Genomic DNA, 72,089 nt, shown 5'->3' with positions numbered 1-72,089 from the left:
GCCAGGGACAGACTAATTTGCATATAGCCAGGTTCTGAGCTGGGATGGGGCAGTGAGATAAATAACGGTGATGGATCATGCCCTGATCTTTGGACTGGGTAAGAGTGGTCTGCTTAATTCAGACACTCTGTTCATCACCACCCCCTTTTCCGTAGCATATTTTGGAGTAGTTCTGCATATTTGAAATTTAACCATATATTAACGTTTCCAAAGCTTCCTAGGCACTTCCTGGTATCTTCATGAGTTCACCATTTTAAACACTGGTTGTCCTTTCACTGGAGTCAACTGCAGTAGATCTCCAAAAACAATAATGTGTTTCCCTCCAAATAACACATCATACTCTGTTCTAAGAATTTCTTGAATTCTCAAATGCACAAAAGCAAGCATTAGATTTGAGACCATGCTTACTTCATCAATGATAAGAAGTTTCATTTTCTTCAGGACTCTCGAAACTTCGGAACACGCATCTCCAGATAGCTTGTGGTATTGCAATTTGTTATCATGCTCCACTGGCAGCATCAGTAAACGATGTAAAGTAATCCCTTTAATATTATGTGCTGCCAGCCCAGTTGGAGCGGTAACAACACAAGATAGCGGTGATTCAGTCCTTTTCTGCAGATAAGTTGCAATTGCTTTAATCAGAAAACTTTTTCCAGTTCCCGCTTCTCCACTCACGTATAGTTGGACAGGCTTAAATGATGTACATGAGCACTCGTTTTTTCTCATGACTGAATACATGTTCAATCTGTTCTGTGACTTCGTCATATATCTGCTTCTGCTCAAGGTTTAGTTGTTTCACCAAATCTTCTAAATTAACTACAACATCTTGAGCTTGTTCCATAGCTCTTTCCACCTAATCCATGGCTGTGGCAGCTTCATTTTGGATAATTGGTCCTCCTAGTAGATCCTGACACAATGAAGTAGAACTCTGACTGGCTTGAGAACTGTCTCTAGCAATCTCTACTGCAATTGTGGCTTCTTGCTCTAACTCTTCGTTCAACATTTGCAGATAATTTGTAAAAACAGGACATTCTATGGTATCCTTGGTTGCATTAAAAGAATCTTCGTAACAGAGAAAATCTCCAAGTAGTTGCTCTTCTGTACGCAATGGCTTAAAGAGTTGCAAAAGAGCTAAATAGTAAAATTCCCTTTTCTCTGGATTTTCGCAACTCAATTTTCGATGAATAATCAAATGGCCTTTTCTCTGCTTCACTAGACATCCTTCAATCCCAATGACAGCATATATTCCATTATTGATATCTTCTCTGATGTTCCTCTTATAAATATATCTTTGCAGAACTTCACAGAGACAAGTGTTCTCAAGGTAAGGACTTCTATTTGGATAGTATGTATCCAACATGTTTGTCTTCAAAATATCTGTACTTTCTGGTTCTTTCTCCGCCAAATACTCTATTTCTTGTACAGATTTCAAAACTCGGTTTCGTGTTGCAGCAAGACCTAGACTCACCCAAATGATGGTTCTAGATTTGGCATATAGACTTGCAGATGACAATCGATCAGAACATTCATATGCTCCAATTTCTCGATGTGACAACATCTTCAGACTGTAACTGTAAAATGTCTTGCTTAGACTCTTTTCATGTGAAATGTCCTCCCACATTTCCTTCAGTTCTGTCTTTTCTTTTTTTGTGATGTAAGACGTCACATATCTAGCCACAGCAATAGATTTGTCAGCAACAAACTGAATATCCATGTTAGCATTCCACATGGACAAAATCCCTGGGTTGTAGTCGTTGATGTACTTGGACTCTTCGTTTCTTTTTAAATTGTATGTATTTTTTGGTGATTTCCTCATCACAGTATGTCGCAGAGAAGACATCAAATTATTTACTCTTCCTTTAGAAATCACTGGTCTTGGAAACACGAAATGACATTTTGTATAGAACTTGTCCTTGTTTCTGAATTTTCGACGACAGTACTTTCCACAACGATGGGATTGAAAACGTAAAACTTGTTGCCTTAAACTGTTTTCTTCGGTAGTTTTCGGAACAGCAAATGTTGAATACTCTTCAATGAAGCTCATCACTGTCTCATCCGAATCTGTTCCAAATTTGGGTGCATCTCTAATCCACAACAACATATGTATATGAGGAGCACCTCTCGCTTGATACTCCTTTCTCCAAAAGAAATCCAAAACCTCTCCAAGGGGAGGATTTTTTTTGTTGGTAATAAAAGACATCATAGCTTCAAATCTATGATTGAAATATCTGCATACATTCACTGGATCCGAAGAACACAGTTCTCCAGCAGTTTTGAATTCTATATTTTGTATATTTGCATTTGCCTGTCGTAGAAATTGAAGTAAGTCGTCCCATGCATACTCAGCACAGCTAAGAGTGAGGAACCATGTAGGAGTTCCTAAGTTTCTTAGCATACATTTCAATTCCCCATGACGACGGTACCAATACTCCTTTGTACCACGCTGACATGCCATGAGATTGATTAGATGAGATTCCAAAATATTATCTTGCATATTGACTTTCTCCATAAAGTCCCTCGCCGAAACATTTTGCAGATGTGCTCCACTTTTCAGTATATGGTTTACTGCATAAGAAAGCCCAGACAAGTCACTTTCATACAGTAGATGAAACAAATATGGTATGCATTGACGAAACCTTGGATCTTCAGCATATAATCTTAAAGTTCGATATTCAGATGCAGGAATTTGAAGTGGTCGATCGTCATATCGTCCCCCTCGACCTGTTGGAAATAAATGTGGAAAACAACGAGCTTCCAAACTTTCTTCCCATACACTAATGGGACTTCCTTTTGCTGCTTTCATTTGAAACAAGTCAATTGCATTCCCCATCACTTCTTTGGAATGCAAAGGATGAACAGTATAATGTTCATATATTTCTTCACATCTAGACACATCAACTTTTTCAATTTGGCCAGCTGAACAATCACTGTCTTCATCTGCAGCTGTTTCCTCTGCTCCAACACATACATGTTTGTAGTACTCATTGTTTTTGACCAAATACAATGTTGCCTTTTTGACTTTCCTAACATCCACTAAATCTTGCCAGATTTTCTTACTCTTTGTCGGAACCCCATTAACTAGAATAACCAGAAGTTCCTCTTCCACTTTCTCTACACCAATTGTATTAATATTTTTCTTGAAATCTAGAGGCAAATAAACAACTCTTCCCTTTAATCCTCTCTGTAAATCTGAAGGAGGCAATTTCCCTATCTTAGGCTCCATGCGAACAATTGCCTGAAAAGGATGGACACATTGAATCAAAATAGACTCATATGTATTTAAATCCATCAATTCAGGAGGAATGTCTACCAACTCCAGATTATTATGAACAGCTCTAGCAGGCATTCTGTTTTGATTTAATTTATCATAACAATATTTACAAATACGCTGATCAGAACTCAAATCAAAAGAATTCTCCACCCACAAATAAGTGACAAAATCCTTCCACTCATAATTATTTATCTTTTCACTTTTTACGTATAAATCAACTAATCTAGTTTGATGTTTATAATGAGTTCGTCGACAACACACACAAGTAAAATTCGGCCTTTCACTTGATTTCACCTTAAACCTGAAAATTTCCTGGTCAAACTTTTCTGTACTTGAAATCTGTACATTGTCTTCCACATTACCTTGAATTTCTGTGTCAATTTCTACACTGTCCTCTTTGTCACCAAAATAACAAATCTCAATTTCTTCACAAATCTTCTTCACATCTAATTCAGTTCCATGCAAAAGAGCACTGGTTAATTGTTTAAGTTTAAGTGCTGGACTTTTTGCATAATACAACCTTCTCACTAATTTCCTCATTTTGTTATGATGCACTGCTAACATCCTAAAATGATGAAAAACACTCTGACAGACTTTTCTAGAAAGACAAGCCAGTGAATGCCCTTGCAAACCTGTGTTTTCTCTCACTCTACAAGGATCTAAGTCTTGCAACATCTTCATTTTCTGTTTTAGACTTTTCTTACTATATGTACGTAAGAAATTACAAAACAAATCGATTTCCTGTCGCACACTACAAATACTGCTACACTTCCAAGTGTACACTGGACCCTTAGTACGTCTCCCTAAAACTTCATCAGTTAACACCTCTTCTGGTTCTCTAGACACAAGTTTCTCTTTTTCAATCGGACAACCGTCTTTCACCTCATATGCTCGACCACTGGTGTCAACTGCATGCACTAAATCATTCTCCTCATTGAAAAATGGCTCACAACTTGAACTGTGCATCCATTCTCCAGAAAAAACTTTACAAAAATTAGTCCGATTAATTACACTTTTCCATCTACTGTTTGATTTGAAAACATCAATTGTCTTGTTAAGTGTCCTAATTCTATTGATTATTCAAATAAATACATTTTTCTTAACTTCAAAAGCCTGATCAACAATCTTCTCTACACTTTTCTTTTTCTTATAAAAAGCAAATCTCTGTTTACCTTTTTTAATATTTTTTAACAAATTTAAAACCAACCTATTGCGAAACATTCGTTTACGAATGTCCCTAAATTGGTTTTGCCTTCTATTCCTATACATATTATTCTCTCCTGCTCCAGTACTAACATTTTTGGGGGGCCTCTCCTTCCTTTTCAAATTTGCTCTCTCCTTCTCTTTTTCTACATTCTGTCCAACATTTTTTTTTGATCTACATATGTTCCGTAAGAAAGACTTAGTTGTCTTACCAGGAGCTTTTTTCCTGTTTTTTGAAGTATTTGTTGTAGAGGAGTACTGTAATTCCGTTGCTGTTTTTGATTTTTTCCGCTTCGCATCTTTTCTTCTCCTCTGCCTTGAGGGCATATTTCCTTACTATTGAAATCTTGATTTCAATCTGTGGTAAAGAAAAAAATAACACATTATAGACCACTATTACCAAACAACAAAGCAATGACAATAAGCAAACGGTCTATTCAGGGTTACACATGAGGTGAGGATTGTCCAGGGGTGCAGAGGAGGTGAGGTCTGTATTGAAAAGTGTAGTGGAAGAGAGATCTGTCTAGGGGTACAAAGGAGGTGAGGCCTGTGTCTAAGAGTGCAGTGGGGGATAGGCTTCATGAAGTCTAGTCCACTGCACTCTTAGACACAGGCCTCACCACCTATGCTCCCCAGGAAAGGCCTCTCTCCCACTACAGTCTTGAACACAGGCCTCACCTCCTCTGTACCTCTGGACATGCCTCACCTCATCTGCACAATCTACTTCCTAATCTGACATAACACAGGTGACATCATTGTGAAAGGTTGAAATACATTTATTTAATCACGCAGACACTATTTATTCCTTCTCAAAAATCTAAAAGCCATTGATTTGCCCCAAAATCGTTTTTTAAATAACATTTTAGACACACAGTGCAGGTCCTATGTACAAGCATTCAGTGCCCATGAGTACAGTGGAGAGGACTGACCGCCTCTGACCATTGGACAAGCCTTACCTCATCTGTGTCCTCTGGACAGGCCTCAATGTATTGAGTATAATTCATGGTAACTGGGTGCAGATGAGGTGACGCATGTCCAAGGATGTAAATAAGCTGAGGCCTGTCTAAGGATGCAGATCAGTTGAGGTCTATTCAGGGTTGCAGATGAGGTGACAATTGTCCAGGGGTGCAGAGGAGGTGAGGCCTGTATTGAAGAGTGTAGTGGAAGAGAAGTCTGTCCAGAGGTACAAAGAAGGTGAGGCCTGTGTCTAAGAGTGCAGTGGGGGATAGGCTTCATGAAGTCTAGTCCACTGCACTCTTAGACACAGGCCTCACCACCTATGCTCCCCAGGAAAGGCCTCTCTCCCACTACAGTCTTGAACACAGGCCTCACCTCCTCTGTACCTCTGGACATGCCTCACCTCATCTGCACAATCTACTTCCTAATCTGAGGTAACACAGGTGATATCATTGTGAAAGGTTGAAATATATTTATTTAATCATGCAGACACTATTTATTCCTTCTCACAAATCTAAAAGCCATTGATTTTCCTCAAAATCGTTTTTTAAATAACATTTTAGACACAGAGCGCAGGTCCTATGTACAAGCATTCAGTATCCATGAGTGCAGTGGAGAGGACTGACCTCCTCTGACCCTTGAACAAGCCTTACCTGATCTGTGTCCTCTGCACAGGACTCAATGTATTGGGTATAATTGATGGTAACTGAGTGCAGATGAGGTGACGCGTGTCCAGGGGTGTAAATAAGCTGAGGCCTGTCTAAGGATGCAGATGAGTTGAGGTCTATTCAGGGTTGCAGATGATGTGAGGATTGTCCAGGGGTGCAAAGGAGGTGAGGCCTGTATAGAAGAGTGTAGTGGAAGAGTTGTTTGTCCAGGGGTACAAAGGAGGTGAGGCCTGTGTCTACGACTACAGTGGGGGATAGGCTTCATGAAGTCTAGCCCACTACACTCTTAGACACAGTCCTCACCACCTATGCTCCCCAGGAAAGGCCTCTCTCCCACTACAGTCTTGAACACAGGCCTCACCTCCTCTGTACCTCTGGACATGCCTCGCCTCATCTGCACAATCTAATTCCTAATCTGACATAACACAGGTGACATAATTGGGAAAGGTTCAAATATATTTATTTAATCATGCAGACACTATTTATTCCTTCTCAAAAATCTAAAAGCCATTGATTTTCCTCAAAATCGTTTTTCAAATCAAATTTAAGAAACACAGCACAGGTCCTATGTACAAGCATTCAATTTCACTACTGAAACCTCACTATTTCACAAAATACAAATCCTCTATCTTGCAAATGTTGATACCAGGCATTATCTAAAAAATTGACACAAACCAACAGCAAAGATGCTCAATGTGCTTCCTAGTATGAGGTAACACAGGTGACATCATTGTAAAAGATTCAAATGTATTGCTTTAATCATGCAAACACTATGTATTCCTTCTCAAAAATGTAAAAGCCATTGATTTGCCCCAAAATCGTTTTTTCAATAACATTTTAGAAACAGAGCGCAGGTCCTATGTACAAGCATTCCATTTCACTACTGAAAACTCACTATTTTACTAAATAAATTTCCTCTCTCTTGCAAACATTCCTACCAAGCTTTACCCAAAAAATGACACAAACCAACAGCAAAGAAGCTCAGTTTGCTTCCTAATCTGAGGTAACACAGGTGACATGATTGTGAAAGGTTCAAATATTTTTATGTAATCATGCACACACTATTTATTCCTTCTCAAAAATGTAAAAGCCATTGATTTGCCCCAAAATCGTTTTCTTAATAACATTTTAGAAACAGAACGCAGGTCCTATATTCAAGCATTCCATTTCAGTACTGAAAACTCACTATTTTACAAAATACATTTCCTCTCTCTTGCAAACATTCCTACCAAGCATTACCAAAAAAATGACACAAACCAACAGCAAAGAAGCTCAGTCTGCTTCCTAATCTGAGGTAACACAGGTGACATGATTGTGAAAGGTTCAAATATTTTTATGTAATCATGCACACACTATTTATTCCTTCTCAAAAATGTAAAAGCCATTGATTTGCCCCAAAATCGTTTTTTCAATAACATTTTAGAAACAGAACGCAGGTCCTATATACAAGCATTCCATTTCAGTACTAAAATCTCACTATTTTACAAAATACATTTCCTCTCTCTTGCAAACATTCCTACCAAGCATTACCAAAAAAATAACACAAACCAACAGCAAAGAAGCTCATTCTGCTTCCTAATCTGAGGTAAAACAGGTGACATGATTGTGAAAGGTTCAAATATTGCATTTTCAAAAAGCATCACACAAACCAACAGCAAAGAAGCTCAATGTGCTTCCTAATCTAAACTCTCTATCTATATTGAATTAATCATAACTCACCTTTACAAATGCTTTGGGAGATTGAGAACAGTGTCAGATACACACACCAATATTTCTTTAGCAGAGCAAAAGGTATGTACTGCAGGCACTGCAACCATGAATGGCACAGAAAACCTCTAATTCTACACACATATTCCTCATGGTAACCAATCAAAACTCTTCCCTCTCTATTTTCAAACCAACACCCTTCCCCCCCTCAGCCCTTTCTACCTGTTACCATAGCAACTCCCTCCTCACTGAGCTCTCAAGGTTAAAAGTTTATTCTACAATGTTGCAAATGAACTCAGCAAGGATGTTTGACCTCTCAATACACCAGCGTATCAGGTGCAATCTTTCTTTTAATGACTTTTTCTTAACCATTCAAATTACTTATTTTACAGAACAGAAACATGCACCCTAACTTTCAGTTTTCAACTATCTGAATCCACCAAACAGCACTGAAACTCCACAGTTTTTTTTGTTGCAAACTCCTACTGTTCCAACTGCCATTTTATTCCTACACTTCATCTGACTGCACCAGAACCTCCTCTCACCATGTATTCTGTCTTGATTATTGGACATAGCTACATCCACTGGGCTCAAAGGTATGCAGCTCTCAGAAATTTTCACAACCTTGATTTACCAAATGTGCACATCAAATGGATTGGCCAAAGAGGATTGAGATGTCATCAATTGATACCATTGGTGAAAACCTTTTACCATCTGCCACACCCTGACCTTATAATGTTGCACTGTGGTGGAAATGACCTAGGCACTTTGACTGGGGTAGGTCTGGAGATGGTTTTAAAGGACACCTTTGGGCAATTGATGACACTTTTTCTACAAACTGCCTTGGTATATTCCAATGTATGCCAAAGACAGAAATGGAAGTGGTCCAACCAATTTTGTCCACAATTTGAGAAAGCACGGAAACATGTGAATAAATCTGTTTCTGCTTACATGAGAGACTATGGAATGGGTTCAATATACAACAATAACTTGCGTTACAACATGCAAGATATCTACAGAGGAGATGGTGTGCACTTCTCAGATGAGGGGAATAGAATATTCCTTCTGAATTTAAGACTGTGCATTGGAGCCTACTTGTAGGTACCTAAATCATCCACAGAACCCAAAAGCTTTTTTCAGGGCTACCCTACCTCTGATCACTCAAAATGATTACTTTTCTCTAACTTTTTTCACTGTTTTTCACCAAAGTACGCTCCTTGGTACGCTCCCCGCGAAATTTTTTTTAAAAATTGTTTTTTTGGGCCTATATGAGCCTCCTAAGCCCCCCTCAGAAAACCTAGGGAGTCAGGGGGTGTCTACCGTGCCCCCTTTTACCCATTCCCAACATTGTTTGTCCTCCATCTTGTGTCTCAAATCTACCGAAACACAAGATGGAGGACTCCCGGGGCGCTGCCGGTACGCGTACCGGAGCGCGCACCGGTAAGCGCCCCACAAAAAATTTGGAAGGTAATTTAATTAAAAACCACTGGAGAGACTTTCACCAAATATAGAATAGGCCCTACTACATACCAGTCCCTAACATTTTCCCAAATTTGGTGGAATTCCATTGAGCCATTTGGGCTGTAGCCCTGTCTAAATATCCTGAGGTAAATGACATGACAAAAACACATATGAAAGTGTTAGAATTTACAACCAATTAAAATGTTACTTTCATTTTCTACTTTTATTTCCTGACATTTGATTGGTTATGTACATGAATATAAATGAAAAATGAGAGGGAAACACGGCCATTTTGACTACACCTACCTGAGGTACATCTTGAAAAAAATTTCTCCATTTATCTTCATCACCTTTTAATAAGGTAAGTTGTTAATTTGTAAGGGGCACTTTAAGTTAATTTGTAAAAATGTTTTCTGATAGTTATTTACTGTCCCTCTGTTATAGTTATAGATTGAGATAGGCTTCTCTGTTATAGTTATGGATTGAGTTAGGCTTCTCTGGTATAATTATGAAATTACTTAGGCTTCTTCACATACACTTTTTTGATATTTCTACTTCCTGCCTGATACCATACACTGCCCAAAGATAACTTCACTGTTAAAAACTCAGAAGTACCTGTCTAAACTTAAACCCAACACTGCCCTAACTCTACTGATATATTTATTTTTAATGCAATTTACAGCAAGAAAATGGAAGGAGAAGCAATTATTTCTTTCGAAATACTTCTTCAAAACAATCTTGAGGAAGACTTTGACTTTATGGATCAGTCTCTAGACGAAGAGTTAGTTAATTGTGTGGAAGAAATGGAATCATGGACTGAAAATGAGGACATTCCTGACGATATAATGTTGGAAGTGTTATTAAATTTTGAAAAATCAGAGCAATACATTTTTATTTAATAATTAAAAATTGTTCGCGACATTATTCATTTTTATATGTAATTCATGAAATAGTACCAAAATGAATATAATATAAAGTGAGACTTACAGTATACTGTCCAACTTTTTTGTGTTACATAGTAATTTTGCCCATAGTTACTTCCTTTCTCCCACTATATTATCTCCAATGTGTATTTGACATCTCTTTTTCATCTCCTGCCTCCATGTTGTTTCTACTTTCCTGACAGACTATGCTATGGATTCCATATACCACAATAACTTCTGTAACAACATGCAAGATATCTACAGAGGAGACGGTGTATATTGAATTTAAGACTCTGTATTGGTACCTACATGCTGGTACTTAAATCACCCACACAACACAACAACTCTATGCAAAGCTACCCTACCTCTAAGCACTTTAAATTATTATTTTACTGTTTCACTGGGTTTTCCCTGTGGTACGCTCCCCGGTATGCTCCCCGGTGCGCGTACCGGGCGCTCCCCCCGCGAAAATCGGAATTATTTTTTTTTTGCCCCACGGGGCCCTTTTATGGCCCCCACATCAAACCTAGGGGGCCAGGGGGGCTCTACCCTGCCCCCTTTTGGTCATTTCCCCCTTTGTTTTTGCCACCTCTTGTGTCTCGATCCTACCGAGACACAAGATGGCGGCCGCTGTTTGGAATGTTGACAGACACCCGAAAGCCAATCAGCTTTCCGCGCGCGAACTCGCGCTGCGCGCCCGTGCGCTCCCCGGTGCGCGTACCAGGGCGCGCTTATAGATATATATATTTTTTTTAACCTAAATTACTCAAAATCCACTGGAGCACATATCTTGAGACATAGCAAAGGCACATCGGGCTACCAGTCCCTACAATTTTGCTAAGTTTGGTGGAAATCCATTCAGCCGTTCGGGCTAAAAGTGAGTCCAACCGCCCTATGGAAATTAACATGGGGAAAACACGTTTTGGGACCCCCCTTTTATCTCGGCCCCCGCTTGACGAATCTCCCCCAAACTTTCAGGAAAGGAGCGGAGCGCAGCGAGGCAAATTTGAGAAAAATTACAGGCAGATCCCTCAATCTGCGCCAAAGGTATTCCCAATAGAATGTTGCGGATTTCCTATGGAAAACAATCCTAACTATAACTACCTACTGGCGACCGCCAGTAGGTAACATATATATATATATATATATTACCTACTGGCGGTCGCCAGTAGGTAGTTATAGTTAGGACCTACTTCCCAAAGGAAATCCACAACATTCTATTTGGAATAACTTTGGCGTCGGTGAATGAATCTTCGTGAATTCATCCAAGAAAATGGCCTGCTTGGTTCCGCTCCTTCCCTTAAAGTTTGGGGTTGATTCGTCAAGTGGGGGCCGAGAAAAAAGGGGGGTCCAAAAACGTGTTTTCCCCATGCAATTTTCCATAGGGACCTTTAGCCAGGGCTACAGCCCGAACGGCTGAACGGAATTACACCAAATTTGGCAGAGAGGTAGAGTTCGGTTCGCAGATTGTGCTTTTTGTTAAATGGTATAAAACCGTTCAGTAGTTTGAGAAATTTACAAGTAAAATCATAGCGATATCTAGAGACATAGTTCTACACGCGGACGGAGATCCGTTCAATTACGAGCGTGAGCTGCATGCAGATTGGCTGTGAACTGTCTGTCAACACTCGAAACCAGGAAGTGTTGGCGGCCATGTTGTGCCTCGGTAGATCCGAGACACAAGAAACCAGTAAAACAAAGTTGAGAAATGAGGGAAGGGGGCAGGCTAGAAACATTCTGACCCTTTACGCTTGCTCAGGGGGTCGTACATGGATGTTTAGGCTCTTTTAAAAAAAAAAAAAAAAATTTAATCTCGGCATAAGCGTACAGAAATACATACAATTACGAGCAGGAGCTGCATGCTGATTGATTGTCAATACTCCAAAACAGGAAATGTTGGCAGCCATCTTGTTTGTCGCGAGAGCCGAGTCACAAGAAAACAGTAAAACAAAGTTGAGAAATAAGGAAAGGGGGCAGGGTAGAAACATTCTGACCCTATGGTCTTGGTCAGGGGGGTGGTACATGGATCTTTAGGCTCAATTTTTATTTTTTTTAAATAAAAAATGGCAGGGTATTTGTGCAGTACTTGTACGCGGTGGAAAAGGTGAAAAAAACTAGAAGTCCATTTGTTCATTAGGTCCCAGGAGGCAAATTACAGGGGCACTTTTTAGAGCTATATTTCTATGACAGTATGTAAAACTTTTCGGGGTTTTTTCCTGCATCAGTTGTACTCTCTACGCATGCGCAGCCTTGTTTGCAAGTGTACTTTTTTTTCTTTTTCTTCAAGTTTGCCAAGCAAACCTCTCCTGATTTAAGATATTAAATTTGCCGCTTTTTTTTCCCGGGTGGTGTGTGTCATCTGGTGCTATACTTTTGTAATATATTAATAAACATATTGTATATTACGAGCACGTGCTGCATGCTGATTGGATGTCAACTGTCTGTGAACACTGCAAACCAGGAAGTGTTGGCAGCCATTTTGTTCGTCGCTAGAAGCAAGTCACAAGAAAAGTGTAAAATAAAATTGAGAAATAAGGATAGGGGGCAGGGTAGAAATATCCTGACTCTCTAGGCTTGCTCAGGGGGTTGTACATGGATTTTTAGGGTCAATTTTTTATTTTTTTTAAATAAAAAATGACGGCGTACTCGTATTGTACTCGTACGCGGTGGAAAAGGGAAAAGAAACTAGAAGTCCGTTTTATTCATTAGGTCTCGGGGGGCAAATTCCAGGGGCAATTTTTAGAGCTATGTTTCCATGACAGTATGTAAAACTTTCCGTTTTTTTTCCTGCATCAGTTGTACTCTCTACGCATGCGCAGCCTTGTTTGAAGTGCACTTTTTTTCTTTTTCTCCTGATTTTAGGTATTAAATTTGCCGCTTTCTTTTCCCGGGTCATGTGTGTCATCCAGTGGTATACTTTTGTAATATATTAATAAACAAATTGTATGTATATTTATTCGAAACGTAGCGTTGAGGCGCCAAACGTTGATTACATACTCTGTCCAACCGCCATTTTAGTAGTTTTCCTCCGTTATTTTTATTATACCTGTTACTTTCATTTTGCCCTGCACATATTTTCTCTGTAATCAAAGAGATTTCGTGCCACAGATACCACGGTGTTTGTCCTTGGCCTCCGATCTTATCAGACTTGGTCACACGTATACCTAGAAACTAATTTGAAGGACATAAGGCACAGGCATTACAACACGTGTTGGTCAACAAAAAAACATTATTAAGATTATGCGTTTATCATGTGTGGTAAATGAATACTAGTTGTAAAAGCATGGGTGGAAAATCGATATGGGTGCTAATGGTTTTGTGGTGACGATCACGCGTGCTTATGAACCGGGTCTGGGCGTGGTGGAGTCTAGGGTACCAGGCGGAGGGGCACGCAGCTGCACTCATACAATATAGAAGTAATATAGGATTTTTAAAACTTAAAAAAAATATTCCATAATTATCCTAGATTAAGTCTTCTGTTAGTATGTTCATTAAATACATGAATATATGTTTTTAAACAATTAAAAACATTTGCGTCTTTTTAGTACGGAGCACCGTACATGACGTCAAACGGAAGCTTTGATGCGACGCGTAACGTCAAAGGGTATTCGTAGCGTATGCTGAGAATGTTTAGCAGTACAAACTATGGTGCAATCACTCTCTCACTGTCAAATCAGAGCACAGGGTGCGCTATGAGAATGGTTAGAAGTGGTCACTCATTGGAGATCCAATTTAGGTGTGTGGCTTATCCACAGTATCATAACGTTATTTTTTAACTTGGTTAAGTTTGAGATTTGCATGAAATACTATGCTATAGGCAGATATGGATGTTTAGGGAGCGCTTATCTGCATAAAGCTTGGTTATTACCATTTACATATAGGTGTCTGAGGGAGGGAAAAGAAGTCTCTGTCAATGGCGAGGATTGCACAATAGTACCTGATCACTCCTTAATTTGTAGACACATACAATTGCATGGCTCTTGTATACAAGATGTGCCTAATTTGGACTGAGTTTTGGAAGGTAGTCCGACACCTGCTATCATAACAATGTTCAGTTTACTGGAAAAGGGAGTTATTTACTTTGAAATAATGGAGATTGTTGTGCAATGTTAGCAGGCATCGCTTACATGATTACGGTAACTGAGCGTGTGGTTTGAATAAAAAAAAGTTGTGTTTACTCCTCTGCATGGGAAACTGGATGTTTCCATCTGGCTGTCGATTTCGACCTTGAAAGCAGAGTTAACCAAATGAGTCGTATAAGAGCGCTATTGTCTCAAAAAGAGGTCACACTTATATCTGGTACAGAAACATTTGTCCTTCATGTAGCAAACACCCGCACAGAAGTGCATGATTTATTAAATACAGACGTGCTCTTGAATTTTAGAGAGTTAATTTAGAGTATCTTTAATGTGTCCTTGACTACGGGGTTACCTTACTTTTTTAAAGTTAGAAGCAGTGGCCTTGTGACTTCTGTAGAAAGTATATTTGGTGTCTTTTTGGGATTTTTTCATTCGATTTTTTCCAGCATCTTTGGTGGATTGCGCTTAATACTCGCATTAGTTGCCGGTGTGCTTTTATTAATTTGTTTACATAAATATGGATGCACATCCTGCAGCAGACGATAATATGTCCCGGCTGTTGCTGCTTCGCAATCGAATGATTAGTTATTACGGAGCACTGCCTTTGGCTACATTGAGTGCAGCTTATGGATTATCATTTCGATTTTCCTTTTTCACATGCGTTCAACCTGTGTTCCATTGCCTGAGCTGTGATTTCGACTGTGCCCTGGATTTGTGTCTCTGCAGTACGGTGTCTCCCAATGCGGATTATGACCAGCTGATGAGCCCCTTAGTGGTTCATGACGTGCTCTGTTCTGGCAGCGGGATTATGGCCTTAGTAGCGACACATGGAATATTTTTTAATAATTTTAATAATTCACTGAGGTCCTAAGTCTTTATGCACAGTTCTGTGTAATGGCAGCATTCCTGGAACAGTAGTTACAACAAAAAGGCTCGATAAAGGGCTTGCACTTTGAATATGAATATAAAATAGAAGAATAGTTGATAAACACAGCTAAGGAATGCAGCAATTAGATGTGTGTATGTGTGGATGATGTGTAGATTGAGTGGAAGATGAAAAACGTGAAACATAATAAAGGTTGGAGAGACGCAAACTACCCACTGCATTGTCAGTGAAGTGGATCTTTGGATTTCCAGGTCATTACTTAGATAGGGTGTTGGATTCCGCAGTGGGAGCAAGAGAAAATAGTACCACATCTAAGGAAAAAAAGCTAGTGCATAAAGTACACACAGTTGGGCAGATTTACAAGGTCGTGGGAAAAATGATGCAAAAGTGGTGCAAGGGGCTTGTAAACCTGCCGCAGTGTGTGGTAGAAAAGAAAGGATGGAAGTGTGCAAAGTACCCACTGCTATTCAAGGGTAGTAGTTACCAGAAAGGCCGAATAAAGGGCCTGCACTTTGAATTTGAATTAAAGAAGAATAATTGATAAGCTCAGGCAAGAATGGTAGCAAGTAGGTGTGTGTATTTGTGGTTGTTGTGTTGATTGAGTGGAAGATGACTTAGGTGAAAAATTAGAGAGGTTGCAGAGATGCAAACTTTCCATTTCTTTGTAAAGGAAGTGGGTGTTTAGTTTTCCAGTGCATATATATATTCACTGAAAAAACCATAGGTTTCAGGCACGTTATAGTTAGGAATTAGCATTTAAACCTTAGAAATTCACTGAAAAAAACATAGGTTTCACCCATGTTATAGTTAGCTGGACATTTCTCTCATACAAAACCATTGAAATTCCCCCGTTGTAGCTAGTTCAGCTAACTATAACTCGCGCGCCCGCAATGCACTGCTGATGACGTCACATATTACATCACTCATCACATGGTCAGTGACATCACTGATGACATCACTGATGACATCATCCACTTAATGTGTGTCTTTCTGAAAAAAATAATATTTTTATATATGTATCCAAAGGTCGATGGAAGAATAAATGGGTAAATAAGTGTCTAAATGGATATTTTTTTTGTAAATTTCATTGTATAACTGACTTATTAAGTATATCTTAGTGAATACATGTATTTGCGAGTAATGTACCGGGGGCTGCATTGCAGAGAGGTGTAAAAAGACCACGCCCCTTTTTACACCTCTCTGCAAGGCAGCCCCCTGGCGCATACTGGAGGTTCCTGGTGGGCTACTTGGCCCTCAGGGACCCCCAGTATTCAAGGGGAATTATTTCACCCTCTGCAAACGCGCCGGGGGGGGCGCGTTAGCAGAGTGGTGCCTTAATGTGTTTTTTTTTGGATCGGCAGGGTACACATACCCTACGCGTATCCTAGAATTTTTCTTTAAAAAAAAGAAAAATTGGGGGGGTGCCTTGGGGGTCCTTGTGGGACCCCCTGAGCAGGCCTAGCTAGGGGATCAGTAACCTCCAGTATGCGCCAGGGGGCTGCCTTGAAGAGAAGTGTAAAGAGGCCACGCCCCTTTTTACACCTCTCTGCAACGCAGCCCCCTGGAGCATACTGGAGGTTCCTGGTGGGCTAGTTGGCCCCCGGGGGCCCCCAGTATTCAAGGAGAATTAGTTCCCCATGTGCAAACGCGCCAGGGGGCGCGTTTGCAGAGTGGTGCAATCCTCATCTCAAGCCCCGCCCCCTCCCTGCACCACTCTGCAAGCGCACCCCCTGGCGCGTTTGCAGAGGGGGAAGTAATTCCCTTTGAATACTGGGGGTCCCTGGGGGCCCAAGTAGCACACCAGGTACCTCCAGTAAGCGCCACGGAGCTGTGTTGCAGAGTGTTGTGAAAAGAGGCATGGCCTCTTTACACGTCTCTGCAAGGCAGCCCCCTGGTGCATACTGGAGGTAACTGACCCCCTAGGCCTGCTCAGGGGGTCCCACAAGGACGCCCAAGGCCCAACATTTTTTTATTTATTTTTAAAAAATTCCAGGATACGCGTCGGGTAAGCGTACCCTGCCGATCCCCCCCAAAAAAACATTAAGGCACCACTCTGCAAACGCGCCCTCCATATTTGTGGAGGGGGGCTGCATAGCCCCCTCCTGTGCCCTCCTTAAGGCCCCCTGGGACCCCATCCCCCGAGGCTGGCCTTTTTTTTTATTATTATTTTTTATTTTGGGAGGGGGGGCGCGAGGCCCCCCTCCCGGGCCACTTCTGGCCCCGGGGGACCCCATCCCCCGGGGCCTGGCCCTACTCGTTGGGGGCTGTGGGGGGGGTCCCAAGCTCCCCACGGTCCCTGCCTTAGGAGCCAGCATTGCTTTTCTGTATGGGGAGCAGCTCACATGCTGCTCCCCGTACAGAAAAGCAATCGGCTTTGATTTTTGAAAGCGAGAGCAGCTTTCCTCCTTTCTCTTTTAAAAATCAAAGCAGTTTGCTGTGGTAGAGTGGGAGCCGCGAAGCTCCCGCCCTACTATAGCAAACAGCAGTGTCCCGGGGGTGGGCACCCCGGGACACAGCAGGAGCCGGCGCTGGGGGGTGGCGGTCCCCAGGGCCATCAAGGGCTCCAGGAGGGCCGCCCTCCCAACATGTACGAAGCACCGGGGGATGGTGGTCCCCCCCTATTTGAATATAAGTGCCCCAGGGAGGTGGCGGTCCCTGGTGCGTGTGGGGGGCTTGAGCCCCCCCACCAGACAGTTTTTTTTATTTAAAACGAAGCCCCGGGGGGTGGCGGTCCCCGGGGCTCGGAGGCCTTAGAGGCCCCCATCATTAATGTATTTGCCCTGGGGATGGCGGTCCCCGGGTCAGTGTGGGGGGGATTGGGCCTCCCCCACACTTTTTATAAAATATGCCCCGGGGATTTGGTCCCCCGAGGGCTAATTTAAAAAAAATCACACAGTTTTGGTGTAATTCCGTTCAGCCGTTCGGGCTGTAGCCCTGGCTAAAGGTCCTATGGAAAATTGCATGGGCAAAACACATTTTGGGACCCCCCTTTTTTTTCTCGGCCCCCGCTTCATGAATCACCCCCAAACTTTCAGGGAAGGAGCGGAGCAGGCCATTTTCTTGGAGAAATTGGCGAAGACTCGTTCACCGGCGCCAAAGTTATTCCAAATAGAATGTTGCGGATTTCCTATGGAAACTAGGTTTTAACTATAACTACCTACTGGCGACTGCCAGTAGGATATATATATATATATATATATATTCACTGAAAAAACCATAGGTTTCACACCAGTTATAGTTAGCTGGAAATTTTACTCGCATAAAACCATTGAAATTCCCACGTTATAGTTAGTTGGACTCACTATAACTTGCGCGTGCAATGCACTGCTGATGACGTCACATATTACATCACTCATGACATGGTCAGTGACATCACTCAGTAAAAGCTGGTAAAATTTCCAGCTAACTATAACTGGTGTGAAACCTATGTTTTTTTCAGTGAATTTCATAGGTTTTTTAAATGCTAATTCCTAACTATAACTGGTGTGAAACCTATGGTTTTTTCAGTGAATTTCATAGGTTTTGTAAATGCTAATTCCTAACTATATATAGGGCCTCAAACCTATGTTTTTTTCAGTGAATTTCATAGGTTTTTTAATAGCTAATTTCTATAGCTATGAAATATAATATTTTTTATAATAAATCCTATATTGTATATTTATATCATACTATTTTTTGTTATGTATATTTTTCCCTTTTTTTTTTTTTTGTCTTGGTGCGCTCCCGGTGCGTGTACCGGTGAACGCACCGGTAAGCGCAGTGTTATGGCGCGCCCCGTGCGCGTACCGGTGAGCGTCCCGTTAGCGCCATTGCCGCGAACGAAAACATCATCGTGACGTATCGCGTAGTCGCGTGATGCGTCTTATGACGCATGGCGTAAGCGCACCCGGAAGCGCCCGAGCGCATACGATCGCGCAACGTAAGCGCCGCCGAGCGGGATTTCTGGATGAAGAGGTTCCTCAGCCGAAAATAAAAAAACACTTCATATGGAAGTTTTTTTCCATTCCACCTGATCAGAAAAAAGTAAATGCTCCAAAGGTGGAGTGCAGGATTTGTAAAACTGTCCTGTCACGGGGTGACCCCAGAAAGAAGTATTCATTTGGAAACTCGACGATGATTCGACATGTCAAGAGGAGGCACCCCCAGAACTTTGCCCGGGAGAGTGTCAGGGCTCTGGCACGAGAGGCTCCCAGTGATGGGGTCTCTACTTCAACCGGAGGACAAACTGCATCAGGGAGGGAGCAATCACAAGAACAGATTCCCAACATCCAGCCTGAAAAAGAGTAAGTGAAGTGGAGTGCATTGATAAACGAGAAGAAAATGAGTGAGAAAGCACAGAAAGGGATGAGAGGAGAAGGGAAGTGAACTAGGGGGACTGAAAGAAGGTGAGTGTGGGGAAGGAGAGTGAGGAGAAGGAGAGTGAACATGGGGAATGTGGATATGCGAAGAAAATGTAGTAAAGGAACGGGGGTGTGGAAGGGTAAGAAAAGAGCAGTGGCTTAAATTATTATTTTACTGTTTCACTGGGTTTTCCCCATGGTACGCTCCCCGGTACGCTCTCCGGTGCACGTACCGGGCGCTCCCCCCGCGAAAATCTAATTTTTTTTTTTTGCCCCGCGGGGCCCTTTTATGGCCCCCACATCAAACCTAGGGGGTCAGGGGGGGTCTACCCTACCCCCTTTTAGTCATTTCCCCCTTTGTTTTTGCCACCTCTTGTGTCTCGATCCTACCGAGACACAAGATGACGGCCGCTCCGGACTGTTTGGAATGTTGACAGACACCCGAGAGCCAATCAGCTTTCCGCTCGCGAACTCGCGTTACGCGCCGGGTGCGTTCCCCGGTGCGCGTACCGGGGCGCGCTTATAGATACATATATATATATATATATATATATATATATATATATATATATATGTATATTTCCCTATGTGATGGCAGTGTTCATCTTATATTTTGCATTCTTTGCCTCTTCTGATTTCTTAGGGAGTATTTTGCAATACCAGTGTTTGGCATGTGTGGTGTCTGTAACACTGCAAGGCTTAGCTGAAGTTGATCTGAGCCTGTTTTTTCGCTAGTGCTACAGTAGTAGATATATAACTTTTGCAAATTGCACTTGTCTTCATTCATTTGTGGGTGTGTTTTACTTCTAGGATGTCCCTTTCTAACCCTCTCCTTAATTTCCATAAATCTCAGAAAATAGTCCCCATTTTCCAAACATTTACGCTTGTCCCATCAACATTTACTATATAAATGGAGCCTGCAGAGTGCAGAGATATTCACACTCATTGTAGAGATCTCTACACAGAAGAAATAATTGAGGTAGAGATTTTTAAATATCATTTGTGAGTATGGCAAGTAGTACCACTGGAGATCTACTACTTGTACTCAAAAACGCTTTTGTGACTAGGCCCTTAGCAGTTCATGCCATGGAAGACTTCATTAATACGTTGAGACGCGTAAGAGTGCGGAGAATAGTTGCATTTTGATTGTTGCAAAGACCCCTTGTAGAGGGAGAAAGTTTACCCACCCTCATTGTTCTATTCCTTGGGCACTAGGGGCCCTTGGTGCAACCATTGCTACCCTAAGAACAAAAAGTAATTTCTGCCACTCGCTAGTTGGCCTCAAGAAACTGTGAGGGAGAATTGGGCCACCTCAAAGGCTCCAGTTACCATGCATTCAATCTCTCGCCACAGGAAGTTTGGGAATCACTGGATATATTACGCTAGGTTACTCCTCTGTGATGTCCCTGACCTGAGACTGTATGGGCCTGCTCTATCTCAAAGCATGGCAACTGCAAAACTCAGATACTTAAACTTGAATATTGCAGACAAGTCAATTGGCCTATTTTCCTAATGAACTTTAACATCATTGAGCAAGTAAGATGTTTTTAGAGCAGAGCATTGATTTACAAACACTTTGGGAGTGATTAGGATAGCAGGCGGACTTTAGTCCACCCGCCATCCCCACGGTGTTGAGAACAGCTGCCAGACATGCGGCGGTCTCACCTCGCGAAGTAGGATGTGACCGCTACCCTGGCGGTCGCATTCTGCAGTTTAACATTGTGGCTCCGCTGCAATGCCAAATTGCCATGTTGTGCATTTCCATGCACAACGTGGCAGGCACCGCACAGTGCCTGCCACCTTGTGCATGAAAATGAAGGGGGGTACCCAAGTGCAAACCCCACCCCTCACCCCCCTGGGGGCCCGCAACGGGCCCCTATAGCAAATCCCTGCCAGCCTTTCCAAGGCAGAAATGCCGCCATGGAAAGGCCTTTACATCCCAGCATCCTAATATGGATGGCGGTGCCTGCAAGGCACCGCCACCATGTTGTGGCCCAAGTCCATCTGGCCGGAAATTGGAACGATTGCGGACGGGGGGGAAAGCGGTAAACGCACTTTGCGTCCGCTGCGATACACCCGCCATTATAATATGGCTGGGGTAAATGAGGTTACGATGGCTGGCAATCCGCCCGCCATCATAATTAGCCCCTTTGTGTCTGGTTTGTATTACTTTTTTAATGCACACCCAATGCAAAGTGCTGTTATGGGATATACAATCCTACGTACATCATGAATTGTGTTGGGTTGTAACACAAAAATGCACAATGCACTGCTTTAAGTTACTTTGCTTCTACGGGAAGTTCCATAGGCGGTGCAGGGGCACTCCCATGCAGCCAACCATGGGTTTTGATGCAACACTGTATCTACAAAGAATTGTGGACAGTGATTTGTGACAAAAGCCTGCACCTCTTCGAGGCAGGCATAATGAGGAGAAATGTTTTCATTTCTCCTGATTTTTTCCCACTTTGCATGTATCTTGCATACATCACATATTCAAAGTGGGAAATGCCTTTAAGCACAGTTTTTATACTACAAGTGACCACTTTCAGCATAGAACATAGACTTCCCACAATGTAGACACCCCCACAATGCAGACACACTTACATTATGGAGCAAGGGGGCCTTCATTGGCGCATTGCAGTCAACAGAGCACCGGCGCAGAGAGTGACAGAACAGCAACACATCCTAGTAGATATACTACTGGTCTGCTGTCTCCCTTTCACGCAACACAGGACAGCAACTTTACTTGTTGTGCTATATTACTTTACCTCTAGGTGAGTTGGGGTGCAGGTTACTTGATGTATTCTGTTCCAGTAGTAACCGGAAATCAGGACCCTATAAGGGTGGAATGCCTTATGTCTCATCAATATGTAAAAATGATTGTACTAGAATTTATACTTGTTTTGTGTTTCTAAAAGACAGTGAGTCTTTGGATAGGGAAGGGACATATTCGTTTATTTTTAGTATTTACAATAGTGTAATATTTTGTTATTTATAAACTGCAAATATAGCTGCATATGAATAGAGTTTTCGTACATTACTTGGGTATTAACTCATTTTAAATTTCACAAGGATATTACATTTCACATGTTTACAATTAAATTATATTTTACACAGAATCATATTTTTTGCCACAGAGCCTTGCCCAGAATAACGCAATTTGTAGTCAAGAGCTGGGCCAGAATTTGAATTTAGGACCGCAGAATACAGTTTGGGCAGCTTACTAACTAGATCATTAGAGAGAACATTAGTGTATTAGTGGCAACATATCAAACACGCGGTGTTGGACACAGAAGTATTTTGTGTGGTGTCTGGTTGAATCTAGATTAAACAAACCATGATGAGACAGGGACAATCCTGCCTTTAATATCAATAATTTACCAATAAAACTGCAGGCGACACGTTAATAATTTAGCACAGTAACTTCAGTCGTAAAAATATCATGTGACACAATTATTAGATTTCGTATCGTTCGGTTCAGTCTTAGCTGCTTCTAAGTATACACCATAGAAAATTCCACAACTCACTCTACATTTCATTGAGGGAAAACAAAAAAATTACATCCTACAGAGTTCTTAATATTATACATACAAATGATGGAAAGATGTTTATTATTGGCAATTGTTACCTGATGTCAGTTTTTATATTTTTTATACAAACTGGAGAGACAGCAGCAGTCGATGTTAGCGTTTTCTAGCCAAGGTCGGGTACTTTGAATGCTGCCCACATCACAGATATACATGTAAAAAGCAGGGAGGTGGTTGTGTGGGATAACTGTGTGTGTGTGTGCGTGTGTATTGGTAGCGGGATTTATTAAGGAAACTAACCCAGTATAGAAGATATGATAGGAACCCTTAAATATAAAGTAAACTACAGTTACCACTATCGGCAATTGCGTAGTACCATTTGGCAGAACTAGGCGCCAAAGCGCTTTCTTAATGAAGCTGCCATTTTATGTGGTTCGCAGATTTCCATCTGAAAGTTGTGTGACTGTGTTTGGTTTTATATAATCAGTAGAGGCAGGACAGACCCCGGAGCTCATGGGTCCTTGTGTGCACATCACCCTTAGGATTGCACACACCACACCATAAAAATAATTAACTTAATATATTACAAAGAATGCTTTGCCAAGAAACGTGCAAAAATTAACGCTCTTTTAAATTACCATATCTTAGCAGTCTGGACTACCGGCTCCACCACAGCTGTGTGGCAGACACCTTCATTAGTTACTCAGTGGACTACCAAAACAAAGAACATCACCATACCTATATCTCCTTTCAGTCATCTAGCTACTGCATACCTTTCAGCCTTTCATAGTTCCGAGGGACCTTTCTGCAGACATCAAAATTGTATTTCTTTTTTATGTTGGAAAGCTTTATTAAGAATATAATGATATGACAAAAATGGAACAACCGTAGCACATGAGAATCAAAAATATGGAAACATACAAAGAAAGGTATGCAACTACTGATGAACCTTAAAAAATAATAAAAGCATTTTCTACATTTTAAGGGGGGGATGCAGGAGGGAGGGGAGGACAGGGAGGATGGGGAAATAGTGACAATACAAGTGTAAATAATGCTCATATAAATTATAACGGCATAGAAAGAAGGCATATAATAACATGAAGGAATGCATAATATCTAGAAAAACAGTATAATAGAACGTAAACTGTGAAAGTCAAAAAACGCTGCTAAAAGCGAGAGTACAAATTATTCAAAGGGGTTTAAAGTTCTCTGAGGAGAGGGGAGTATAAGTTCGTTTGGCAGATTGATCTAAATATAAGGTAAAGGGTAGCCAATACAGTTCAACATTGCGAGGAGGCTTGCAGGAGGAGGCGAAAGCAACATCAAGTCTATGGAAGTTACATAATAAGTTCCACCAACAACGAATGGAAAGTTTGGTGAGGGATTTCCAATTAGATGCAATATGTTGGAATGCTAAAGCAATCATGAGGTCAAAAAGACCTCGGGAGTGTGGCGGAAGGTGGAGAGACTCAGAGATGCTCCCCAAAAACATGAGTGTATTGGAGTAGGGAATAGAGAGTGTGAAAATGCGTGTAAGGAAAGACCAAACCTGTTTCCAGAAAGTTACCACAGAGGGACAGAAAAAGATAAGATGAAGAAGGTCAGCATCAAGCATATTACAAGTCCAACAATGAGAAGTAGAAGAAGGGAGGAAACGAGAGAGAGATAGGGGGGAGAGATAAAGTCTGTGATAAAGGAAAAAGAGAGATTGGGTGAGGGAGGCAGAGCGAGAAGTCTTCAAGGTTCTGGACCATAAGTGATCCCACGTGTAAATAGACCACGAACAACCAAGGTCCTTCTCCCATGAAAGTTCTACTTTAGTTTTGGAACGTAGTGGGTTGGGAGCAGAGAAGAAACGATATATAAGAGAGGCCTTAGGCATAGTGGCCAAAATGGTAAGAAGAGGGGAAGGGGAAAGAGGGGAATCAGCAGGTGGGAGAGAGTAGTAGCGATCCAGTATGATTTCCATCAACATAAAATATTTCTGGGAAAAAGATCGAGGACAAGAAAATTGCGTCTGAAATTGGGGAAAGGGGCATGGGGAAGAACCATCAAAGAGTTGATGAACCCAAATAATACCCTTGGAACGCCAAGATGACCAAGCAAGAGGTCTATTTTTTAATAATATAAGCGAGTTATACCAAATGGGCGAGAGAAGAAAGAAGTCTCGGGAAATAGTCAACGGAGATATTAAGGGCTTCAAGAGAGAAGAGGTGTGTTTAAATAATGGAGGGTCAGTATGAGGAGATTTAGAAGTAAACCTAATCACCTCCTGAAAAGCAAAAGGTGATAATAAAGAACGTTCAATATGCAACCAAAGAGGGGAAAGAGGAGAGAACTCATTCAATAACCATGAGGACGCTTGACGGAGAGAAAAGGATTTATGGTATAGACGGAAGTCAGGAAAGTTGACACCCCCATTAGATTTCCCTTTGCGAAGGACGGACAAGGATACTCAGGCCTTTTTCCCCTTCCAAAGAAATTTGGATAAAAGAGAGTCAATGCGATTGAAGTAGATAGAAGGAATATGAACGGGAAGCATAGAAAGCAAATAAATCAGAATAGGGGCAATCATCATTTTGATAGAATCAAGGCGACCCCACCAGGAAAGGAATAGTGGATTCCATGAGGTAAAAAGATGTTCCATTCTAGAGAGGACAGCAGACATATTCAATTTAACGGATGAAGAGATGGAATTAGAAAATAGAACACCGAGATACTTTATTTTAGTATTATTCCATGCGAAACCTGTGGAGGAGAAGAAATGCGGAAGACAAAATTTAGTTAAAGGGAGAATTTCAGTTTTGTCAGAATTGATTTTGTAACCCGAAACAAGAGAAAACTTGTCAAATTCAGACAGTAAAGAGGGAACAGAGACTACTGGATTGGAAATAAATAAAAGAATATCATCAGCATATGCCGAAAGTTTGAGCTGTTGCTCTCTGTACGGAAAACCCGATATGGAGGGGTTATTGCGAATAGAAGAAAGAAAGGGTTCAAGAGGTAACACAAACAATAGAGGGGAGAGAGGGCAGCCCTGACGAACTCCACGCTGAAGTGTAAAAGGGGAGGTAAGTTGGCCATTAACAAGGACTGAAGCTTTGGGCATAGAATATATCAAAGAAATAAAAGAGATAAACTTAGGACCAAAACCGTGCCACTTCAGGGAAGCATGCAAAAAGGACCAGTCTACTCGGTCAAAGGCTTTTTCAGCGTCCACCGAAATAGCAGCTAGGGGAATAGAAAGGGAGGAGGCCTTATTTAAAACATTAAGAAGAAGTCTAGAATTATCCGATGTGATGCGGCCTTTAACAAAGCCGCATTGTTCTTTTCCAACGAGATGCGGCATGAAGGGATTAAGGCGAAGGGCAAGCAGTTTGGCAAAAAGTTTATAGTCCACATTAACTAATGAAATTGGGCGGTAATTTTTACAAAATTTAGGGTCACGGCCCTCCTTGGGGATAAGGCAAATAGTAGCATCCTGAAAAGAACCTTGCGCAATACCAGAAGAGCAAAATGATTGGAAAAGGACTAAAAGCTTAGGTAACAGGAGATCAGAAAAGTGTAAATAAAATTCAACTGGAAAACCATCAGGGCCCGGTGTTTTACCTTTGGTAAGAGAAGATAAAGCAGTGGAAAGTTCATGTAGGGAAAGGTCTGATTCAATGTCCGAAAAATGGAGGTGAGAAGTGTTGGGTTTGGGTAGGTTATCAAAATAGGACTGAAGAAGATCCGGTGAAGGAGGAGATTCCGGGGTATACAAGGATTCATAAAAAGCATAGAATTGATTAAGAATGTCTTTGTCCGTGTGGAGGAGAGTATTAGTAGGGGAATAGATGGATTCAATAAAAGTACGCTCCTTGCGAGATTTGAGATAGTTTGCCAGGAGTTTGCCCGATTTATTACGTCCCCCATAGTAACGTGCACTACTACGGAGAAGGATGGAGGCGGCAGAGTCAGTGGTGATTTTATTAAATGCAAGTTTAGCTTGAAGAAGTTCGGAGGACATGTGATTAGGAGAAGAGGTATAAAATTGATGTTCCAAAGTCTTAATATGGGCTAAGGCAACCTTCCGTTTTTGAAGATAGTGTTTCTTTTTATGCGAAACAAAGTCAATAATGAAACCCCGCGCTGTGGCCTTAAATGAATCCCAAAGGATATGAGGGGAGATGTGAGGATCTGAATTGAGTTGAAAAAATTCATCAATGAAAGAGCGGAAGGAAGAGGAAAAATGAGGGTCAAGTAACAAGGACGAATTGAAGCGCCAGCGAGAAGATTTAGGAGGAGGAGGGAGCAAATCAAAAGTTGTAACAACAGGGGCATGATCTGAAATAACAATAGGTTCAATAGAGGAGGACAGAAGGTGTTGAGTTAAGGAAGATGAGAGAAAAATATAGTCAATACGAGAAAAAGATGCATGGGGGGGAGAGAAAAAAGAAAAATCTAGTGTGTCCGGATGAGAAAGTCTCCAAGAGTCAGAAAGATGAGCTTGTGAAATGGTGTCCAAAAACTGTTTATGAGGTTTATTTGGAACAAACCGGGCAGAGGATTTGCGATCCAAAAAGGGATCAACTACTTGGTTGCAGTCACCTCCTAGAAGGAAAGAATTATCTTGGTACTGAATACATTTGCTAGTTATCATCGGCCAAAAACAGGGATCAGGGGCAGTGGGACCATAGACATTAAATACAGTGAGGGGTATTCCATTAATAAGCAGTTTAGCTAAAACCCAACGACCATCTGCATCTTTTTCTTCTGATATAATTTTACATTTGAGTTTCCTATGAATTAAAATAGCAACCCCATTCTTCTTATGAGTCGACGGAGAAGATAAAACAGAACCCACCCAACTCCTCTTCAACTTGAGAGATTCCAAATCATTAAGATGGGTTTCTTGAAGAAGGACAATGTCAGGGTTATAAGTAGATAAATGAGAGAGTACTCTCTGCCGTTTGATGGGATTATTAAAGCCTTTCACATTCCAAAAAACAACTCTAAATTACAAACTGGATAAACATGTTAAATACAATATATGAAAGATAAACAGCAAATATGAACAAAGTTAAGCATGAAGAGAAGAGGAGGAAAAAAGAAGAAAAAAGATATTGAATAAAAAGAATAGGAAGAAGAAGTAGAAAAGGAAAGGAAGAGGAAGAGAAACAAGGGAAAGAAGATAGATAGAAAAGACAGCACAAATCCAAAAGGATGACTGTAAACAACATACCTGAAGGGGAAATACGAAAGGGAGAAGAGGGGATGGCGACACTCAACAAGATGAACCAGCCAGGGAACAGGAAACCAACCAGACCGAACCGGGACATCAAAGAGCCACAGAAGGGGGAAGCACAGGGTACTTGAGACAGTAACAACAAATCTGTGGAAGGGAAGAGATTAATTAGAGGCTACATCAGGACAAGAAAAATACAATCAAAACAACACCAAAGTGGTATTGCATAAGTGAATACATAAGAAAATAAAAGCCATCAATATTAGATAAAAGGCAACAACAATCTCAATGAAGGCATAAAAGAGAAATGAGAAAAACAGCAAAGATGGAATGCATGACATTAACTATATGACAACAAGAGAGATTCAATCAGATCAGCCATTTGGAGAAGGAGCGGAGGTATCCATGCTGCTACCATTTTGTAGAAGAATAAAGTTCTTCAATTCTCCGGGATCTTGAAAGGACCAAGTCTTATTTTGATGTGTGACCCTAAAAATGCATGGGTGAAACAGGCCATATCGTGCTCCAAGGGAACGCAAAGAGGGACGAAGAGAGAGAAATTCCTTCCGTCGTGCTGCAGTGGCATTAGAGACATCCTGAGAAAGGAAAACACGTTGACCCAACCAGGAGACTTGACGCTTGGCTCTGGCAGCTGAGAGGACAGCAAGCAAATCTGTGAATTTCAGGAAGAGAATAATAACTCCACGTGGTTTTGCAGAAGTGGCCGAACGAGATCCAAGTCTATGGGCTCTTTGAATACTGAGAGTGGTAGACGGCAACATATCTAAAAGCTTAGGAAGGAATGTCGCAAAGAAAGTCACCGGGTCATCACCCTCCAAAGTTTCTGGTAAGCCGTAAATACGAAGGTTGTTCCTCCTATTTCGATTTTCTAAGTCCTCAGTGTGTTGCTGGAGAGAGAGAACGGTTTTCTCTAATGAGGAGATGCGTTGTGAATTAGCCTGGATCTCAGGAGTCTGTTGTTCAACTAAAGTGATGCGGGTATCCATGACTGACCATTTCTCCTTCAAAAGTTGCATATCTTTACTTGTCTCTTCGATAAATGGCCGCAATGCGCGTATTTCTTCCAGAATCTGGTCTGTGGAAGATGATGATAGAGGCTTGTCCGGGGTAGGAGAGTCTTGCTTGAGGCGTTTGGAAGAGGTTGTAGGCGGTGAGGATTTAGTGGAGACAGACTGAGCGACTGAGGATCGATGAGGCGCCGAACCAGCCATTTTCGGTAGTGAGTCTGGAATAGACAGTGGGTCTAAAGATGATGACAAAGAAGAATTGGAAGGAACAAAGAGAAACTTCGGCTTACGAAGACTGACCATATGAACACGATGGAGAGAAGGTCCAGAAGATTGTATGAAGTAAGCAATGAAATGCGTCTACCTGAGGAGAGGACAACACTGAAGCCACTGATAAGTGAGAAGGACCACAAAGCCACATAGGAAGCGTCGCACTTTGAGAAGATTCCAGGTGTGAGGAGTAAAAAGTGAAAAACGCCCTCAGGAGGTCAGAAAGTCAAATGGCGTCAAAAATAGCAGGAAAAGGCAGTGACCATCCACATCAACCAGCGAGACATGCAAGGCAGCAAGCAAGAGAAATCAAAAATAGGCTTGAGAAATAGAGAAAGTCCTGTGCTGCAGTGAATGAGATTTACAAAGAAACAGGTCAATTCGGAAGGAAGTGGTGTCCTGTAGATAGCGTGACGCAAACACAGTATATGAAAGGGCTCAACAGCATGTAAATACAAATGAAGGCAGTATGAAGAGGACGCAGAAAGCCATGTGGAGGAAGAAGCGCCAAATGGCGATAGACTGCTTCATAGGAAAAATAATAGTTGGTCCCAACGTTGCAGTGGTGAAACAGTGTGATATGCATTCACAGGGTAACTGAAGAGGGGCGTCTGCCATCATAAGAAACAATATGTAACCTGGCAAGGTCCATGACAGAGGCCATTATGCTGCATTTTGAAGTTGCAAGGAGATTCCATACACAGAGGCAAAATGTTGAAGGAACTTCAAAAAGTCTCAGGATTTATGTCAACCGACATAAGAAATAAATGCACCAAACCTGAGAGGAGTCCTGTGTATCGACACCTCAACAGACAGCGCGGCAGGCAGAGCGCCGAAAATGGCGGAGCTCCGTTTTCTGAGTCTGAGGAGAAAACGGGTTGCAGTGATAGAACTGCAGCGCGGGCTCACCGTAGCACAAGAAACAGCGTGAAATGTGCAGGAAGAATTCCGGTTGCCGTTTCCGTAATTTTCCAACAACGGGAGAAGAGAAGCAGCCGTCACTTTAAAGAAGACTTGTCCCGGCGGCGGAGAGGTCCCGTACTAGGCAGCCATCTTGCTCGGCGCCGAAGCCACGCCCCCCCAAAATTGTATTTCTAAGATAACGTTTCATAGAAATGAACTGGACTGAAAAGATCATGTGGAGGACCGTAGCAGGAAATCATATTTATTGTTTGTTTTACAAAATGCAGATTGTTGATCTTATTCAGCATCTTATTTTGACTTTAGTAAGCAACGTGAATTACTTTTAGTTGCGACCCTTCAAATAGAAACAAATAACATGTTTTGGGAGATTCTCCACCCTTTTTTTATCATTTATATTTTAAACTCACCAAGTTGATGTCTGAGGCACATTAAAATGTAAGAAAGGGAATATAAGGTCTGCTATCACGTAATTTTGTTTTTATCAGTGCTCTGAAGCGTCATCCTGGCCTCTTTACTGCTACATGAAAACAACAAATACAGTAAGTATTTTCTCAAACAGAAATACAGCAAAACACATTCAGATGTCATTTTCAACTATTGTAACCGGCATGCATCTCTTTTACATGATTAATCTTATTGTAATCAAAACGAACTGGAGGTTTCCTTGGTTAGATGAAACACACAAAAGGTGATTAGAGAAATGTTTGCAATTTATCTAACCACTGTCAATCGCTCAGGGCAGCATCGCAACCCGTTGTTCTTTTCCTCACCATGCCACCTCAGTTTGGAACCAGCATATGCAAATCAGTCTTGACCCTGTACCTAATGGGAACAGGTGCCAGGGTATCCCTGAACCGGGACACAAGCAACAGGGGACCGGTTTCGCCCTAGTTATGGTTTCATCAGACATGTACAGTTTGGTTTTAGTGACACAGTGAGCCTGGGACACACGTCTGGGCAAAGCTATTGAATGAATGACAGACCCAGGACCAAGTAATCAAACAGCATAGATCGATGGGCTCGAAACCCACTTTTTTCAGATTGTCTGAAATCAGTCATAAAGATACAAGCAGCATGATCTTTGCATTCAATATCAGCAAAAACTGCCCTTTTTAAACGTGCTACCCAGGGTAAACGAAACAAATAAAAGGTGATGGGAGGAATGCTTGCAATTTGTTTAAACACTGGCATTTGTCCGGTGTTGCATCCCACCCCATTGTTTTTTTGCTGACAATGCCACCTCAGATTGCACCCAGCAAAACACTCTTCACCCTGCTACTCAAGGGAACAGTTCAGCCCCAGCTCCTAAGCCAGGTCCTCCCTGAACTGGAACACAAGCAATCCAGGACCCATTTCACCCTTGTTACGGGCTCGTCTACTGGGTACAACTTGGTTCCAGTGACACAATCAGTATGGAAACCTTGTCTGGGCATACCTATGCCATTTAGGGTGGTGCATAAAAAACACAAAAGGTGATGGGTGGAATGCTTGCAATTTGTCTAACCACTGGCGATTGGTCGGAGTGGAATGCCAAACTAATATTTTTTTGCTCACTATGCCACCTCACCTTCCCTGGATAAAGAAAGCAACCTTGGGGGGAAGAGCTTCCGGTATTGCAGCTGCCCGCCTTTGGAACTTTCTCCCTCTGGAAATTAGGAGAATACAGAACCTAATGTTGTTCCGTAAGAGAGTCAAAACATGGCTCCTCTCCCTTAGTACGATTTTCTGTCCCAGCCATGTAATCCTCCATTTCAGCTTCTTCTCCCTATGTCTCACGGTTGCGGTGCGCTCTACAAATGCTAAAATAAATAAGAACAATTTTTGACCCTACTCCTCATGGGAACCGAGGCCAGGTCCTCCATGAACTGGAACACAAGCATCCAAGGACCGGTTGTGCCCTAGTTATGGGCTCATTAGCCTGGTACAGCTTGGCTCCAGTGACACAGTGAGCATGGGAACTCAAGTACACAAAACACACAAAAGGTGATGAGAGGAATGCTTGCAATGTGTCTAACCACTGGTAATCATTCAGAGCAGAAAACTAACCCATCATTCTTTTGCTCATGATGAAGCAAGAACAATGCAAGGATCCAGCGCTTGTAAGATTGGCACCCCTAACATGATTTTCATTCACTGGGAAGCCTTCCATCACAATTTTATAATGCTGTCAGAGGGCTGCTTCCCAAGTAGATTCCCAACCAAAATCAACTCAAATTAGTTTTTGGAGTAGGTATTCATGCTACCGTGCTAAATCGCAGCACAACATGCATTTTCCGCCAATTGCAAGAACTCAGTAGAATCTATGTCAACTCCTCTGTGGCAGGAGGATCTATGCTCTGGTGGAATGTGTTGTAGCCCCACAAATTGTCCCGGCCCCTCTTGAGATGTTCCAGGGCAGAAATAGAGGACAGGTCCCCTACCCCCAACCGGACTTTTGACTGGGGCACATTGTGCACAATGTGCTCTGACTGTGTTGTGCCGCCAGGTGAGGTGGCCCACACTGGGCGTCAGAGGCCAGGGGCGTTGTTGGACACTCACCTGACCTGTCTTAAGACACAGAGCAAGGAGTGTAACCTGTCCCTGCGAATTGGGAGGGCCCGCTCTGTCAGGGAAATGGAGCATGAGCATTTGTGATAGGAACAGAAAGATAAAGAACTATGCCTGGGAAGGGCGAAGCCAGAGGAAACTCTGTTGGGAGTCTGGAATGGCCCTGAGGCACAAATTGATCAACCGACCTGGGTATAGGGATGAAAGGCTAATCAAACCATCTAGTAGCTGGTTCCCTCCAAAGTTTCCCTCAGGACAGCTGGCTCCCGCAACCCCCAGTTTTATCTGATAAAATGAATGATTAGATGTCTTGAGGCCTAAACGATCTCAAGCTATTCTCAAACATTTAATAAGTAAGAAGCTCGGCTTGTTGGCATGGAGGGGGCATTGAATGAGAGTGCCTAGTGAGCAGCGGAATAAACCAAATCAGGGTAACCGATGCCCATGTTCAGCAGACTCCTGAAAAAGTATTGGTTGATATAGACAGCAGGACAGTGGCCATGGAAGTTGGAATCCACTAAGAAGTGTGTAACAACTCACCTGCTGAACTAACCGGCCCTGAAAATGGATGGCACTGGAGCGTCGGGCACATACCCAGCCATTGCTGGCATTGAGAGTCATGGGGGCCAGGCCACAATGAGTAGGCGGGCTGCTGCAGTACGCATGGAAGCCTGAGGCGAGGACCCAGGTGGACCTGCTGCAGATGCAGATTTTGCTGGTATTAGCAAATATTCCAACAGAAACTTTGAAGGCTGAAGTGGGGAAGGGTTCCGTGTGAACAGCAGTTGAACATGGGTCTATCAGTCCTAAGAGATGGGCAAGTGCCATTCATAAGGGATTGGTGATGGCGTCATTTAACCCTAGTTAATAGAAAGGGAGCCAGGTTAAGATCCCCAAACCCAGAGTGCTGGTGAAGGGCGCCTTAGCAGTGTCCAGTGCAGTAACACAAAAATCCCAGGGGAAGATGTTTTTTATTTTTTATTTGGGAAGGGCAAGTTTCTCTGGAATGGGATTACTCTGAGAGAGGAGCCCAAGCCTAGAAAAACATTGTAGTTCTGGTGGTGCCCAGTGAGCTCTTGCTGGTTCTTGAAAATCCAAGGACGATTATGTAAATCTCACACAACACCACCCACAGCCAGTCTCCAAAGGGACCAACCTCTGGCATGTTGGAAAAAAGTAGATAAGGGAAGTTGACAAGTCAAATCCGTAACTTATGGATAAGGATAGACTCTAAGGTCTGGGTTGGTCGGGCCGGGTGCATGCCGTGGCTGGATGTGATGTTGCCCTCTAGGACAGTGGTGACTCTGGATGTGAGCTGGGCCCTTCCTGTGGATCCCCCAGCTGTGGTGGGAGCCTCTCCACCTGCCCCTCCCTGGGGTGAGGATAGATGTTCTGCCTCGGCTGGTGCCTAGCAGCTGACTTTGAACTGGTGCAGACCAGAGAAATCCAACTATGTAACTAAAACAAAGCTACGCGAAGGACGAAGGTGTGTGTTGACACAATGTGGTGTCTTTCCAGTGCTCTGAATGCCAAGGTGAAGAAATTCAATTAAGTGCCGGTAAACCGAAAGAGTAACTATGATTTGCTTAACCTCTGCTCAGTCGTAGTGGCCTTTACCTCCAAGTGGTCCTGCTGGTAACTATCTCTATACCACTATACTCTTTGAGGAGAAGACTATAGTGAAAGGTCAAACAAGGTTCTATAATGGCTGTGAGCAGGATAGTGAGAAATAGCAAATCTTACAATCCCAGTTCCAAACGGGGTAGTTCCCAGAAATTAAAAACCCCACTAAGAAGGTAAAAGGAGGTGCTGTCTTTTCAACAAATCAGTAACCTCCTTACCAATTTTGTCAACTCTACACCTACATGTAACATCAAGGTGAATAACAATAAATCAATCACACTGTATTTCTCTGTCCACCCTCTGTATTAATGGACAATGAGGAAACATTAGACCTCAAGATATTGAATGTGTACCCTAAAGACCAAGAGTGACACAATTGCATTAAGATTTGAAAAACTGCCAGGTGTGTATGAGGTCAATGAGGAACTCAAATGAAAAATAGAACAGTGATGTGTATGGAGACACAATGGGAACCTTCAAAGAACTTAGAACACATATCTCCAATAAACACAACGTGTTTTGCTTAAAAATATATTGCTCGAAATTTGACAAAGAAGCAACATTCCACAACAGTGCATGCCACTATGCAAAATGCAAAGGTAAAATGAAGAAAAAAGAGATGCAAATCCTTTGTAGCTTTTTTGACCTCAGATTCGAAACAACAATTGGAATGTTGTAACATGCAGGACATGCACACCCAGAAGCACAAAATGATGCTAGACCCTACTGCTCTTGCAAGCAGCAAACTATCAAAACTATGGTCAAATGAAGAAATATTGATGCTAGCTGAATTGGAAAAGATATATGAAAACAAAAGAAATATAACTGTGCTCATGGTTGCTCATTTTGGCAATTAAAACAGATAAGAAATAGCAGAGAAAAGAAGGGATTGAAGATTTTAAATAAAGCAACAACAAAAAACTTTCAAAGGATGTGCAGCAAGCCTCTAGTAACATTGAAAGTGACTCCAATGATAAAAACGAAATATCAATGGAAATACTAAAAGAAATGTGTAAGAAAATGCTTTTTATGGATTGTCACCACCTAGTTTCTCAACTATTGACGATAGTTTTTAAACTCTGAGAGTGCACTGAGACCTGCTAACCAGACCTCAGTGCCAGTACCCTGACCCTAAAATGTCTGTCGAATTGGCTGTATCCAATTAGAAATGGACAGCTTACCTGTAAGTTTCAAGTATATGACACCCTGGTACCCAGGGTATGTAAGTTAGAAGGGTACCCCAGGACTTAGAGCACTAATTGTGCCACCCAGAAGGGCCCTCCGAGTAAAACAAGGCTACTGCAGCCTGGTAGAGATGTTGTGCACTGCTAGCCCAACTTTGCCATTGAAACAATGGCAAGCAACCACTTCCCCTGGACATGTGAGTGTAAATTCACCTCTCTGGCAGGTCTACTAAGCCCCTGAAGAAAGGGTGCAACATACGACACAGACAGGGCATGTCCGGACAGTAAAACCCACAAAACTGTTGTATTAATTTGGAAAGACTTGGTCGCCCAGTTGGCAATACCGGGTTACACGCTGACACTACAGCTGTGTTAACTCAAGAAGGGTGCAACCAAAGAAGGCGCTCTAAGGTATCAAACAGCTCATTACATTAAACTCAACTTATACCTCAAGTCAAAATTAATGTAATTTATTGCAGTGTGCAGCTTTAGCAAAGCTGCCACTTTGTTGCCTTTAAAACTCATGTGCTTTCCTGGGCGCATATGGACCCTGCTCCACAAGACAGCTTTCTGCCCTCCTGAAGAGACGTGCCAACAACTCTCAGGACGGTAGACAATGAGGGATGAAAGGTCCCTCCTGCAGGAGGCCACTTGGGTGTTAGCCCCAAAAGGCTGGCTTCAAAGGTGTAGCCGCCTTTGGAGGGCAGATGTGTAACACCATAAGGAAGATGGCCCCATTGTTGAGGTAGACAGACTGGCACAGGAAGCAAAGATGCAAAATCAGTGGCCAATCTGGTTTCACCATCGGTGTGCAGCCCTGAGATATGTACATTCTGGGATTGGGCTAATGAGGTCTGAACTCTGAGAGAGGGGCCTTGCCATCTTTGGAGTGGGCAGAATGGTGCATCCTGGGATAGCCAGATGCCGCACTCCACAGAAACTGATCACCAGGTGGGAGGAAACCTGATAGCTCATTGGCTAGCTACTGCATTCTGCTCTGAAGGCACTTTAGGAGCATAAAGGGGTACCCCTGGCACCCAGACCTCAGAACTCAAAGGAGCACTACCCTGCTGTAACGAGGGGCCAGCAAAGAGAGGCTGCAATGATGAGGACTGTACCTACTGCGCCTGGTGACTAGCAAAGAGAGGGACTGGGACTGACTTGTCCTGCTCAAGGAGAAGTTTGCTCTGAAACTCAATCAAGCCAAGAGAACTCCAAGAGCCAGGGGACTGGCCTCTTGTTCACAGCACAGGGATACAACAGCCTAAGAAGCCTGCTGGGGGAAGTTGGTAGCCCAATATCTTCAAACTGCCACCACAGCCGCCACCGAACAGCACGAGGACCAAGAACCGACGCACAGAGTTGCACCCAAATTAGCTGAGCCTGAAGTGCTGTTAGAGAGCTGCTGGGACTCTCAGGAGGAAAGTCATCAACCCAAGAAGGATTGGCATTTGACCGCGACAACAGGTGCCAGGTAGTCCGGTAATTACTAGACTTTAGTCAGAACGTAAGACTTCATGGGATGCCGACCCTGCAATACAGACCCCCTCAAGTCTTCGTGGTCCATAGAATCATTGCAGGAAGACCCGAATGGTCCACATCTCATCCACAGCATCTGTGGAGCATCCTTAGCATCCCTCATCACTTGCATCAGGACCACTCCATAGGACTCCATTTCACTGCAAAGAAAAGTTTCTGGAACTGTTGGAGGACCGCTTTTTCTTTGGTCACCCCAAGTACTTTTAACCAACCTCACTGACACACTCCTAATTTTCCTCTGAAAAAGTTTTTAAGGGCCTGATTCACAAAGGGCATTCGCACTCATGGCACAGACCTCGCAGTCATGGGGGAGTCTCCGCCCTGAAGGCGGAGACTCTCCCACAACTGGGATGAGTGCAGAGGCCCTTTGTGAATCAGGCACTTAGGGCCCGATGTAGGTAGCCAAATACCGGTCGGTAACGGCCGAAAATCGGTAAATTCGCCCATTACCGACCGGTATTAGTGCATCGAGATGTATGTCACCAAAAACGTACCGAATCGGTAAATACCAGTCGGTAAAAAACCGATTCGGTATAACACGATTCGGAATTTACTGAATACATATTCTCCGATTCGGTAAATAAGAAATGGTAAGTTACCGAATCGGTAAATACCGGATTCATATTTACCGAGTCGGTAAATAAGAAGTGGTAAAAAAGGCCATTTGAGATGTAGCAAAGTCAGGAAATACCGAATTTCGTGAAATTCGGTATTTAAGAGACGGTATTTAACATGGATTGGAAGCAGGTGGAAACCAGGAACAGGATATATAAGAAGCTCCCAAAATGCAACAGTACACCCACAATGGCGGCTTTCTACGTAATTGCAAGGCGGCTACGGATACAGGCAGCAGGAGAGAGGGTTTGGGTAAGGGAGGAGCAGGTATATAGGCAGAGGATCACCCTCTTCCAACTCACTGAAGCAGAGATCCTGCAAAGGTACCGACTCCACCCCAGAACCATCCTGGACTTGATCAGGGACCTCCACCCATATCTGTAACACCCAACCCCAAGAGCACACGCCATCCCACCCCATGTACAGGTGCTGTGCTGCCTACACCTTCTTGCCTCTAGGAGCTACCAGCACGTGATAGCCTCTGTAGGTGGAGTGTCCCAGAGCTGCCTGTCACGCTTATTCAGAAAATTCCTAAACGCCATGATGCAGAGGATGGAGCATTACATTGAGTTCCCTGAGACAACTGGGAGGCCTCTGCCATGAGTGCAGAGGCCCTTTGTGAATCAGGCACTTAGGGCCTGATGTAGGTAGCCAAATACCGGTCGGTAACGGCCGAAAATCGGTAAATTCGGCCATTACCGACCGGTATTAGTGCATCGAGATGTATGTCACCAAAAACGTACCGAATCGGTAAATACCAGTCGGTAAAAAACCGATTCGGTATTACACGATTCGGAATTTACTGAATACATATTCTCCGATTTGGTAAATAAGAAATGGTAAGTTACCAAATCGGTAAATACCGGATTCATATTTACCGAGTCGGTAAATAAGAAGTGGTAAAAAAGGCCATTTGAGATGTAGCAAAGTCAGGAAATACCGAATTTCGTGAAATTCGGTATTTAAGAGTCGGTATTTAACATGGATTGGAAGCAGGTGGAAACCAGGAACAGGATATATAAGAAGCTCCCAAAATGCAACAGTACACCCACAATGGCGGCTTTCTACGTAATTGCAAGGCGGCTACGGATACAGGCAGCAGGAGAGAGGGTCTGGGTAAGGGAGGAGCAGGTATATAGGCAGAGGATCACCCTCTTCCAACTCACTGAAGCAGAGATCCTGCAAAGGTACCGACTCCACCCCAGAACCATCCTGGACTTGATCAGGGACCTCCACCCATATCTGTAACACCCAACCCCAAGAGCACACGCCATCCCACCCCATGTACAGGTGCTGTGCTGCCTACACCTTTTTGCCTCTGGGAGCTACCAGCACGTGATAGCCTCTGTAGGTGGAGTGTCTCAGAGCTGCCTGTCACGCTTCTTCAGAAAATTCCTACACGCCGTGATGCAGAGGATGGAGCACTACATTGAGTTCCCTGAGACACCTGCAGAACTAGCAAGGACAAAAAACGAATTCTATCAACTTGCACAGTTCCCGCACATCATAGGCTGCATCGATGGGACACACATCCCACTATGCCCACCTGCAGCAACTAAGCACATATACAGAAACCGGAAATCCACACATTCAATCAATGTGCAGGTGATCTGCAACGCTAGCAACATGATAACGGACATTGTAGCCAAATATCCTGGGAGTACCCACGACTCCTACATATTCACCAACAGTGGGATATACAGACGCCTTGTTGCTGGTGATTTTGGTGATGGATACCTGCTGGGTAAGTATGTGTGAGACACCCTGACAGTTCATGCAGAAGGAGCACTCCTGAGTATGTGACTAATCTAATTATCCTTTCCCACCCAGGTGACAGTGCATATGCCCTGCGGTCATTTGTGCTCACCCCCTACCTGAACCCATCCACCAGGAGTGAAAGGCGTTATAACGTGGCACACAGAACAACACGTTGCGTGGTGGAACGTACATTTGGGCTGCTGAAAAGTAGATTTAGGTGCCTCCATAAGAGTGGAGGTGCACGTCAGTACACGCCAATCATCTGTTGCAAGATTATTGCGACCTGCGCCATGCTGCACAATCTTGCCACCAAGGAGGGCACAGAGATAGAACTGACATATCATGAGGACATTGATGATGGGACAGTACAAGCAGATCACAATGCAGCAGGAGCAGCACCAGCAACAGATGGACGACTGTGACGCGCTGCAATCACCAACAGATACTTCTAATTGAGCGATGACACACAGCCATGTCCAGTGTTGGGAACACTCACTTTAATGTACACAACTGCACCTTCCAAAAAATCATATATCAAATTAAATGCACTTTGCACAATGGTTGGCCAAAGTTTACTTCACTTTGACCTGTCCTGTGATCAATATGTCTCTCTATGCTTGCGCTTACGCATGATGTTTTGCGAGGCATGGGGCTGGGGGTCTACATGTGCAGTGGTGCCGGTGTCATCGGCATGGAGTCTGCTGCTCCTACGAATGTCCTGAACAGGCATGCTGGACCCACTCCTGCTCATTGACTCCTCAGTGTCCCCAACGACCATGTTGCCACCTGTGGCTGTCAGCTGTGTCAGCATTGCCCCAATTGCTGATTCACCCTCCCCATCCCCCGGGACAAGTCACTGCAGCAGTGTACAATGTCAGTCTGCAGATTAACAGAGCGGCGACACTGCAGGGTGGTGGAAGTTGCCAACCGATTAATCGACTGATTGAGCAGCCTGACCTCGCGCCTATACTTGCGCCTCTCTTCTTGGTCACTTTGAAGCCTGTCACAGAGGGTGCCCATTCGCACCTCCATGCCCCTCACCCCCTCCGCCATGGACTCCATCCCTTTGCCCATTGCCTCCATCCCTTTGCCCATGGCCTCCATTCCCCTTGCCATGGCACCTATCCCCCGATCGATGTCCGACATCCTGTTATTCAGGATGCGCACCTGCCGGTGCACAGCCATGATGCCTTTGGCCTGCATACGCTGGACTTTGACCATTGTGGCTTCAAGCCCAGCGAAGACACCCTGCACATCCTGCCCCTCATCCTGCTCTCATGCCCTACGGACACGGTCACCTGCACGGCCAGATCCCAGTGAGCCAAGTTGTCCAGCGTGGCCAGCCATTGTTGGTGTACTAGGTCTGGGAGCCACTACCACTTCCTCATCGGAGCTCTCCAGGATCCTTAAAGGTGGTACGTCCTGCCTCCTTGGCCTCACATGCACAGGGGACCCTGAGCTGGGTGTTGTGGCTTCTGCTGGTGCTGGCTGAGTCTGTGTGTCGAACAGCAGGGGCGACAGTGGCTGAGCAGTGGTGTCATGCTCCATTGCTGTGGGTGCCTGGGGTGTGGTTGTATCCTCATGGACAGTGCTAGGTCCAGCTGTGTCTTTGGCCTTCTCCCTCGCAGATGATGTTGTGGCACTACACTCCCCTCCCAGCGCTGCTCTGCGCGATGACTCTCCTGTGAACAGACATGGACAATGATCAGCTGCCTGTTTTCCCAACACAGATTCCTAACACACATTTTCATTTGCCTAGACTGTTTGTGTATGGGGAGTGTGGCATGGCATGCAGGGTTCGGTGTTGGCAGCTTTGATGTATGTACCTATGACTACCACTACCATGATGGTTTGCTGGGGACTACAGTCATGTGTGCTGGATTGTGAGTGATTCACCCACATTGGGGAAGGGGCCTGGGAATGGGTGGGGTACATGTCCATGCATCTTACCTTTCTTACTTGCAGCTCTGGCTGAGCTATCAGTATCCCCGATCCCATGTATGCTCTCAGGCTCCATGGTGGATTCCACCAGCTGCTCCAGGTCGGTGAGGCTTGGGGCACGGCTCTTCCCCCCACTGGTTGCTGCTGATTCCTTCCTCTGGGTGGCTAGTTTTTTTTTGGTGGTGATCCTCAGATCATACCACCTCTTCTTCATGTCGTCAATTTCTCGGTGGGTCACTCCTAGGGCATTGACCTTGCTCTGTATTGCCAGCCAGGTGTTCCTCTTTACAGACTCAGCTACTTGCAGAGACTGTCTCCCAAACAGCTGGCTGTAGTGCTGCACAACCTCCTCCACCAGCACCTGGAGCTCTGTTGGGCTGAATTTCACCTTTCTCTCTCTGTCCCCTCCATCCTTTTGTGCCTCCTGGGACTCCATGCTGTTTCTCGTCTGGTCTCAGTGCAGCCTGCTCCTCTGTCTCCCTTCCAGCTCTCTCTGCAGTTCTGTTGCTCTGCACCTGCATGGGTGTGGCCACCTCCAGGTACTGGGGTGTGGTACTTGCACCTGATTGGCTGATCTCTCAGATGCTTGGTTGTGGGGTGTGGTGTGTGTCCCTGATTGGTGCACAGGCTCACATGTCATGTATTCGAATTTTCGAGATCAGAATTTACCGAATCGGTATTTACCGATTTGGTATTTACCGATTCGGTAAATTCCGATTCGGTGTCTCCCATTCATTCCTATGGGACTGGAAGGCCATAGGGTTGTATGGGTGTTACCGAGTCGGATTTACAGATTCGGTAGATACCGAATCGGTATTTACCGAGTTTGAATACCGATTCGGTATTTTTTACCGGATTTTTACCTACATTTGGGTTTCCGGTTCATAAATACCGATTCGGTATGAGTCGGTATTTATGAACCGGTAATTAAAAATTACCTACATCGGGCCCTAAGTGTCCAATGGGTGATTTATTATTGCTTTTAAAATCTAAAGCTCCAAAACCCTCTGGTGGATCTTTTTTTGTATTAGTTTCTAAATTCCTATAAAATACAGTCTATTTCCATAAAGTGGTGTCAGATTCTTTGAGTGTTGTGTTGATTTAATCTTCAATTGTTTAATGCTTTACACTTGTACCTCTGTGTAAGTCTTGCTGCTCAGTTACAACACTACCAATGGTTGAGCTGAGGGTTTTACAGACAGATTCTACTGGACCTAAACGAGTTGGTTGCACAACCACACCATATAATACACCCCATTCCCCCACAAAACGGGTAAAGACTTTATGAACAGAAAGTGAGCACCTAAAATGACTAACTTTCATGATTTAAATGACAGAATATCAGAAGCTCATAAATAGTCCACAAATCCGGAAAATCAAAAAGCTGCTACAGACCTGATGGAAAAAAATACCAGTGACATACATCCAAAGCCAGTCGATCACAATAAACATCCAAATAAAATTGGTAATGAGCCTACGAGCATTGCTCAAAATCATAATCAGAATGTTTCACTCCAAGGTAATATACAACAAAAAATAAGAAAAATAAAATGCTCAATAAAACGAAAACAAAAAAAGCACTTACAATTGGTGCAGCATTCATGAAGCTATTTACAAAAATACTGACCTCATTTTTCGTTAATTTGAATATAAACCAAAAGGGATTCATGAAAGTGAAAGGATGTTTCAAAACCCTAACACTGCTCCAGAACATCATAAAAGGGGCACAAAAAAATAAACACTCTTTTGCAGTGGTGTTTATAGATATGTCTAAAGCATTTGACTCTTTCAGCCACTGTCATATTATACACAGTCTGGAGAAACAAAGAGTTCCTTCATACATGTGAGATCTAACAAAAGACTTATACACAGATTTATCAACATGCTTCAAGGGCAAAAACTATAAATCCACACCAGAAATAACAATGGAATCTGGAGTAAAACAAGACGGCTCACTATCCCCCCAGTTGATAAATGTTGATCTGGATCATCTAATTCGTGATCTTCAGAAAACTGGCAAGCGCTTTACATTTGGCTCAGAAGGACTTACTGAGCAAATCACCATTCTGACCTTTGCTGACAACATACCAGCATTCAGTAGCACATGGGAAGGAACGAGTACTAATTTAAAGATCTTTGAAAAATTCAGAAAAACAACAGGCCTGAAACTGAATGTGAAAAAGACATACTTTCTTTTTCATAAGTAATCATAAACACAAAATCCTGGTACATAATTTCAAACACTGGCAATTTGAAAAACAACGACAATAATTTGCTTTGCGAGCACATAATGTAGCATTGTCACAAGTGGCCGAGTAATGAGAAATGTTATAGTTTGTGAAATTTAAAGTTGGTATTTGTGCTTTTTATAATCATTTACAGTTGAGCTGTAATCATTTACAGCTCAACGCCCGAAGAAGGGCGTTGAGCCCGAAATGCATTGGGTTATTTTTATCGAATAAACGCTGCCTGAAATGAATTCATGCCTCAGTCATGTTCTTGCAAAAGGTCTGTATAGACACAGATGGAACAGTAGAAACTTGAAAAAAGTATGTACACTCAGCGTGTGGATTTAAAGTTTGAGAAATGGGAAAATTAATTTTGATTATAAAGATAACACTGTGTAAAATTGATGGCTATGAACGGACATATTTCCTCCAAAGTGGCAAAATGATATGTGCGTTTGCTTGGGACGGGATGACGCCCCATTTCAGGGAAATTCGAAAAACAAAACATTGAAAACATACATCCAGGTGACAGTGAGAGATATCTCGGATTGAACTTTGATCCTCATACATGTCATACATGAAACAGCAAAATAAATAAGGGAATAACAGAATGGGCCCAAAAATGTGACATTTTACCACTCAAGCCCACACAAAAGGTTTAAATATTATGTCAATACCTGGTTCCCAAGCTGTCCTTTAAACTGGAAATAGTAGGCTGTTGGAAATGCCCTTTTTGGAGGGTCCCCCAAAAACGTTTTGCCTTCTTCCTCCAGTCTCATTACTCTGTTAAACAATTAGCAAGCATAAAGATCCAACTATGAATGCCTGGGAGTGTGGGGCACTTATCATAATTGATAACATGAATACCGCAGTTCAATCACAGCCCCTAGAGGGCACCACAGTGATCATTACAACGCCATGCAATTACAATTCCTATTCCCTAAAGGGTGCTTGTAACATTGAGAAATCACATTAAATACATATTGGATATGAGCAAAATTCTAAAATCATATAAAGCCTATGGCATGCATAATTTTTGTAACTGCACACCTGTGCAATTACCACCTTCCAACCCTAAGGGGTGTCTCACAACATGAAACCTCCCATTGGACCAACTCTAGCCACAAGCCTTGCAGCCATAGTCCTTGTCCCTAGAGAGAATGATCCTCCACACTGTAGGACAGGAGCCCCACTCCAGGGAAATTTGGCTATTTAACAAAACCCTATAGAGGTTATACTTTTCAACTCCCTAGAGGCTTATGGTGGGAACTGTCCAATTCTTTTTTGGGGGGAGGAGTCTGCGCTGCTCCTGCAGCTCCCCCTGCACCTTTGTTTTCTCAAGGTGATGGCCATGTCCTCCAGGGGTCACAAAATGCCTAAAACAAATTGTTTTCCTAGGCAAATACGGAAGGGCCCTGCAGGGAATTATGGGGGGCTCCTCTGGTAGCGTGCATATCGCAGCAGTGGATCCCCCGCTGTTCTGGGGAAGAGCCACTGTGCCTTTTCTTTTTTCCATATCTAGCAGTCGGCTGCGGCTTCCGGTCTCATGATGCTCTGTCCTACCCGGGCACCCCGAATGCCTGTGACACCATGGAAAGCAGTCACTCTCTACACTGCTCTCATGCTTCAGATTCACAGCAGTGTGGGGCTTGATGGGGAGTCCACGATGCCAGGAACTTGAAGCAGAGGAGCGCAAGGCGGCCGACAGCACCAGGTAAGTTTATTTTTGTATTACTATTAATCCCCCAGCCGGTATTTATCTGTGTCGGCCGTCACAGGTTTACTGTCTCTATCCAATATGTGGTTCATGTTCCTGTGAGTAAAACTAAAATTATAGTTGTACGCAGGAACAATCATTGTGTTGATGGAAGAAAGACCGATTTGACGCTGATGGGCAGCAATAATAATAACCAAGAATGAACCATGCACAGTGGTATAAGAATATCCAAATGTGTTGTCATCTAATTATTGATGCACATGAATGGATGAGCGAGATTCCCACTGTCCCTAACTACTATCTAGCGAAACTGCAGCCAAGGGAACAGGCTTGGCAGAATCAGAGGGGAAAAAGTGCTTTTGGGCTTGACTCTAGTCTGGCACTGTGAATAGGCACAAGAGGTGTAGGATAAGAGGGGGGACCTTGGGCTTATGGTGAAATACCACTACTCTTAATGTTTTTTCATTTACCTGTGAGGCAGGGGAGTAAGCTCCATGGGGCTCTCACTTCTGGCTTCAATCATCTGGTGTGTGCTGGCCATGACCCACTTGAGGGAAACATCCATTAAAACGCAGTCATTACAATGACCTACCTTTACAATGCAACTGTTTCAACACAACTGCCTTTACATCGCATGCCATTACAATGCATGTCATTACAACGAATGTCACTACAATGCATGCCATTACAACACATACCATGACATCACATGCAGTTACAACGCATTATAAGGTAAGTATTGGAGAATTTTTTAATGGTAGGGTGGGTATGGGTTTTGGGGTACACGGGAATAGTAATTTTTACCCCTGCACTATCCAACATTTTACCTACTGTGAGAATAGTAATTTGTACCCCTACACTATCCAACTGTTGTCCTAAAAGTATTATGCGTTGAAATGGTAGCTTGAAAAAATGTGTTGTAATGGCATGCGTTGTAAAATCATGCAATGTAATGGTAGTTGTGATATAAAGACTGCGCTGTAAAAGCATGTGATATAATTGGATGCGTTGTAACCTCATATATTCCCACTTGAGGGACAGTGGCAGATAGGGACTTTAACTGGGGCCGTACACCTGTCAAACAATGACGCAGGTATCCTAAGTTGAGCTTAGGCAGGACAGAAACCTTCTTGCCGATCAAAAGGGCAAATGCTTAGTTGATCTCAATTTTTAGTACCACTACTGTGGAAGTGGGGCCTCAAGATGCTTCTGACTTTTTACATTTCAAGCAGAAGGTGTCAGAAAAGTTACCACAATGGATAACTGGCTTGTGGCGGCCAAGTGTTTATAACAAAGTTGCTTTTTGATCATTTGAAGTCAGATCTTCCTATCATTGTAAAGCAGAATTCACCAAGTGTTGGAATGTTTACCCACTGATCGGCAACATGAGCTGGGCTTAGACCATTGTGAGAGAGGTTCATTTTAACCTTCTGATGATGTGTTGTTGCAATAGTAATCCTGCTCAGTATGAAAGGAACCGCAGATTCTGAAAATTGCGGTATGTGCATGGCTGAGGAGCCAATGGGGCATAGCTACCATATGTGGGATGGTGACTGAATGCCTCAAAGTCAAAACCCCCCATAACCATAATGATTTCGAAATGCCATGGAGCCGCGGTTAGCCTGGGAAAACAGCCTCTGAGTTGGTGCATAGAGTCGCTCACTCAGGGATTGGAGAACAGATGGAAGTGGCCACCTCCATCACCTTTCGTGCACCACATGTTTGTGGGGCACCTGGTGTAAAAACATTTGCAGATGACTTAATTCTCGGTCAAACTTTCAAAAGTAGAAGAGCACCTCTCTTTTGTCTTCGTCCGTGGGTGCCTGTGTCTCCCTGGGGTCCCTGTGTTGGCAGGCCAGCAGCAGGGATGGGTGCGGGCCTGTGGAAGGCTGCATCCACCACCTGTAGTGCAGCATGTTCTGGCGGTTACAGGGATGTGGAAACAACCCCTTGCAGGTTAGCCGGGTGATCAGATAGCTGGAGTTGCAACCAACAGAGCAGCCTGGAGCCGGGAAGCCAGTCAGTGGCTTGAGGAAGGAGCCCTCCTGAGTGCTGGCTACATCGTTGGCTGCTGCACAGGCACTCCAGTCACCAGGTCAGTGTGAGCCACCTGGTCACCCGGCTGGGTGACCAGATAACCATCAGGTAGCTGGCTGACCAGCTAACACTGACTTGTGTCACCCTCAGTGTTATGAAGGCCCCAACTTTGTGGGGGTTTAATAGTCAAAGAAAAATGGCTTTCCAGGCATATCCAAGAGGAGAGGGAATGTTAGCATGGGGATTAAACCTCCTTAACTCCCCAGGCCCAGGCATCAGAAAGGAAGACGGCACAAACCCAGGGCATCCTTAGCCACTGGACTGGGGGTGGAAGTCCCTATCCAGGACATGGTGGCTGCAGACTGGAGAGGACCCTTGTGCCCTTCTGGGGTGTGAGCCTTCACATTCACCCAATGTGAAGGCCCAGGCTGTAACAGGGGCAGGGTGGCATTAGACCGGGGAGGAGTCTTAGGCTCCTGTGAGCTGAACAGCTACTGTACTCCTCCATGAGAGGTAGGCAGAGCCATGGCTTTTGCCTGGTAATCCAGGGCTCTCTTCACCGGGTAGGGCCACTTTCCCTATCTCGGCCAGGGTGACATCAGATCAGGAGAGGAGCCTGGGGATCCTGCGGGCTGAACAGCTCCTTTAATCCCCAAGAGAGGCAGGCAAGCCCATGGCTTTCACTGGGTAGTATGTCTCCAGGCACCGGGTAGGGCCATCTTCCCTACCTGGGCCAGGGTGGCATTGGACCGGGGAGGAGTCTGAGTCGCCTGTGAGTCAAATAGCTCCTGTTATGTAATTCCTCAGGTGATGTTCATGATTTGCACCACAAATAGCCTTGGCGTCAGGTGTCAATCGGCATAGGTCCCGGCAAGGATATAGATAGCGGCCTTTATTGCTGCCATAGAGGTCTAATTTCCTCAATGAAGGAAGGCTGCTGGCTAAAGCTGGTGAAGGATTCTGTGTCGGTCCTGGAGAAGAACGTAGTAGGAGCTGCAGGAAGCCCAATCCCAACAGTGATGTATCCAAAGTGGATTTTCTGGCAGGTAGATCCTGGTCTTCAGTCAGTTCTGCAAGGCACAAATCTTTTTAAAAGGTTTCAAAGTCACAGCTTTTAGGGTTAGGCAGAAGGAGTACCCTCTGACATCCACTAAGGGTTTCTTGTCCTCAAGAACAGTACTTAGTGGTAAGAACTCACTCTACAGAAGCTGTAAGCAGGAGCTGGGGCAGATCTAGTTGAAACTGGTCAGGTGGGGGCTTTCAGGAAAGATGGCTTCTTGAGGATTGTGGGTCCCTGTTGCCTAACAGGAGCTCAGCCTACTAAACTTGGGCTCCACTTCTTTGCCCTGGGTGCAGTAAGTAGTAGCAGGTCCAGCCCTTGAGGTTCTCTTCACAAGTCTCTAGAGCAGGTGCTGTCCTTCTTTTTTCTTCCACAGGTCCAGTAGTGTTCTGAAGAGGGTACTCATGGGTGCCCTATTTATGCCTAGTACTAGCCTGTGGTTAGGGGTACCGCCTGGCACGTTCCTAACCAATAGGGAAAATGTTCCCAGGGGTAGCCCTCCCCACTTTTACAGCAGTTTCTGTGTACCTACTGTAAACAGTCCCACACTGCCCATCTCTACCTAAACCAAGGTAGCAGTAATGTTCCTTCCCTGGGCAAAGCTCCTGTGCCATAATATGTTAGATAAACAACATGTCCTCAGTAGTCACTCAAAACCAGTGCTGGGGCAACTGCTCTCCCACTGGGATTGGTGCCTGGTTGGCTAGAAGGAAAAAAGAAGGGGCAGTCTCAGGTATAAGTTGAATCTGCCTGTAACAGGTTAGGCCTCTTTGGAGATAATTAATTTCCTGCCACTGCCCAGATCAACATCCTATCAGAGGAACAGAACACCTTCCCAATCACAAGCCCTGGGAGAAAGTTCTCATCTCATCAAGGAGCTATTCATTTCCTGGGTGACAGTGGGAAGCTCATGCAAATGAGCTGCCAGAGGCTTTAGGCAGGCAAACGTTTACTTTTTTAAAGTACTTTTGTAAAATATTTATCAGACATCTGTTTTTGCTAAAAGTAAATATATAACTTTTTTATCAGGTTCCTGGACGAAGATAACTTTAATTTTAACATTATCTTGTAGTGCTTTCCTATGCAATAGCTGCCTTGATATAGTGAAAATAGCTTTTAAAGAATTGTTTTACTGTATACATTTACATATCCTACTTTTAAATACCATGCACCCTGCCTTATTGGGCATTAGGACATATTTGGGGGGATTATTAATATTTAAAAGGAGGCTCAGGCCTGTCAAAAAGGGGTTATTTTGACAGGTTGAATTTATAGTGTAAACCTCCATAGCTGTGTTACTGGTGGCAGGCCTGCAGTTACGTTTTGCATTGTAACTTTTTCTGTTGCAACGCACCTTGCAAATTGGCTTTGTAAACTCTGAGGGCCATATTCGATCTTGGGGACCTGAGGCACAGTTGATTAAAATCATAAGATATCTGGTCATTCTGCAAACTAATGTATCAAATTCTGAGGTTCAGTCGACCTTTGTCACTGTGCACTGCAAGGGTACTTGTGTATCTGGATATTTTAAAATGTTGAATAAACAGAATTTAAAAAATATACATATGTTGCTGTCCAATAGTAAAATTAAACTTATAGGCTCTGAGTACACTTTATACCATGTACTAAGGACCTATAACTAATATAAATATTCTAATTAGCAATATAGGGCAATTTAAGCATGTTTAGGGGTCAGAGCAAGTGCAGGGAGTTAAACATAACACATCATCATCAGTCCAGGAACACAAAAAGCAGCATTTTCCTACAGCAAATAAGAACAAATAGTATGACAAATATTTGTATTTATATTGTGCATACAACTCATTGAGTAATGTTTACAAAATAGTATTGTTTTTATACAGACACATATATAGTGCTTACAGTGCTTACAAATCAAGGTGTTTTCAGGTGAACCATAAGGATACATGATTACCCCAGTAATTTAGGCACGTAAGCCGATATGGTAAACAAGTAAACCAATATTTTACATGGAAAGACCAGTACATCATGGATACAAATCAGCATCTAATGCTTTAAAACCAAGGTTTAAATATTGTAACCAATACATTACATGTAGAAATCAAAACATTACAAGAATGACCCAACATATTATAAATATGAGCCATTGAATTATGTGTGTCAACAGATATGAATTAGTATGGTATTCATGCAAACCATTCATTTATGCATGGAAAGCTGTATGACATGTATAAAAAACAGCAGTTGATGCTTTCAAGCAGAGTATAACAAGTGTGGAGCAATATATTATGTAAATGTTGGACTTGGCCCTTTTTGCAGGGTCATCCGTGAACTTTTTGCCTTCCTCCTGTACTTTGACCTGATTTTGTTGGTTTTATGACTCTGGGCACTTTACCACTGCTGATCAGTGCTAAAGTGCATATGCTCTCCCTATGGTAAATTGATATATGGATTAGGGACTCCATGATTGGCTGGTTTGGTTTACTTGTCAGATTTGTCAGAGTGTGGGAAGGGCTTGTAAACCTAATGCTGCTGGTGGGCTTGCAGCAGCGGTTGTGCCACCCACAGAAGCAGCCTGTAAAAGTGTGACTCAGGTCTGCCATCGCATAGCCTGTGTGCAGTCTGGTACTGCCATGTTGACTGGGCATATGCACCCGCTTGCCAATCCCTACACCTTCCCTTTTCTTCATATCAGACACCCCTATGGTAGGCCCAAGGACCCTGGGCATGTGTGTAGGACATGCCCTGGTGTGTGTGGCATGTCCTAATAGTGAATTGCAGCCATTTTTGTTTTTCACTATTGCAAGGCTATCTTTTCCCCATAGGCCAGAATGGGCAGTTTGATTAGTACATTTTATAATCCTAACTGACTAAGGTAGAAATTCAAGTTTAGTATGCCTGAACTCAGAATTATAAAATACATATTTTAGTGAAGTTGGTTTTAAAATTCTGTGTTTGAAAATGCCACTTTTAGAAAGTAGGAATTTTCTTGTCTAACCATCCAAGCCTGCCTCTGCTAGATTGTGTATTTATTGTCTGGAGTTTGAGTGACAGAGGCTGGGGGAGTCGAGGAGACAGGGTGATTCAGCCCAGTGCTGAACAGGGAGATCTGCATCTAGATGGGAGGGAGGAATTGCACCTGGGACCTGAATAGGGCTGTGCCTTCCCTCCACAATGCTAGCTCCACCTCCTGTGGTGCGTCTGCTCTCTCTGTTCTGCACTATGAAAGGAAAGAAGGAGTTATGTAAACATAGTGCTCCAGGACTGACCAGAACTGGTTTGGACTATGCAAAGGCCTCTCTGCCTACAGAGAACAAAGAGAACTGTGTATAAAAGAGGGGACCCAGACCATAGAAAATTAGATCACTTTTGGACAAGAAGAAACCTTTGCTGAGGAGTGGAACCAAGAGAGACTGAGGAGAGAGTATCCTTAGCTGAAGCGCTGCTTGGGGATTGGCCTGCAGTGGTTAACTGACTGCCAAAGAAAGAAGAGAGGAACTTTGGGCCATGTTATCAAGAAAGGGCGATACATTATCGCCACTTTTATCGGCAGGAAACTGCCGCTAAAGCGGCGATAATGGGCTTGATAATATGCCCTTGTGAACTCCCATGGAAGCCCAGGTTCTGGTGTTACCCTGGGCTTGTATGGGAATTCACAAGGGCATATTATCAAGGCCATTATCGCCACTTTAGCTGCAGTTTCCTGCCGATAAAAGCGGCGATAATGTATCGCCCTTTCTTGATAATATGGCCCTTTGTGTGTACATTCATCAACTTGAATAGGGATCGCCAAGGGCTTGAGAACAGAGCTTACCTCCTGCTGAAGTCTCAGGGACAACAGACTTCACCCACCAGCTCCCCAAGAGTTCTTTTGAAGTGCCTGCAGTTGTGCTGCACTTTTTGGAGCTGGAGGCGTGACTCGAGATCAAGAAGCGTGTTCACAACACAAAGCGGCTCGCATCGCCGGAGAAGAGGATTGACGTTGCAGCAGACGCCGCCGTATCACCGGGAAGCGGGTCGCAGAGGAATTGTTGAGTCATCGCAGGTCCACGAAGCGCCTCGCATCGCCAGGAGAAGAGGATCGACGTCACAGCAGACGCCACCGCATCACTGGGAAGCGTGTCACTGGGCCTGTCGCAGCTCGCATCATTCTGGAAGCAACTCGCATCACCAGAGGAGAGGATTGACGTCACAGCAGATGCCGCCACATCACTGGGAAGGTGTCACAGGGCCTGTTGTGGCTCGCATCGTGTAAAGCATCTCGCATCGCCGGAGAAGAGGATTGACGTCACAGCAGACACCACAGCATCACTGGGAAGAGTGTCGCAGGGCTTGTCGCGGCTCGCATCATTGTGGAAGCAACTCGCATCGCCAGAGGAGAGGATTGACATCGCAGCAGACGCCGCCACATCACTGAGAAGCGTGTCGCAGGGCCTGTCGCGGCTCGCATCGTGTAAAGCATCTCGCATCACCGGAGAAGAGGATCGACGTTGCAGCAGATGCCGCCGCATCACCGAGAGGCATGTTGCATCAAGGCAAAAGCACTATCTTAGTTTCTTTGCACCAGATCTTCACCCCATCACCGCCCTTGCATGTAAGGGACTACTGCATCACCTTTCCTGCAACACTTTCGTTGCACTGCGTGTCGCATCTTAAGATACATAGACTCAAAGTGCCGCATTTTAAGATCTAAAGAGAGCTAAGATAATTCTACCATTTTAAGTACAGTATATTGGATTTTTGTCATTTGTGGTCTTGTGTTAAATCTATATAAAGAATACTTATTTTTAATATACAACTGTGTGCTGTCCATCTGTAGTGTTGTCACTGGGTTACTGTATGTGTTCACAACTTCCTCACACACTGCCTCTGAGATAGGCCTGTCTGCTTGTGCCAAGGGGGTGAGCAGGGGTTATTTTATGAGTGTACCCCCATACCCTGACTAGAGGCAAGGGTCCCTATTTGTCACAGGTACCTACCTATGCCAACTAGAGACCCCTAAATCTAACAGTAAACAAACCATGCAGTTATTCAAGTCTACTTTGAATACATCAATGCATACACCAATGAATTGAACAGATACAGCAGTGTGCTGTTGATATAGACTGGTATTTTAGGAACATTAACCAATATCCAATGTTTAGACCTTAACCCCTTGGCCGTGGCGCTAATTTCACCGCAGCGCTGGGGCAGTGGGGGGGAGCGTGGCACCGCCATGCTCGTGACGGAACCACGCTGTCATGAGTCACGGGCGAGCTGTGCTCATGATGGTGTGGTTCTGTCACGACTCTGCCCACTCACTACTTCGCACAGGCGGGGAATCAGTGGGCAGAGCAACTGCAGCATGATGGAACCACGCCGTCATAAGCACAAGCTGCCCATGGCTCATGACGGCGTGGTTCCGTCATGCGCAGGGAAGGGGTTAAACCATCTACTTTGTTACGCACACCAATGAGCTGGATTTGAGTGCCAGTAGTCAACCTACATGTTAACCAGCACACTGATTACTCAAACTAGAGGTTCTTTATAACAATATAGTGCAGCATGTAAACCAATGCAACATGTGAACCAGTTCAGTGCACACAAGGGCACATCAAATGTTTTTCATACATAAACAAATCAATTTGCTAGGTAAACCACATGCGAGTGTCACATATGAGGTAAATTGAAGTTGGGCTGTTTGATACATCATATAATCATGTATGCACAGAAATTGTTCTGGCACCTTGATTTACACTAAAGCCTTTCATTCAAAGTATAACATTTGTTTTTTTACGTTTTCATCGGTGCTTTTGGATTGCATTAAGCTAGATTTTGTACAAACATAAATCAATATATTGGACATCAAAGAGTTTAGGGGGGTGGGTGACCACAACAAGGACCCATGTTACCATGTCCTCACTGAGCTCCTGGCAGCGGGCACTCATTTTCCGGCATAACAGAAGCAAACTTGAGAACTGTGCAGAATAAAATTATTCCTAGGCAAGATGAGACGGCAGAAGACCTAAGTCTCAATCTCAGGTGGTACTCAGGTCTGAAAACAATGAAAGGTAGAGAACCCCACCACTCAAAAGTAACAACCAGAATGGTGCCTAGCCCACCAAGATGAGCTGTCATAGTCTCTAGGTTCCCTGTGCCAGAGAAGAAGTGCTGGACTGATTGACCCCAAGGTCCTGCTGAGTGAATCCGCTGCATACCCCCCATGAGAAGGTTAGAAAAGCCTGGGTTGTCTGCTGGGCCATGGAGTAGTGCATAGTAGGCCCAGCAGAGCTTCAGTGTGGTAGGCGGGTGGCCCCGGTGTCGGCGGGACCTGTGCTTTGTGGCTCAGAGGGCCACGGGAGACAGGAATCTGATCTCATTTGCATCTGCATGCTGGATGCATGTGCTCTAGAGGCAACGAGCTAGAGGATATCACACCCACGACAGCAGCCCAAGGGGTCCAGGGGGAGTCACAAAAACACTCCACCATAGAAGCAACAAAGACTCAGTAATCCCCTAAAAAGTGAGAGAAATGCAGGACCCTTCCCCTTGCCTCCTGTGACCAGGCTACACAAAACATAGATGTGCCCTGGATCAGAAGTGCTTAACTAGTCCATATCAACGCATAACAGTGGCACAAAGTTTGATTGGCAGATGAGCCTATAGAGAGACTTACAGAACCAAAAGCCCAGAAATCATTAAGCATAAAGGAGGTGTTTGGCACCCAGAAGCAATCAGTGAGGAGTCCCAGTACCAATGAATCATTAATTACTACAGACCTACCATAAAAACTGGCCTTGGGGGGGGGAATAAAAGCCATAGCCATAAAAGAAAATACCCACTGTAAGACATTCGATTATTGGGCCAAGGGGTGGAAGCCCCACTCAGGCAAAAACCATAATCCTTGTCAGGGTGAATCACAAAAGTCACAAAATTAACCGGTGCTAAACACTCTGATTGCTTGGCACAAACGCAGTTAGGCTTAACTTAGGTGCAAAGTGTAAAGTATTTATGCAGCACACAAACAGTAATAAAGTATAACCACAACACAAGAATAAATCCCAAATTAATTTCGAAAATTAGAATATATTTTAATGAATAAAATGAGACCAGAATGGCAAAGATCCAATAAGAGGATTGGGAGATATGCAAATTCAAATTTTATGTAAGCATAATGTCTAAAAGCACAAAGCACCACTTGAGATCATCTGGTTGTTCCAGACCAGATGAGAGTCACATTACAGGCCAGCCATTATGGAGTGCAGGCCAGATAAAGGGACCAGGTTAGTCCAGCTGAAAAATATACTGTCTCAAGGACAGGTGCAAGAGACCCGGTGGAAGAGGCCTCAAAGAGCAGGGGTACTGTTGTGGAATGTCATTGCTGTAGCATCAAGGACAGGCCTCTATCACGGACAGTCTCATTGTAGCTTGAAGATCCGGTTGGGCATTGCAGAGAGTCATTGCTGGGGTTTCATGTTGGATATCACTGTGGGCTGTCGTTGCTGTAGCTCGAAGTGCAGATCTTGAGTTGTCAATCGTTGCTGGCAGTCGCTGTAGACCGAAGAGTAAGGTTCATGGATGTTCACGCTGGCGGTTATCACGGGCAGTAGGATCGTTGCGCAAACTGACCCCATTGTGGTAGCAAAGAGACCAAGGGGCATATTCTCAAGGAGCTATCGCCAATTTATCGTCACTTTAGCACAGCCAAAGTCGCAATAAAAATACAACCCCATTCGCACGCTGGTGCTAACAGCCGGTACCACCAGTTTTCCGGCAATAGCATCCTCAAAAAACATCGCCACAGATGACCCCGGCAACTATCACTAATGAGATGCAGAGCAGGTGTTCCCGAGCAAAAAGCCGCGACAACGCCACTCACAACGATCAGCCAGATCAGCGATAAGATCTCAAAACATGCGATAAGGCGTGTTACCAGAAGGAAATTAACACCTGATCCGACCGGGTGCAAATCCGGACGACAACTGGCAGCACAAAGGGAGCCTAGCCCCGAGCCACACATGAAGCACAAGATGGCATGGAGCTACTCATCATGCAGCTCAGAGCCCCAACAGGGCCACAACAGCCACCTCCATCACCCCCAGGACCGCCCCCTCCCCCGGACCCCTATCCTCCCCGGACCACCCTAGAGGCAGCGCAGACAAAGACAGCGGACCTTCAGGGAATGCACCAGCCTCACAGACTTAACACCGGAGCATGTTATGCTCAAAAGCACAACCACCCTCCACATCCTGAACATCATTGCCCACATGCTGACTATACCAACACAGCCGACAACCAACATCCCACCGCAGACAAAGCTGCTGGCTGTGCTGCACCTGTTGGCCTCTGGTACATTCCAACCAACAACCGCCATAGTCGAAGGAGTCTCACAGCCAGCCCTATCAAATTTTCTCAAACCTGTCCTGGATGCCATCACCAGCTTGGTACCCCAGTACCTATACTTCCCCCAGACCACTCAGAAACAGCTGGAGACCAAGCAAGGATTCTACATCATAGCTGGATTCCCACACATATTGGGGGCAATTGACTGCATACATGTCCAACTTGTCCCCTCTGCCAGCACTGCACACAATTACCGTAACAGAAAGCACATGCATTTCATCAATGTTCAGGCAATAGTGGATCATCGGGGACTCTTCACCAATGTCATTGCCAACTACCCAGGCAGTGTGCACGACTCATACACCTTCCGACAGTCCATCATCAACCACTGCTTCCAAGATGGTGCTCGTTGGTAAGTACAAAATGAACACACCACACATCTCAACTCCACAATCATGCAACTCACAACTCTGGCAATGCACACATCACAAACCCACATACAACATGCCAAACAACATGCCCACCCACCAGACATGACAACACAACTTACTGTGGCAATCTAGGCTAGCCATGTACAAGAGCCACCAACTGCATGGCACATCAGCCACACACTAGTGGAATGTTTAGGTAGGTGGGAACCAGGCATGCGCGAAGGAGGCTAGTGACCCATGAATGAGAATGCACACACTGCCAAGTGTGCCGTGGATGTGCTAGACAGACTGCAGTATGCAGACCACAGACATATCCATGTAGACATATAATGCTGCTGTTGGTACTGCTGTGGACAGTGGACGCAACCATGTCACCACAGCCAGTGGGGAAGGACACAGAAATTTAGCTTGTTACGTCCCCCCTATACGCGTGTGTGGAGTGGGCTCTCCTAGCATAGGCCAAGCTAGCATAGGGGTGTGAATAAAAAGCATGTAGTCGTGGGCGTGGTTCTCTTCCGGAATGGCCAATGTGGCTGGCAGGGCGGCGCCTCTCACCCCGCCATGAGGCCGCTGCCGTGTGCGGCAGAGCCTGCGATCATGTGCGACTTCCGCAGCCTGGGTCGCTGCACCTCGAACCAGTTTCCAGCGCATCCAGGCCTCACTGCTCACCTGCTGACACCAGCGTGTTTACAAGAGAGCCCACCACTTGCCTGTGCTAGCTCCATGCCTGAGGCCCGCGACCATGGCAGCCTCCCCAGACCATCACGCCTCTGTGAGCAAGGCACGCAGTACTTCTTAACTGTTGATGCACTCCACTGGCACACATAGCGGACAAGTAGGTTGAACATTTGGATCTGAGTCTTGATTACACAATGGCAGAGTACATATTTAAGGCAGAGCTTAAATCCCTATACTCCCTTCAATGTGGTGCCAGCAATTCTATGCATAACATTCCGACCATATGTGTCTGTGGGCCCTTGCAGACTGCTGCCTCAGGCCTACACACCTATCCAGCAGGCCTCAAACAAATCCTCTCCAGTCTGTGCCAGTCAGGACATGGCCTCGTTGCAGACTGCACACCCGCCCGTCTCTGGTGCCTCCACCTCCGTCAACCAGGAAACCTCTCCACATGCCTTTCTAACATTGTGTGTTAGAGACCCAGGAGGAGCTGGCTGCACAGCGGCTGTCCCACGCTGACCGCTGCCTCCGGCACACACTGCGGTCGAGTGAAGCAAACATTTTGAACGGACTCTTGATTTGTCAATTGCAGAGTTGTTATCAGTGTACATGCCTCATCGCAGCCTCCATCCCCTTCCAGCTCTTGTACCACTGACTCAGTGCCACGGGAGTCATGGGCATTCTCCCATTGGACTATGTTGTCGTCTGAGTCCATGGCCTGGGCGTTGTCTTCATCATGTAGCTGATACTGACATGGTGAGACGAGGGGACTGTAGCATCCTCCATTGTGCCTGTTTCTGCTTGCTTCAGCCCTCTGCATCATGCCATGGATGAACACCTTCCACTGTCCCCCGTAGCACTCCGCGTCATTCTCCTGGGACATCAACGAGAACCCGCTCAGCTCGCGTGGCCCTATGTCAGTGCACCACAAGTCACCGTCCCTTGCAGATGTGCCTGTGCCTGCCGCAGTGCATATGGGGACACTAACTCTGTGCAGCTCTTGTCATGGACCCTTGCTGTTTGTACTTTGGACTTCTAATTGTCAGATCACTGTTGTACTTGTTGCCAGCACCAGCCAATCTGTGAGGGTTTGCTTACACCACCCAACACCCATCCAGCACAGGCATCACTGGACGTGTGACGCTGGCAATAAAAGGTGCAGGGCGCACATGCCCGTACCACAAATTATCTCATTGTGTCTGTGTGGTCATTATGTATGCATGAGGGCCCCAGGCCATACCACATCACATTGTGCTGTGTACATCGTGTGCAACCTTGTCACCTCAGGCAGTTGTGTAGACCTTGGACATGTGACTGTGTCAGATCCCCCTATGAGCGTAAGTGAGTTGTCCAGCGTACGGTGTGGGGTGTGGTTTTTCAACACGTAGCTCTGGGCGTGGTTGAAGTTAGGCCTTGACAAAGATGCAACAGATGTGTGTGCCTCTGGTGTGGTGTCTGCGCCACCCGTCACCCATTGTGCAATGTTGCTATGTAGCATGCCCACGGCGTGCGGCCTCGGCCGAGGGGTACATGAGGGTGAGCAGGCCTGCACGGGGTCCAGGATCATACATGCCAACTGTTGTGTGTGTCACTTATGAGCCAGAGGTCTACCCTCAAGCGCAGGGTGAGTTTGGCGAGGGCGAGTTTGGCCAGTCATGTACCCTAGATCTGTGTCCGCCCTGTCCTTACCATAGACCTACACGCATGTGGCCGCACACCTTCAGTGCACAGCATCACTGTGCCGTTGTCAGGCTTGTGACATGCGCAGACAGGCATGTCAATGGTGTGCCGTAGGGGTGCAGGTGATGCAACCCCGCTGCACACACTAGTGTATGGGCTTGGGGGGAGAAAGGAACAGCAGTGAGGCTATGTACTACATATTGATGCCGCTCATTTGCAAAAAGCAGTACATGTCATACAGGAATCACATGATCACATATATCATACACCAATGAACCAGTGAGCCTGCCAACTTATCATGCAAACCAACTGTTGACTCATGTCTCTCTGCACGGTCCAAGGTGACCAAGGATATGCACTCTGCGCTTGGATGATGACACCCCTCCCTGTCCCGGACACACAATCCCAGAGGCAGTACAATATGGCCCAAAAACGCACCAGGGGCATCGCGGAAAACACATTTGGCGTGTTGAAGTCACGTTTCAGGTGCCTGGACGTCTCAGGTGGACGGCTCCTGTACAGCCCAGTGTGCAAGATGATCGTTGCATGTTGTGTGTTGCACAACATTTGTGTAGGCAGCAAGGCACCATGGATACCTGCTCCAGAGGCACCGGATGATAAGGATGGGGATGAGGCAGGTGGACCATGCCCCATTGCTGCCTCAGCAGGAATAGCCCGCAGCGATGACATCATTACAAATTACTTCTGATGATCACGTCACATTGTGACTGTCCTTGGCAATCATGGGACAGTACAGAATGACCACAGGCACGGGATTTGCAAATAAATGCATGTTATGTTATGTTATGTTAATAAGACATTTGTAAGCGCACTATCACCAATTAGTTTCTTGGCGCTGAGATCAACAGTAACATAAACACGGATGATGGATGGTAAATTTAATGATAGGCTTGTCTGAAGAGCCAGGTCTTCAAGGCTCTCCGGAATGAAAGGAGATCCTGGCAGGTCCGGATTTCAAGAGTGCATGTCACTCATCTGTACAGGCACATCACTCAGACAGGTGTGAGTGCGACATGTGCTGATGGTAATTTTATGATGTATTCATGGATGGTGGGTGTATCACTTCTGTGCAGAGGGGCTGTTTGGGGTGTCACATATTCTAACTGCCAGTCCTGTGTGTCACAGTTGGTAGGGTATCCCACTCTTCGGCATTTCATATGTGTCCAGGTGTCAACAGGGCTCCTTGTAGGGTCAGTTATATACTACCATGATGCAGGGATGCCCCCTGTGACTCAAATCCCACAACAAGTGCAACATGTACATACGCGGGAGTCAATGCCCCTACATTCATCTAAGCTGTCATGATTGTTTGCTCATGGTCATGACATGTCTGTGTGCAGGAGGGGTTGCTTGTACCTCTGCAATGCGAAGGGGAGAGGCGGTGTCACTTCGTGTTCCATGCATGTGTCTGCATTGACGCAGTTTACATGCAGACTGCATGTCAATATACATTGTGACTGTGAGGCGATGCCTATGTGATGCGGGACGATGGTCATTTGTTCTACGTCACGGATGTGGGGGTATGCTCCTACATTATCATCTCACCGTGTTTGGGCTCTGCTTATGTGTTGCGTTTTCCCGCAAGACGCTTGGGATTTGCAGGCCTGTGGCTGGTTTTCGCTGGTTTTTGTATCGGGATTGGCATCATCGCTGCTTTTTTTGCATTCTTGTTTGGCATTTTTTGCAGCGGCGTGTTGACTCTATCGCGGACATTTGACGCGTTTTCGTGGGCCGATCGCATAGTACTGCCAGCTTGGGAATACCACGTTACAACGGTGTTATTTTCCTGCCATAGACTGCTATGTGAGGAGTTGAGTTAAGTTACATTTGAGGTAGTTTTCACACGTTCTTGAGAATATCCCCCCAAATCTTCAGGATTTTACCTATTCTAACCAAAGGAGCTCAATACTACCCCTGCATCTAGTTCTGGAAAGTTCTTGCCTTTCCCTGTCAAGGCTCCAATAGTCCTTGAGTAACAAAAGACTAAGATCAGGTTCCTTTGTGTGTGCTGGAGGCATGGCAACCCCTTTGAAGTATAAATGGGGCAGGCAATAGCTCTGCCGTCAGCCATCCTGGCAGGATGGCCCATTGTGCCCACAACTAGTCCCCTTTTGTGTCACTGTTTGGGAGAAATACACAAACCCCATTCACAGTCATGTGACCCAAGACACACATGGTTAGAGCATGAAAATGCCACTTTCTAAAAGTGGGTTTTTAAGAATGGTGACTTTAAATCCGAATTTGCCATTAAATAATTATTTTAAATCACACTAAATTTGAGTGTAAACACGATTAGTCCACATGCTTCCAATCGATTATTACTTATTGAATGTCATAAGGTAACCTAGTGTCAATGGGAGAGACAAGCCTGACAACAGTGAAAAATGTATTTATGTGATTTTGACTGCTAGGACATGTAAAACGTGAACCCACATGCCCTCATTTTTAAATACAATGCAGCCTGCCCTTTAGAGGCGACATATGTATTAACAAGCGTTTGCAACGCAATATGTCTCACATTTGTAAAAGTTAAAGCTTTTGGTGTGATATTTTAATTCTTTGTGATAATATTTTGTGATTTGCAGTGGAGTAAGTATGCAACAAAAAAAAGTCCTTGTGCATCAGGTACTTTACGGGCAACAATAAAAATATCAAGATAGCTCTGGTGATCAATATCCCTACTAGTGAGAGTTCAGGATGTTGTCTGGTTGCAGTTTTGGCTGATCGTAAAGTAGCACGGAGGGTTAATGTATGTATGAACTGTGAGTAGCACTATAAAAAAATTAATGTACGTCAGAGAGAGGATATGGAGGGATGAGGTGCATTGTTGGAGAGTGGTAGTGAGAGAATTCATGGAGAAGGAGGATATGGGTAAGGAGGGCACCAAAAATGACTGTTGTAACGGCCACTATTAGCAATAATCGTATAATTATTTTACTGCCCCACAATAATGTGTAACTTTCAATAATATAAAAAAACACAAATGTGGCATGCGATCTACAGCAAATAACTCAGCATCTTGGGAACAATGTTCCAGTGTCTGTGGAACATTTTGCAGACAGTGAATTTGGGCAATTCGGGTAATGTTTAGGTGCTAACAAAACACACATATGCTAGTCTTAGCTGCGATAGATCTTAACAGTTATGCTAATGTCCTCTTTTATATAGTGTAGTTATTGTTCTTATTTTCTTCCAGGACTGCTGACTCCTTGGCTCAACTAAAGAGAGAATTAGAATAGCTGTAAAAATTGTTATCGTTCGTGTGACCAGCATGTGTGTTTTGTATTGGCATGTAGACATTTGTGTACAAAGTTTCCCAAACGTAGGACACCCTGGGGCATATTTACAAGACCCTATCACCACCACATCAACACTTTCAGTGAGGTTGTGATGGCAATAAGGGCCTCACATTATTTACAAGGCAGTGTTAAGCCACTTAATGTGGCTTAATGCTGCCTTTAAAATAATTCAAAAAGGGGGGTGGTGATGGACAGAGTATCTGAATTAAGCAGAACACTCATACCCAGTCAAAAGATCAGGGCTTGATCCATCACCGTTTTTTAGCTCACTGCACCATCCCAGTTCAGAATCTGGCTACATGCAAATTAGTCTGTCCCTGGCCCAGTGCATCATGGGAACAGGGCAGACCAAACTACCAAGCCAATTCTTTACTGGAAAGGAAACAAGCTTCCGGGGACCGGTTTCTGGCATTACAGCCGTCTTCGGCCCGGCTTGCTTGAATCCTGATGGTGCAGTGAGCAAGGGACTCACATCTGAGCATACCCTTCCACACTTGTGGTGGCCAAAACGATTCAAAAAGGGGGGTGGTGATGGACAGAGTATCTGAATTAAGCAGAACACTCATACCCAGTCAAAAGATCAGGGCTTGATCCATCACCGTTTTTTAGCTCACTGCACCATCCCAGTTCAGAACCTGGCTACATGCAAATTAGTCTGTCCCTGGCCCAGTGCATCCTGGGAACAGGGCAGACCAAACTACCAAGCCAATTCTTTACTGGAAAGGAAACAAGCTTCCGGGGACCGGTTTCTGGCATTACAGCCGTCTTCGGCCCGGCTTGCTTGAATCCTGATGGTGCAGTGAGCAAGGGACTCACATCTGAGCATACCCTTCCACACTTGTGGTGGCCAAAACGATTCAAAAAGGGGGGTGGTGATGGACAGAGTATCTGAATTAAGCAGAACACTCATACCCAGTCAAAAGATCAGGGCTTGATCCATCACCGTTTTTTAGCTCACTGCACCATCCCAGTTCAGAACCTGGCTACATGCAAATTAGTCTGTCCCTGGCCCAGTGCATCATGGGAACAGGGCAGACCAAACTACCAAGCCAATTCTTTACTGGAAAGGAAACAAGCTTCCGGGGACCGGTTTCTGGCATTACAGCCGTCTTCGGCCCGGCTTGCTTGAATCCTGATGGTGCAGTGAGCAAGGGACTCACATCTGAGCATACCCTTCCACACTTGTGGTGGCCAAAACGATTCAAAAAGGGGGGTGGTGATGGACAGAGTATCTGAATTAAGCAGAACACTCATACCCAGTCAAAAGATCAGGGCTTGATCCAGCACCGTTTTTTAGCTCACTGCACCATCCCAGTTCAGAACCTGGCTACATGCAAATTAGTCTGTCCCTGGCCCAGTGCATCATGGGAACAGGGCAGACCAAACTACCAAGCCAATTCTTTACTGGAAAGGAAACAAGCTTCCGGGGACTGGTTTCTTTCATTACAGTCGTCTTCGGCCCGGCTTGCTTGAAACCTGATGGTGCAGTGAGCAAGGGACTCACATCTGAGCATACCCTTCCACACTTGTGGTGGCCAAAACGATTCAAAAAGGGGGGTGGTGATGGACAGAGTATCTGAATTAAGCAGAACACTCATACCCAGTCAAAAGATCAGGGCTTGATCCATCACCGTTTTTTAGCTCACTGCACCATCCCAGTTCAGAACCTGGCTACATGCAAATTAGTCTGTCCCTGGCCCAGTGCATCATGGGAACAGGGCAGACCAAACTACCAAGCCAATTCTTTACTGGAAAGGAAACAAGCTTCCAGGGACCGGTTTCTGGCATTACAGCCGTCTTCGGCCCGGCTTGCTTGATTCCTGATGGTGCAGTCTGCCTTGTTCCCATGAGTACAACAACTGGGTAAAGAATAGTACCCTGTAGCCGTGAGTGAGAAGCCTCCCTCGGGTTTCATGCCTATCTTGTGGTCTTAAGGATCCATGGTGCTTTATCAGGACTCGAGAAAATATAATGATTGACTACTCCATATATATATGGTGCCCCGAAAGTATTACCTACTGTGTGTATCTTTCAAGGTCCAACCTGTCAAAGGTAAAAGGGGATACAAAAAGAGAAGACGTTAATATGTTCCTGGGGTGAGGGCGTATCATCAACCAAGAAGTCCCAAATAGTGGACGTGAATAACTGTCTGGTACCGTGTCCAGCAGCCAGACAGTTCACATACATACATGTGAGACAAACACGACATAGAACATAGATAAATAATCAGCCTGTGACAGTGATGTCCGCAGGAACATTGTCACTGCGACACAAGTTAATGTAACACAATGTCGGTAGGGTACTGAGTATGTATCTAAGGCAAAACCCAAACATACAAGACATCTAGTACACTTCATCATTGTTTAAAAGGAACAATATGGTCATAATTCATGGACTCAGAGGGCAGTTGCTAGGCTGTGAGGTAGAAGACTGGCATCAACGTGTGATCGTGTTTCATCATGAGTGATGGATACATGGTGACAGGCATCACAGACAGAAACAAACATGAATGAATATCCTGGTTGCAGTGCACATGCTCACTCAAGTGGTGCTTTCTGCACATGTGACAGGATAATGTTATGAAAAAATCAAGATCAGTAATTATCACACAGGTGAGCCCCGATGTATGTCATCCATATTGGTGACTCAGTGAAGCTTAAAGTGTCCTCTCAGGAGATAAAAACTGGTTGTATATACTCTTATTAAGGATGTAGTTACACTTACCTAGCCATAAAATGCTAATAGTCTCGTCGGGTGACGGGGAGGTGCCGTGCTCAAGCATGCTAAGCTGTAATTGAGGTAAATCAGAGAAATTCATTCTGGTATGATGTGACTGCCATAGTGAAGAGAAAGCGTTGGACATCCACTGGGTCAGCAAATATACTCACATTTTGAAGAGTGCAGACTGGTCGTCTCCACCTACCCTCGGCTTCCGAGGCCCAGGAAATGAGACTACTCAGGCCGTTGATGCTTATTATAAGCAGTGATTCAGGTCAGGCAGCTGCAACAGAGACGCGTGCAGGTGCCAGGTATTCATAGCGCATGTCTGGCAGCCATATTGAAACTGGCAGTGATGTATGGAAAGTGAGCTATTTCATTATATCGTCTGAACACTTTATATATACGAAGTGCTAGATGATCGATGAACATGAAACATGGGATGTGTGTCATCCTAAAAAGCGCCATGTTGACCAAGACATGGGATTAATATTATAAGGGGAGGTAGGGTTTGTGTCTCCCTCAATGTCAAAGAACAGTAATATTTGTACTTGGGGAACACCCGAGAGCACATGGATTCAAGGAAAAGGAATCCACCTCATATTTACCATGTCTTGAAACGGTGGTAAGAAAAACAAGTTGTCACTACTGTCAAAAAGATGTCCGTTGTAGGTTAAATGTATCACAACACACAACCCACAATGGGTGGCAACAAGATAGGAGGGGGTGTAGCAGTTATCCCGAGGGATGGTTGGGAGATCTCCACTAGGAGAGTGGAGCACACTGGGAACATTGAGGCTCTGACAGTTTGTGTCAGAATTTCATCCTCCTCGGTGGCCAAGATGTTAGTATATAGACCACCTGATCGTTCTCCTGGACACCTAATAGAGATCTGCGACATCATGGCTCAATTCTCTTTGAAGTACGCCAATGTAACTGTGCGTGGTGACTTCAACGTACATGCAGATGATGAAAAATGTTCCCAGGCATCACTGTTGGTAGAAACTCTAGAGGGTCTAAATCTTGCGCAATTGGTGACCTCCCCTACTCACACGGCGGGCTTGACCTTCTTTTTTTGCAACAACCCCAATCTTAAAGTCAAGGCCTGTACGGCTGACTTGGTTTCACCATTTTTTAGTACCGGTCAGCTTCTGGCTTGAATCCAAACGTCTAACTGCCTGGTCGATTTCTGACAGGAGGAGAAACTGGAGGAGGGTTGACTCAGAAGTTTTTTCTCTTCAAGCTTTCCCTCAGCTGACGGATGATCCCAACAGTGATGGGTTACCTCTGCCTTAGACAGTGTCACCCCACTTAGGCCCATGACGTCTTCAAGAAGGAAACCTTCACCCCCTTGGATCTCCATGGAACTACGAACAGAGAAAACTCTCTGCAAGAAATTAAAATGTTATTGGAGAAAATCCAATGATCTGGTGGCTAAATGCCTTTGATAAAGGCATTGAAAAAATTCCATATGCTTCAGCGCAGTACTATGAGGGAATATTTCTCTAACCTAATCAAACAATCTGGCAACTCGGTCAAAGAAATGTTTAAAATTGTCCAAAGCTTCACAAATACCACTGCTTTGGAGAGTACAGTTTCACCCTATCCTACCCTCAGACTACTTTGAGGAAAAGATCCAAATGAACTACTCTGCCTTTCCCTTCAACGTGCCCTCCTCCTGCATGCAAAGTCTAACTCCTGACTCTTCCGATACCTGGTCAGAATTTCCCCTGTTGTTGCCTGAGGAGTCACTCAGGGAGGTATACAAGTGCAAGTCGTGCCCGGCTTGGTTCTTCAGAACACTGGCCCCTTGGCTTAATCCGCTTCTGAACCAGATCTGGAACTCCTCAATGAAAATTGGTATAAATCCAGTTGCCTGCAAACAGGCATTCTTGATGCCTCTACTTAAGAAGCCAGATGAGGATCCAGCGGAGCACAATAATTTCAGACCCATCTCCCTATTGCCAGCTCCAGAGAAAATTCTGGAGAAGGAAGTCCAGAAGCAACTGGCTAAATTTCTTGAAATGAAAAACGAAGTACATGACTGGCAATCAGGTTTTAGAGCTTGGTACAGCACAGAGACCGCACTTCTTGAAATGTCTGGAACTGTTCCGAAATCTGTGGATCAATGCGCCTCAGCTATGCTGGTGCTGCTTGACCAGTTTGCAGTTTTTGACACTGTGGCCCACCTGATTCTGCTGGAGAGCTTGAGACAGATTGGAGTGTGGGGTACTGCTCTATCCTGGCTCCAAATGCAAAAACAACAGTTGATGGACAGAATTCAGAACAATGTCATACATTCACCCCAGTACAGAGATCTGGGCCTAAATCCATCGTTTATTTGCTCGTCATGCCATTCCAGTTTGAACCCAGCCATATGCAAATCAGTCTTGACCCTGTGCCCCACGGGGTGACAAATGCAAAAACAAAAACGAAACCGGTCCTAGGATGATTGTTTCCAGTCCAGGGAGGCCCTGGCCTGGCAGTTCGGGCTGGACTGTTCCCATTGGGTGCAGATTCAAGACTGATTTGCATATGGCTGGGTCCAACTGGAATGGCATGGTGAGCAAAAAAAGATGGATTTAGGCCAATATCTCTGTACTGGGGTGAATGTATGACATTGTTCTGCATTAGTTCCATCAATTGTTCTTTTTGCATTTGTCACCCCAAGTGGGACAGGTATGCCCAGACATGGGCATACCCGGTACATGCCACTGGAGTCAAGCTATCCTGGCTGATGAGTGCTGAAAGCCCGAAACCGGTCCTAGGATGATTGTTTCCAGTCCAGGGAGGGCCTGGCCTGGCAGTTGGGGCTGGACTGTTTCCCTTGGGTCCAGGGTCTAGACTGATTTGCATATGGCTGGGTCTAAATTGGAATGGCATGGTGAGCAAACACATTACAGATTTAGGCCTAGATCTCTGTACTTGGGTGCATGTATGACATTGTTCTGAATTCTGTCCATCAATTGTTCTTTTTGCATATGTCACCCCGAGTGGGACGGGTGTGCCCAGACGTGGGCCCCTTGCTCTCCATGCCGCTGGAGTCAAGCTATCCTGGTTGATGAGGGCGGAAAGCCTGAAACCAGTCCTAGGATGATTGTTTCCAGTCCAGGGAGGGCCTGGCCTGGCAGTTCGGTCTGAACTGTTCCCATTGGGTGCAGGGTCAAGACTGATTTGCATTTGGCTGGGTCCAAACTGGAATGACATGGTGAGCAAAAAAAGATGGATTTCGGCCCAGATCCCAGTACTGGGCTGAATGTATGACATTGTTCTACATTCTGTCCATCAATTGTTCTTTTTGCATCTATCCTGGCTCCAGTCGTTCCTGGAGAATCACTCACCGGTGTTTCCATGCTCTTACGTCTCCTCCCAGAAACCCCTTGTGTGCGGGGTGTCCCAGAGTTCAGTGCTCAGTCCACTACTATTCAATATATACCTTGCCCATCTGGCGACCCTGGTTGAGACATGGGGTGTGAGAGCAGTCTTCTACACTGACAATACTCAGCTGGTGTTCTCTTCCGATGAACCATCAAGGTGGCCTTTCTCAACTTTAAGCAATGCCTGAAAAACATCTCGGCCTGGATGAATGAGAATTACTTAAAGCTTAATGCTGAGAAAACAGTGGTCTTTTTCTTCAGTACAGTGGCACCACCACCCTCTAATCTATGGTGACACTCAGAGCTGAACACACCACCTAACCCGGTGGATTCGGCCAGAAATATGGGTTTCAAATTTGACAACGACCTTTCTTTCATGGCTCAGGTGCGCCATGTCTCCTCTATAGCTTCTGGAAGTTAAGAGCATTGAGAATATTCTTACACTTCCTTCCCAAGGATTGCAGGAATACTACAGTCCATGCTCTCCTGACATCCCAGCTGCACTATCCTAACAGTCTTTATCTGGGGCTGCCAGTCTATCTGCTTTGCGGGCTGCAGAGAATTTAAAAAAAACTAATTAGGAAAGTGCCACTTTGCCATCATATTTCTCCGCATTTGCGGTACCTCCATTGTCTTCCTGTTAGTAGGAGGATCGAGTTTAAGGTGCTCACTTAGGCTTAGAGAGCCACCAGAGCTCAGGGCCCATGTTATCTGAGACAGATATTGAATATAAACCATCAATACGGGCCCTTAGATCAAACCACCCGCGTCTGCTCAGGGTTCCTCGTTTCCTTAAGGCAGAGCGCTTGCTGTGAAAACTGCACATCTCTGGAATGCCATGCCCCTTCACCGCCGCTTGATGGAGTCAGAACAGGCCTTTAGGAAGGCATTAAAAACCGGACTTTTTAATCTGCCTCAGACTGACCTGCTTACCCTCACCACAAATCTGCAGTCTAGCGCAGGGACACCTGTTTGAGGTAGTGTGCTCTTTATAAATGCATTTATTATTATTATTATTACTCTCATTTACGCCTCAACACAAGCACTGCTAATCTTCCCCCAGAGTGCCCTCCTCACGGCTGAAACCACCTGTGTGTTTGTGATTGTACAAGAGGGTGTGAACAAAGAAAGGTTGATCTCCAATCCATTGATACTTCTGGTACTGTTTAGTTGGGGGTATGTTAATTTTGCATACCTATAGCTCCAGAACTGACTCTACTCTGTAGAGTGCTTTGACAACACAGAGGGATGATCAGCTGCATGTATACTAAAATAAATAAAAGAACCATTTTGAGGTTTGCCCTAGCCCCCCTCAGTAAAAACGTGTATATTTCTAGTTTAAATCTGTAAATTCAAGCCTCGCTTCTACCTTTTCTGAGGGGTTTAAATGGTCGGTAATATTACTGTCCAGTTAATGCTCCCCATGTTACTGTCCTGGGAAGGATGGAAAGCTGAGACGACCAAGCTGGGAGTCAAGATGGTGACCTGTAGATCACAGCCAGTGTTAGAGAAGAGGCTGAGAGAGCTAGGCCTGGCTGTCCCCTGCAGAAAATACATACAGGAGTGTGCTCTCCGCACACATATACAGTCAGATTTGAACATTTGAGAGAGAGAGTGCGTGTTTGTGTGTGTGCCTGTGTGCATGTGTGTGTGTACCAGTATATACGTGTTGACACTCTTGAAAGTTGCTACTTGGAAGAAGCCCCCTCCCCAAAAAATAATTCTAAGGTAACTAAGCATTATAAACGAACAACATCAACATCAACATGTTTGTAGTATGTATTGAAGTTATTATACGTTGTTACTTTAAGGAATCTTACAGGAGTGTTCTTATGAATGTTCATAGATGTTCTTAGAATGCTAAGTTTCCTATGTCACGGTTATTATGATCCTGTTGTTCATCATTGCTGGTCGTGGGTTATTTACTCAGGAAATAAAACCTGCATTTCTAAATCTCTACAACTTGGATTACCTCCTTTATTTATCCTACAAGCTTACTACATTTATTTGCGACGTTTTTGAAGCTTGTCTAATTCAGACCCACCGACGTGAGCAGATCGACTTTTGAAAATTTTAAACACAGATACGGAGCCGACTCGATCACGGTGAATCTCCGAAAATCAAGGGATCACTGTACTTTAATGGACATTCCGCTTCAAAAAACTGTGAGTTAAATAGATATTGCAATACCTTGTCGTACTCGTCAACGATCCTGTGCGTTATTCAAACGCAGACTGGATTCTTTGCTCGCGACCCGAGCCGACTTGTCCTGCACTCACGCAATACGTCACTGCAGCCTGTGCGCACCATAGTAACGTGCATTGTTTATTGACTGATGCACGTTCAGACGCACACAACGTTAAGTGTCATTACGCTGGCAGCCATTTAAAAAGTTCAATATTGTCGGTTTAACGCGACTATTGGCATTTCTGGACAGATATTCACTAGAAAAGAAAAGCGAGTGAATGAAAATACAGAAATCGGTTTAAGTGAACTTTCCTGACTGACAAGAAAGAGTTTATTTAACTAATTTCTTCTAAATGACAACTGCTAATAATAACAACAGTGGAATTGTAGCACCTCCTTCATTTTTAATTGCTCCTGGCAAGCCTCCAACACCATGGCACAAGTGGTTACGTGTATTTACTAATTATTTGGAAGCAATAGATGCTTTAGAATATTCTGCCTCAAGAAAAAGAGCCATTCTTTTTAACCACTTGGGAGACGCAGGACAACAATTATTTGATAATTTGTCTGTGGTTCAAGCTCCACCTGATGATGACACTTGGAATGTTTATACTGAGGCTTTAACGCGTCTTGGCAAACAATTTAAAGATGATCAATCAGTCATGGTCGAGAGGCAT

At 44.4% G+C, this 72,089-nt stretch overlaps 1 pseudogene; it reads left to right on the top strand.

The window, feature by feature from the left end:
- Positions 1–33,030: 33,030 nt before the first annotated feature.
- On the top strand, positions 33,031–34,182 carry LOC144765669 (28S ribosomal RNA; annotated as a pseudogene).
- Positions 34,183–72,089: the final 37,907 nt, after the last annotated feature.

The sequence above is a fragment of the Lissotriton helveticus genome, chromosome 6 (assembly GCF_964261635.1).
Source record: "Lissotriton helveticus chromosome 6, aLisHel1.1, whole genome shotgun sequence".
Lineage (NCBI taxonomy): Eukaryota > Metazoa > Chordata > Amphibia > Caudata > Salamandridae > Lissotriton > Lissotriton helveticus.
Note: the sequence above shows the minus strand (reverse complement) of the source record. Positions and strands in the feature narration are given on the sequence as shown.